At 37.0% G+C, this 63,716-nt stretch overlaps 1 protein-coding gene across 1 annotated transcript; it reads right to left on the minus strand.

The window, feature by feature from the left end:
- Positions 1 to 15,024: 15,024 nt before the first annotated feature.
- Positions 15,025 to 58,297, minus strand: CCDC186 (coiled-coil domain containing 186). Its single transcript, XM_063102462.1, has 16 exons — positions 58,141 to 58,297; positions 47,761 to 48,453; positions 43,109 to 43,235; positions 39,206 to 39,334; positions 34,525 to 34,737; positions 33,465 to 33,584; positions 28,113 to 28,217; positions 27,541 to 27,639; positions 27,282 to 27,368; positions 26,277 to 26,419; positions 22,843 to 23,098; positions 22,023 to 22,212; positions 20,777 to 20,857; positions 18,563 to 18,773; positions 17,321 to 17,540; positions 15,025 to 16,676 (listed from the first exon to the last, which is right to left on the minus strand). The coding sequence occupies exons 2-16, from the start codon at positions 48,417 to 48,419 to the stop codon at positions 16,590 to 16,592; spliced, it is 2,727 nt and encodes a 908-aa protein (XP_062958532.1). The 5' UTR covers positions 48,420 to 48,453; positions 58,141 to 58,297; the 3' UTR covers positions 15,025 to 16,589.
- Between the last annotated feature and the right edge of the window lie 5,419 nt (positions 58,298 to 63,716).

Consider the following 63,716-nt stretch of genomic DNA (forward strand, 5'->3'; position numbering starts at 1 on the left):
TCAACCAAGGATCTAAGGCTGTGTGATATTTTTGCCTCCCTTTCCAGCCCTGATTCAGTCCAAAGAAAAAGAGTTTCTAAGCTACAAAACAGTCTAGCAGTCCAAGGTAAAAAGTTCAGTTCCTGACGTCCCTCTGCTTTCCATTCTTTGGAGCGGGCTTCTTTCACTTTTCGTGTGGCAGGCTGCACCTCCCTTCCCTGCCTGGTACTGTAGGCTAATGACTTCTTACTTCTTCTTAGCACTCTTCTGCAGTGAGACTTCAAACTTGGGATGTAGCACCACAAAGAAATCCAGGTGTCACCACTTTGCTCTTGGATGCCCAAGGAGGGTAGAGCTGGATTTCCCATCTTCCAACCCTCCATCATGTAAAGTAGAACCCAACAGCAAAGGGGTCCCACAACTAGGCAAGAGGTTTGCATACCATGCTTTTCATTCAGCCTTGAAAGTTCAAAGTGCAAGAGAGAGGTCAAAGGTATTGTTGACGATGACGTTATTTTGCCCTCTATGAACTAAGGACACTCTACTAATGCTGCTTTCTCTACCTAAGGACAGTTGCAATCTCCTCTGGCCTCTGTGCGTGTGTGTACAACCGGTTTTTCAAAGAACCCAGGTTTATTTCACTGTATCAGATATCCAGTCTCTAAGAGTCACAGAAGATGAATTTTGTCCCGGCCTGAGTTTGGCCCATGCAGCCGCAGTTGGAGACCAAGGGTGACCTCCAAGTTTGCTCTTCTGAACTTCCATACCCTGAGCAGCCTTCTGATGAGGAAGAAAGAGTCAGGGGAGTTGTTGAAGGCCAGAGATATTCTCGGTGACACTCTCTGGAAGCTGTATAGGAAGACAAACTAGGCGTCCTCTCCCTGCTCAACTTCCTATTCAATCCATCCAACCCTTGCCATTTTGCGTCATCTATAGACAATGGCTGATGCTGTGCCCAGCAGAATAGATGTGCGATCGAAGGTGAGGAATAAATAAATGAACACATTATTTGCACTGTCACTCTAAGCTCGAATTCCTAAGAAGGCATGACGTTCAGTAGCATCTTTGCAAATTTATCTTTTCACAAGGAACTTGGTCCCCACCCCTTGAGTGTGTGCAGAGAACGTGACTTTCACACAGGCCCATAAGACACACTGTCCTGAGCTGTCCATCGCACCTCTACAGGACAACAACTTGCCTTTGTATAGCACTTGACACCTTCCAGAGTCTTTTTTCTTCTTTATCTCATTGGAGTGTCAAAACAAGAAAAGGGGGCAAGTTTTATTCCAATTTGATCTGCCAATCCCGGAGCAAGCGTCATGAAATGAGGTGTGAGGACCCCAGAGTGGTGGGTGACTGCTCGTCTTAACAGTCCCCAGAGGAGGACCCAGTTCTGGTTCCTAACGCAGCAGAGTCATCAACAGGAAAAGTCATCGTGTTCACTCACCATTTGAAGCAAGTCTGCACATTTCTAGATAAGTCCCAGTGTTATCACTATCAAAGCTCCAGAAACTACTCAGCTACAAAAGCAAAGATTCTCCTACACCCAATGGAAACAGCCCCGTGAGAAAAATTACCTGAATCTCCAGCCAGAAACCCATCTAGAAGGGGAGAGAACGAAACGGGCGCAGCTTTGCTTCCTGCAGAGAAAAGGCCCGACAAGGGCAGGTGTTCTGGGGACAGGAAGGAGGCCTGGCTCAGCCGCGGCGTGGAACCCTCGGGCAAAGGGCGGGACGGGGGCATGCGGCCCCTGGGCCGTCCTCAGAGCGAGGTGCAGGGCGGGCTGGAGAAGGAAGGAGCAGGAAGAGCAGGCAGAGGTCTCGCAGCCGCCGGCAGAAGGCAGCGGCTGGACGCTGCTGCAAAGCGGAGCTGCTCCCAGCTCGCGCTCCAGCTGGATGGCACCGTGCAAAGCCCTGCGTAGACGGGGGACAAAGCGACGAGAGGCTCGGACGTGCGGCTGCGGCCCCCCACCCCCGCCCGCCTCCGCGCGCCGCCCCTGGCCCCGGCCGCCTGTCACTCACAGGTGGCTCCCGGCCCGCCTGCGGGGGTAAGGTTTCTGCAAAGAAGGAAGTGACTGTGTTGATTTCATTCGATTCGAAGCAGGAGAAAGCTGGGCTTTTTCTCTCCCCTCTCTTCCCAAAGCCGAGGAGCAGATCCTTCGCCGGGTAGCCCCCCACTCCCAGGCGGAGCAGGTCATTTGCAGAGGGGCGTCACAGATAGAAATAACTTGGCCAGCCTCTCAGCGGACGCCAGGGCCGCTGCTCATGAGTGAGAAAATACACCCGTGCCAGAGATGGAGACGCTGGAGGGCTATGAATTAACCATAGCTGAGGGCAGAGGTAGGTGCAAGAGGATCTCACGACAGGACCTCGGAACCCAGCTTCCTGCCGCCTCCATGCGGCATCCGTGCAGACTGTAAGGTCCTCCTCCTGTCTCTTCAGCTGAACCCTTTCCAGGCCACATGCCCTGCTCTCCTGTCAGCCGGTCCAGCTGCAGTCTGCAATCAGCATTGCTATGTGGGACCAGAAGAGGGGACTTGGTTCTTAAACCAAGAGCCTCAGCATTAGCTGTCTTGGTTTTTCTCCAGCAATTGGAACAATTAATAGGATGGTTATAAATGACAGGGGACGAGAGCGTTTTGTCATATTTAGCAAATTATATCAAATAGGATAAAATTCTAAATCATAAAGCAAAACCTGCTGGATTTCTGCTTCGTGTGGTGGTAACAAGACATTAAAGCAGCTCTTTCTCCAGGGGAATGCTTCCTCTCTGTCTACAAGACTGCTTCATCAACTCCATCCTGAACCCTGTCTAGATAGTATACAGCTGAGCCAGAGCCCAGAAATCGAGTGTCTTCCAGCTCAGTCTCAGAACCTTATCTTTTTAAAAATGAAAAATAAGACCATTGGATAAGATCACTGAAGTTTAGTCCAAACTGGCCTCCTAAAGTTTGGAGTGCTAGTAACTGTGTTCAATATCTAAAAAGAATAATTTCTGAGATTGAGAAGTTAGTGATTTAGATAGCAGTAGAGTTGTTGCCTCCCTGGCGTGGGTAGATTGAGAAGTGGATCTGGCTGGCATACGCAGGAAGGTGACATCACATCATGTTGGGCTCAGCCCCTCTAAAAAGTGCTCTGCAAAGCTCCCACAAGAAGGTTGCCCTTTCTTCCAAATGCCCAGCTCCGGAAGACTTGGAAATACAATTTTCAAAGGTTGGAAACCGTTTGATATTTTCCATATTAGGGGTTTGGATGACAGTAAACTCACACTCATCCCATGCTGGGTCATGCCTGCCGTTCAGAGTCCCAGACTCTTCTTTCACTTAACACTGGAAAGACGAGGACTAAAAGCACTTGTAAGAAAGGTTTCTTAGAATCCTGCAGACAGAATAGGATGGTGACAAGGAAAGGAGATGTTCCCAGAATGGGTCTGTGATGATTGGCTGGTTTAATAACATTCCTCTGCCATCTAGTGGCATCTAGAGCCTAAACTTAACTCCCACTGGAGTGTCAGGAGTTCCTGTGCCAGGAGGGACTAATCTGCAAGACTTTTATGAATGATCTTTATTTTTCCACTCACACACATTTTTAAAAATCCCTCCTGAGGCTCATTAGAAAGAAGAATATCATTGAGAAGTGAATTTGACTCTGTTGGTGCATAGGGGGATGGCTGGAAACTGCTTTACCCTGGAAACTTTGCCTGATAATTTGTGGCAGGTGACAGCTTGTTGCTCCTTACTAATGTGATCCACAGAATAAAAACTACACACGCACATAAAAAAAATCTTTGCCATTTTCATTGCCAGAGACAGAAGTTCCACAATAACTCCATGACTGTGCCCCTACTATTTGTGCTGCTTTTGGAATTCTTTCCTAAGGATGAGGCCTAGTTTATAATACATCATGCCCTTTGCATGACTACAGTCTTTTGCCTCTTGCCTATGACCTTGCACTGTCTTCAAGCTTTGAAGAGCCAGAACCCTGGTGTTCTGAACTCTCTGCCATTACAATTTATTCAGGACTCGCACTGGGTGATTGGGTCCATAATGTGTTTTGTGCTTATTATCTCGTTTGAATATCACAGCAGTACTAAGAAGAAGGTACGTATTATCACCATCATTTTGCATACAAGGAAAATGAGGCACACACAGAAAAAAATCAAGCGATTTGAACAAGTGCTCAGCCGGGACCCAAACCCAACCAGTCTGGTTCCAGAATGTACACTTTTAGCCATCTTGCCACAGCTTCCTTCAAGTTCATATTGTGCCCCCACCATGGGTATTTTTGGTGCTACAAAACTCCTATCAAACTGTTTGATTAATAGTTCAAGCTCATCATCACACATGAATATAAGGTCTCTCGTCATTTAAAAAGAAAAAACCCAGCCTTTTTCTGGAGGTGGCTGACATACTCGCATTGCATATCATACTGTGTTAAGGACTTCTTTGCACAAAAGCAGATGCCTAGAAGTGAATTACACGTGTGAAAGATTGGAGCACATTTCAGACTAGCAAATTTTGGTTACAATTTCCAAGAACCATTCCAGAGAAAGAACTTGTAAGTGGTAGCTGGTGTAACAGAAGTGAAAATGAGCCCAGATCCAGCGTAAAACACCGAGACTCTTGTACACAATCAAATGAATTAGGAACCGAACTTTACTAAATAACTAAAAATCATTCTTTTGCCAACCCCCCCCAAAATAGAAGTAAACACTGAAATTTAAAATCTTAAGCAAAGTATGACAGCATAAAAATAATAATCCTATTTACAAATTTTCAAGTGGACATAGAATCATCTTTTAATGATTTGACATAAATGAAATCACTGTTTTGTGGATCCCATTTTTGAAAGCCGCTAGAGGTTTTAACGCTGAGTGTTGCTAACTGTGACATGTTCTTGTCCTTCCAGGGTACTCCTTAAATCATTTTACATTAGTTTTCATTTAAAGAAAGTACATTATGTTGAGAATAGAGTGACAAGAATGGTCAAAATTAATAATATTAAGGGGAACATACTCCAGAAAAATCTGTACTCATGTCACTTGAGATGGTTGAAAGTTCTTTTTTAAATTTTTCTTCTCAGTGATCATGTACACAAAGTAATCAGATGCACCCATAATGATTAATTCTGTAGATTTCTATTTGAATATTTCTTTGCACCTTCTGTGCATCTTTCACAGACATTGATCCATGTCAATCAATTGGATTAGAATAAGAAATGTTGGTAAGTCAGCAACTGTATTTGACCTTCAAATCTTGCATTTATATGGGTAATATCTTTATTTTACAATATGAATGGAATTTAAAAATGATAATAATCCATTCCTACCCAATGAACACTGAGAGCTTTTACATTGGCTTTTGCCAAATACATTGTCCAAAGCAGTTAATGCAAAAATCTTTTATGTACTATTGGATTTTTAGCAAAATTTCTGCTTTTCAGTACAGGAACGTTTCAGTACAGGAACCAAAATTTCTAAGAATATAGATATTTAAAAATATAAGATAGATTTAAAAATTTAATTTCAAACAGTCCTTAAAACAGTGTTGTTTTTTATTACATATTAATATGCAACGTCAAAGCTCTGCCTCCTTTCAGCTAAACTGTGGCCAAATATCAAAGGGTAGTCCACTGCCAGGATGGCTTTTGTCTTTGCTGGAGCCGACATCCGTTCCCATATCCTGCTTGCTTAAAACTGGCAAAGAGCAAAAAGCTTTCCTAGAGACTCTAACACGCTGGTAAGAAATCACATGCCATTTTTGTATTTTATAATAATCTAGGCATGGTATATTCTTTTTCATTGACTTGCAGAGTATATTGTATCTCGGGCTGCACAAATTAATCTGTTATAGCCAGAGAAAATGTGACCAGTACAGAGCTCTATTGTGATATTATTTATGTGTCTATATGAATTTTTCTTCAGCACTGTGTAATTTGGTCTTGCAACTGCTTAGACAAATAGTGGTTAAGAGAACACTAATAATTTATGTCATTCAACTTATTCAATAAGTGGTGACTGTGTATTCTCTTTGTGCCTGGAACTGTGTTAGGGCTGAGGATTCTGGTGACTAGGAATTCGGTGTTGTGGCTGACAGCATAAAGCCCGGAGTCAAATTCTGGCTTTCTGGACAGTAAGCTAGTTGCTTACTAGTGGGGTCACTTCAAGCACATTGCTTAACCTTCCTTATCTGTTCATCTCTAAATGTTTTTTTTCCCCAAGAATCAAATGTATTAGCATGTCGCCTAAAACAATATCTAATTTATAGTAGGCTTCTGTCATTTCCACTAATACCGCTGTGGATTAACACAGCTGGAGAGGAGACATTGCCTATGCGTTACATAAATCATCAGAGAGACAGGTAAGTGTGACATTGGTGCTAGTTCATTGTCAGGGAGGCATTTGTTTGCTAGTGCTATCATGCTTACTGATTTTTTTAAAAATTTACCTGTTCAAGGCCATGATCAATCCCACAGAAACCCCGATCTCATGCAAGTCTCATAGAGCAGCCCTGTCCCCCATTGCAATGCATTCATTGAGTTGGCTGTATTTTGCTCAGCTAATAGCAGATGTCTTTTCGGACTGGCCTGAGGTACCCCTTATTCTATCTACACCACTCGATGCCATTTCTCTGAGACACAACAGTTACTAACCACTGTAATTTCTCTAGACAGGTCTCCAGTGAACTTGCTTGCCATCTGGAATTGGCTGCTTTCTCATCATTTGCCCTCATGGTCCTTGAGAAAACTCTGAGGCTGAAGGATGCTTTGTGACAGATTGTCAGAAGAGTTTAGATTTGCTGACCAGGCCCTGGAGTATATTAGTGCTGGGTAGGACCCTGCAGCCTAGGCTTGAGTCACTTTGTTATCTTGTTTGTTACCTTATTTACATTCTGTCCTCAATTTGCTTACAAAGAATGCACCGCACCACCCCCAACCTGACCCAAGGTGAGGGGGCCTGATTAAACTATTCTATTTCCCAACAATGATAAAGGAGTATCTGTAAGATATAAGAAAATTCTGTACAGTCAGTACCCTAGAGCTGAGAGCACCCAAGGAAGCACAGACTTGGAAGGAGCTCAGACCTCACTGGAGAAGGGGTGGTTCAGCCCGCTGGATGAGCAGAGATGTTGGGTGTTTTGGCCAGATCAGAGCTGGTCCAGAGTTACTGGCTAAGCAATAGGCTGTCATCTAGGGTGCCTGCTGGAGAGCAGGCAGGCAGTAACCAGTGGTGTGCACATGCAGTGGGAGTCTGGATACCAGCAAGGCCTTCAGAGCACATGGGCCGTATGGGAACTTGCAGAGGGAGGGGCTATTCTGTCTGTGCCCCACTGAGCCAAAAGCAGCTGTGTAGGCCAGGAGGGGCTGTGGTTTCCATGGTGAGAGGGCTTCGGAAAGGGTATCACCAAGCAGAGGCCATAAGGTTGCAGAGGGTGGGTGTTCTGGGCCTATGGCTGAGGCAGGCTCCATCGTAAGTCTTCCCATGCACAAGGTTGACACCCAGTCCCTACCAGAAACTTCAGGAAGACTTTTCATCCTGTTATGTGCCTTTGTTGCCCTCTACTGTGAAAGCTTCACATTATGCTCACTTTAACGAAGAAATGCTTAAAGGAATTCTGTTGTTTATCACAAGAGGGCAGATATTGAAGAGTGCGCTTGGAGCTGCCAGGCAATAAATCAATAACAACACATCTTCCATCTTCAGAGCTTCCTTAACTCATTTGGTTCCACGGATACATAGAACCCAAAGGTGTTGCTGTGTTTCAGGCACTGTCAGGGTCATCAGTGCCTACAGAGCCAGGAAAAGCCTGGCCAGGTGATCTCAGGCAAATCATTTCCTCCTGTGTGTCTTTTTCCTCATCTGGTAATGAGGGGTTGGATCAGGTCAGTGATTTTTAAATGCCAGGCTACGGTGAGGTGAGAAAAACAAATACAGTGTTTCATAGAGCTAAACTCATTCAATTTAAGGGTTGAATCTTTCAACCTTATGAAATTATGTTAATAGGAATTTTTTTTTATCCTTACTTAGCAAAATAAAAGTCAGCAAGCTCAGATTTTTTTTTTTTTTTTTCAAAATTTTACTAGTCTGTGGAAACTGAGAGTCTGGTCACTCTGGAACTAAAGGTACTCTCTTGAAGGGCTCTTTCATCCCTGAGATTGGTCTGAAAGGTGTGTTGATATTGCTTCTTGAAACAGGCAGAAGGAAATCTAGAAGAGGCGCTCACTTCAGCAGCACGTGGAGTAAAGCTGGGTCTGTCACACTGGACGAGCATGGCCCCTGCATAATGATGACTCACATATACGTGAAGTGTTTCATATTTTCAAGGTTTTATTGTAAACTCTAGGGCAACCACTAAAACATTATAAAATGAGCCATAACTCATAAGCTAGAGCAGAAATATAGTGAAATTACGTAAAATACTCAATCCAAAAGCAGTCGGAAAATCTAGAAAAGGCTGGAAAAATTATTTTACATGAGTATCTTGCTTAGCATAATGATCAAGTCTTAGTGGCAGCAGTGAGACTAAGTTCTATTAGAACACAATTTATTTGAGTTAGGAGCAGTGCTTATCTATATTTCTTTGAAAGCATCACAGAACCTAAGCAAAACATGGATGCTGGAAGCTTTATTAAATCTAAGAGAAGGAGAGCCAACCACGTGGTAGGGGTGGCACAGGTATTGAGGTGCCAGCTACCTGTCTGCCTTCTTGTCAGGACACCATTGCATGTATCCTAAACAAAGGATGACTGGAAATGTAACAACATTTAGACCGTCCTTCCAAGGAAACGCCTCCCTTTTGTTGGAATTAGTACAAGTCCCAATCCCTATAGTGCTTTTCCCCCCTTTTCTTCCCCCTTCCTACAAAGGGGTAAACTACCCACAGTTTGTACACAATAGAACCAGGCCTTCAGGACAGAAGCAGTATGAGAATGTCAAACAGTTATTAATTTAAAAGCTCCAGCCATCTGAACACTTCCCCTGCTGACACTGGTTGTGCACAAGAGGATGAGGCTGGATTAACAATGACTGGGAGGTGCAAAAGGGGCTTTCATTCTCCTTGTGTATTTATTCTCATAATACAGCTGCTGCACCCACCAATCCACTTGCAGAAATGGGATTAGGCTGCAGGTGTCTCTAGGTAGCTGTCGGAAAGTCAAACAAAGGTCTGAAACTGCAATTGGATTTGGGTTATAGATCTCAGGGGATGCTGCTCAGATGAGTGCGGCTCCCTTTCAGCAGCACATACCACCTTCTCCTATCTCTGTCCAAACTCGGTATCCTGCAGGAATCAGAAAATTGAACAATAGGATCTCTCCAGACAGTAGATATATACATACACATGCTATCTCCACACTCTCCCCCTTTCTTTTACTATGCACTCCTATAGTACCAGGCATGTGATATGATTCCTAGAATAAAAATTTTAAAGTTAACTATAGCAAAAATAGTACATACTCATTGAAAAACTTTTTAAAAAATATAAAGGAAAATATGAAAAGTCCACAACTCCTCAAGGTAAGCCACTGTTGAATCTGATATGTATCCATGCAGAACTTTTTCTTTACATATGCACGTGATGTACATATATAACAGTATTTTTTCACTTTGTTGTAAAGTTTATGCTATTAAAGCAACAATTTTTACAGTACGCATATATGTGCATACTTCAACATTTTTAATAAACGTTTTTAAAAAACAGAAATTATCCCTTTATTTTTGAAAATTTAGCTTAAGAATATGTCCATGTCACAGAGCTTTGCAGTTTTCAAAGTTCTATCCCATGCATTATCCTATTTAGTCCACAGCGCAGCTTTGCAAGGTAGGCTTTGTCATCCCCATTTTACAGATGAGAAGACTTAAGCTCAAAGAAGTAAAGTGACTTGTCAAGGTTTCACAGTAAGTGGCTAGATAGGGTCTTCTAAGTCCAAGTCCAGAGCATTTCAAAGCCCTCCGTGTTCTCTGGTTGCCTTAGATGGAGATAGGATGGGAAACGGAGTCATTGTTATACAGTCATCAGCACGGCAGCGCATGAAAAGGTACCCCACAGGTAATTCAGAAGTTTAAAGAATACTTATTCGTTGTCCAGACTGTCAAGCAAATTACAATGGGATCTATTAACTGTGATTCTTCCACTAAATCTTTACTGAATTTAAGAGGGAACAAAATGGTATTTTATTTCCCCTCTTCTCTGATTGCAGTTAGAGAAAGGGCTAAGTCAAAAGACAATCTGAAAGAGTAAGAAAAGAGAGACACCAAGTCTCCAAGAGTTTGCTAAATCACCAACTCTCATGTGTGAGCATCTTCAAACTAATATAGAATATTAGCCTTTTTATTAAAACCACATTAGTGAAAGAAAAGGAATCTAAATATGACTTTAACCCACTTACTGAGACATTAGAACTTTTGACTTTTGGGAGGCAGCAGAGAATTGAGAAAGGCACCCCCTAAAACTAAGTTCAAATTCCTGCTCAATGAATCCTTAGTGAGATCCTGGGAAAGTTAGAGCCTCGGTTTCCTACCTCAAGGGACTGTCTCAGCCTCACTCAAAGCAAGTAATTAGTGTTTGTTCCCCGTCCTCCCTAGACATGTTTGTCTTTTAAATTGGTGTTCCTTATCACTTCAAAGGGAAAATAAACATTCTTAAAATACAAAAGCAATACAGTACTCTATTTGATTTCTGACCAGAACAGCTCCTAAATGCTAGTCTGCTTCCTAAGTAAATACAGCATTGGGTAAACTTAGAAAATACATAATAGCACCTCACAGGACAAATCATGGACATATACATACTACTTATGCCCAGAACAAGTACCCAGAACCACTCAGGGTGACTTTTAACTTTGTTGTAGGATGACCATATAGATAGCTGTATCAGGAAGTGAGAACCATGGCTCTCCAGACCTCACCTGTATTTGAACTTGGTCCTTACCTCACTCCACATCCCCCCACCCCCCAAAACTGGTAAGGTCTCTGCTTCTCATTCCCACAGACTACAATACTCTATGCCACATATTTATCTGTTAACGGGCATCTGAAAACAGATCATAAACAAAACAGAGGTTAATCTGAAAAAACACTGCAGTATACTCCGAGTAAGTGTTTCTTAAGATGGACTGGCTTTTTTTTTTTTTTTAACTTTCATAAAAGTCAATTTTAAATTATGTAACACGCAGAGATACTCTTTCAAAAATAAGAGCAGCCCTTTAACCACTCCACAACATCCCCTCTCCCCTACCCCATCTCCCCAGCGCACACACGAACAAGGTAACCATTGCAAGAATTTTGATGTGCATCTTTCTGGAACTCCCTCCTTATAAAAAACCCATAAAACTTGTATGCATATATGTTAAGCCAGTATATCTCTAGTTTGACTTGTAATTATAAAAAGGTACAAAACGACCTCAAGAATCAGAACAGAACATCCTCTCTAGAACACTCACGTTACATGAGCCTGAAGGCTGCCAGTCCCACTTCATGTGGTATATAGTGCACAGCATAGGGGCACCCATCCATGAGATGGAGCACTTCCACCACTCAGACTGGAATTTGACAAACGCGATAAGGAATCTTGTGAACTTTATTCCTTTCCCCTTTCATCTCTTACTCATTTGACTGAGCTGGTAAATGAAAGACCATCCCCGTGATGAAGGAATTGAAGGTGGAAACCCAGATACAGCCTAACCAGCTCTGGACAGTTAGTGTTCTAGTTGTGCTTTGAGGTATATGTCTGTTCTGTGGGTAGGGTGGGAAGAGACAAAAGGAAAACATTTTCTCCTGCTCTGTGTCACGTTGTTGCTGAAATGGGAACTGCATCATATCTGCAGGTTGAGTATGATCTTTAAAAACCATCAACAACATTTCTGTTTTACAGCTTGGGCTGCGACATACAAGTTACTAGTATTAACAACGTAGACTGCAGAGCACCATTGGGAGATGGGATCATCCAATTTCTTGGAAGGCACCTGCTACTTCTGCTTCAACTTTTTTTGAAAGTTGGTGCCTTGGAGCTTAGAAGGCATTTAACCATATAAAAGAAAAAAGGTAATACATGTTCTTAAGCAAGCACACAAAAGGCTTTTTTACCCATAAATTGCAACTAGTTCTTGAGAGTATCGACTATTTGAAATATGCTTTCTATAAGACAGAGTTCTAAATTCCACTTAGAGAAGTGAGGAACAGACCCTTTCTAGCCTGCTCTTCTCAGCAAGCTCTCCCTACATCCCCCTCCACCCTGGCCCCACATGAACACTAAAACAACACACAAAACCCAGGAACAAGGTAGTTCAGAGCCCAAAGCAGCACACTCCTTTGACATGGACACCTAAAGACTTGAATTTGGAGAAAAACATGGGAACTATAGGAGCTCCAGTGGGAGCAGAACAAAGATGCTGAAAGTGTTTCTGCCATGGAGGTGAGCAGCAATGCAGCTCCAGACCTAGAGCAAAGGCAGCAGGGCCAGGGGCATTTGGGGGTGACTTCCCTAGTCAGGAGTCATAAAGGGAGTTAAGAAACATTAGGTAGTGTGACAGATTTAACTGATACTTCTTGGGACAAGCAAAGTGGGAGAATGCTTACAAGCCCAGAGCTTTTTGTTAAAAGCCAAGTTTTGTGATCAATAATTTTAAACAACTTAAAGTGCAACCTGGCATTCAACTTAATCTGTTTACTACTGTTCACTGACTTCTAATCATATTGGTAGAACAAAGACAAATATGGAAAGCAAAAATTCCCAGTCTAGTTTAAAAAAGAAAATTCAAGCAATTTGAATTATCCTTGCCAACAGTCTGGAGAATCAGTCTGTTTAACAAGTGGTGGTGTATGTAAACAATAAAGATGCCATTAAAATACAACTTGGTAAACAGGCATTACCTATTTAATAAGTACAATTTATACATAGAATCCTCTTGAAAAGTTTCATTTTATACAGAAACATATTTACAAAATGAACAGTGTAATCAAATAAAAGATTATCTGTACAATGCACACACACATATATGTACTCTGGAAGGCAGACAAGTTTCATCATGTCAAAATGAACAGCCATATGCATTTTTAAAAAGAATTCCATTCCAGAAGAAAAATACATCTGTAATATACAATTATATTTTTCACTTATTTTCCTGAAGAGTCTTCAGAGTTTGGATACTCTTCCAGCTATTTCTCGTTCAGTCTTGAAAAAGTTCAGGTTTCTAGTGCCACCAACTGGTGTTAGTTAAAAATTAACAATCTTAGTGTCAAAAAAGAATTTTGTTAAAAAAAAAAGTTATTGAAAACTAGGCTATTGGAATCAACATCCATAAGGCATAAATGACAACATGATTTATAAAAATATTTTCACCAGGGTGGCATATATAACATTTACAATATTAGTGGTTTCTAATTTTTTTCTTCTACTGGTAAAACTTGATCTAAATTTGTATGTAAAAATCTTTAGAAAATAATTAATATACCACAAAACAAAGTTTAGAAACATACAGGACAACATAATTAGATTCATCTTTATAAGCATCAAGTAGGCATTAATAAAACGGTAAAAATCTAATGCCATTTTATGATCTGTGTATTTTTTTCCTTTTTCTTAAAGAATAATTAAACATCAAACTGGAATAATTTAGGAAATGTGCAGAACTACCATGAAAACAACGATTTGTTCTCAGCATCCCTCAGCAAGGATTCAGTTTCCCAAAGCTTAAGGCCAGAGTGAGATTTCTGAGCCACCTACTGGCACAGATATATTAACCCTCTTCTCAGCCCAGTTATAAGGGGCTGGCTATGAGACAGAGAGCCCTAAGGACCTGTTCCTATTGTCTCCCAGCTATTTTTATTAGACCATAAGCTCCATGAGGATGGATACTGTGCTTTCTGGTCTGTTCACTAACATAATCACAATATCTTTTGTATGGTGCCTGGCAATAGTAGGTTTTCAATAAATGCATTTATTAAATGAATAAATAACATGTTGGTAGCCTGATAAAATTTAATTTCAGCTAAATTGCTTTAAATGGCTATGAAAATAGTGAAAAAAAACCAAAAAAACCCACCATCAAAGTTCAAACTTTTTTCTGTCCAAACCCACCATTTTTAACCTTTAAAACTGAACAGGCTAAAGTTTGAAGTGGTTTGGGAGAAAAGCACTCACAACAAGCTTTCACTCTAAAACCATTTCCTGTTCAAAGAAATCAAAATATTGCTAAGCAAAACAACCTTTGATGCGTACAGTTAATAATGAACATAGAAAACAAACTTCTCCCCAGATCTCAGGTTTATCCACACCATTTTCCTTTTCCAGATATCCCATTCCTCTCTCTATATATTCAATATAGTAACAGGTAGAAGGCCCTTGACATCCTTATATCAGGAGCTGTTTGTGAACCAGTATAGAAATAGGTATCTCTGACATATGCACATTTTTGTACATTATTCTGCTTAGTCCTGGCCCATATACAAAAGGATATAGTAGATACTGAAGAACAAATGGAAAATAAAGCATGTTCTTCGAGAATTTTCCATATTTCTTACATTTATGGGGAAAAAAGGTAATCAGAATATGGTTTATAATAGTTTTCTTCTAAAAGTGTTTCATCATTAAACTTCTCCAACTAGATGGTGGCATAAATATCAATACTAGAGTGTTTCATTTTTGTCCATAATAACTGCATATGTGTGTGTGTGTGTGTGTGTGTGTGTGTGTGTGTGTATTTTTTTTTTTAAGTGTATAGGCATATGGATCTGACAACTATTTGGTCTCCATTATACATTTTGTGCCTTGGAGAAAAAAACAAATATTGTAGTTATAAACCTACACCACATGAGAAGCCAGAAAAATTTAGTTAACTTGCCTACTCTAAGTAGTCTTTAGGAGTGTCAATAGAAACAAATGGTAAAAAAATTCAGATTTGATTGCACTCGCCCTCTTATTTTATTTCAATAAATTACTATTGGTAAAAAGAAAAAGATACATTATGATAAAACTAATACTTTTTACAACTATTTTAAAAATAAAATGTCTCTGAATGTAATTTTCATTTTGAAGTAAAAAGATGCTATTTGTTTTGGATGACAACATTAAGTCAATACACAGAAGAAATAAAATACTACATTGAATCATCTTGTCCTTAAATTATCTTTTTAAACAATGTTAAGTTGATTTTAAAAATGTTAAAACACATTATAAGGACATTGCCACCATGAGCCCAACTTTTAGAGCCCATACAATTATATAAAGGCTTTTAATCCATCACCCCAAAGCTTACTTCCCTTAAGGGGGGAAAAAAGGATGCAAAAATCCAAAACAAAACTGAGTCTTACTGCAACATGTGTTCATGAGCCATGGTATCCTACTATACTAACGATCTGAATATAATGAAATATGAAAACTCACACAGAAATCATAATTAGTGGGAAATTTTAAGAGGTAAGACAAAATTCAATGACAGAAATATTGATACTATGACAACATTTAAGTGTACATCTTAAATATTGTAAAAATCCAACAAGATACAAAAATTTGGCTCTAAAATTCCTTTGGTTACAGAGATATAATTACTTTATGTTTTAAATAAATATATCAAAACATCAAATTTGGGGAGTATGATCACTCCACTATAATACATAATTATATCAATAGTAAAGAATGGTGTGCAAATGAAATGGTCAATAATGCCCTATACCGGTTTCTCTTGGGAACTGGTTCTTCATAAATATCTTAAACACTATTACATTTGCCTTTACATGATTTCAGTAAAACTAAAGTATTTCAGTTTCAAAGAATTATTCAACTGTCTGTTCTAATGATTGCATCCATTTCACATTTTAAAATATAACTGAAGACCATAGAAATTTTCTAAATAAACATGTTATTTAAAATCGTATTTTAAGTAACTAAAGATTTAAAAATTCATCTATTAATTCAAACAATCTGAATCTGAAAAGATGTACCTAACACATAAGGAAACCTGACAGAGGCATACAATGCCTGATCACTGCTAGTTACCAACAGCTAGCTTTGCTATTAAACTCAGATTTCATTAAAATTAAAATTACTTATATGCATCCCTAAAACACAACCAAATATACTGGAATGTCAAACAAACATTTCTGTTTTTTCTTTAGTTTTCTTGATGTTGGAGAAGCAGCATATTACTGAATGACTAACACCTATCTTTTCATGTAAAATTTTTAAAAGCTGACTCATTTTTGACATTATATAAGGGTACTTCAAAAAGTTCATGGAAAGATTAGTATTATCTTTTAATTCTATTTTTCTATGAACCTTTTGAAGTACCCTTGTATATTTTTAAGGGAAAAAATATGGACAAGGGGTTTAAAATCCCTTGTGGGATCAGCACTTCACATGACTACGAGCAAACTAAGCTGTTTAGATTCAACGACAGGCTGTACCGCACCATACAAAGACAAATTTCTTCAAAGTTTACACTCTTACAGTATACACAGCAATGCATTCATATTGTAAAATGTTACTTTTTAGTACAGATGAAGCAAAACAAATTTTTTAGTCGGTGACACACAAAGCAGGGAAGTTTTCAACAGTACTGGTCAGTGGCACCTGCTCCTGTGTGGCTTTCGTCTGATGACTGAGCAAGAGCTTTGTGTTAGGTTTTCTTTGTTGTCTTCTGTTCTAGTTCATGCTGGTGTTTAATAAGACGTTCTATTTCTGTTCCAAGTGTTTGGAGATTTTCCTTTATAATTAGGGGAAAAGACGGGAAGAGAAAACAAAACTACTAAGTATAATAAATAAAAAGATTTGGTTTGAACTATTTTTGCCTGAATTTTGAAACTGAGTGATCCTCAGTCCTAAGTGCTACGTAAGACAAAACAGTCACACAGCTGTTTTCAGTAGTCTTGTCCATTTCAAAGTCATACTCAATCTTTTCACTGAAGCTACAACAATTTTTAGTGCATAAAGTGATTACTTACCAGATTTAAGAATTTCTTAAAAAACCCATTACTAACTCTCAAGGCCCAAACACAGCAAAAACAGAACAGTTGGGTCAGATAATAGATGCAAAAAATAAAGCTGGAAAATACATTAGATATGTCATAATCTAAAAAATTATGTTTTAGCAATTAATTATAATTAGTTAACAATATATGTCAAAGGCCATCCATTGCAAATAGCTAAACTGATTTTTGGTATTTCTTCATGTTTTTTCACTAGTTTTAAAAATTGTGCTTTTCAAAAAGAAAAAAACACTAAAGTTTTATCTCTGGGTGAAATGACTATCTTGCATTACAGAAATAGCCCATCTAAGTGCTAGATCAGACTGTGAAAGAGGCATCACTTTGTCATGTTTATTGCTTGGTAAGTGACTAATGCAAATACCTTCAAAGTAATATTTTTTAGTAATGTATCCTCCAAAACAGCCTGTAATTTCCGGTTGATCTCCAAAGAGAGCTCCAGTGTTAATCCACTGTCAGCTGGATGAGATGTATATAAAGACGCCATGATACCACCTCGTCTACTTAAATGGACTTTGTTAAAATCAGATGCCTCTGAAGAAAGTGTGCCCGATTCTTCCCGCAAAATGTAACTCTGAATTACTCTGCAAAACAAAACGACTATCAGTTGCATACTTGTAGAATTAAAACACTGGAATTTGTAAGAGTCAACCAATCATAAGCATAAAATGATTAGCATAAAATAAATACCTATTAGGTTAATAACCTAATTATAATAGAAATTTTTCTTATTCAGATGATTTCTTAAACTATTCATTTTTGTTCTATCATGGTATCTAGATTAAAGACATATAAATACTGCTTTTTGATTTCTTCCCTAAAATATCTGAGTGATTTATTACTCCAGCTTCTGTTAAAATTTTCTATTTTCCTATTATTAAACTCAGAACTATCTTTCTATATTTTACTTTCTCTTAAAAGTCATACGCAAACTTTTCTGTAAGTCTAAAAGTATTTCAAAATAAAAATTAAGAAGTCATGGGAAAAGACCTGAAATATAAAAACTCTTCTTTAAATAAATATAGTTATTTGTGATAGGAATTCAGCACAGCACAGGCTCCAGAGTCAGTCAGAGCTGGACTATATCTCCAGCTCTAGGTCTGTCACTTACAGTAACAGTAACCCTGTCATGAACAGTAACCCTGGAACATTTAGTGATTCGACCTGAGCCCTATTTAACATATCTGCAAAATCAGCAAACTCACTCTCACCCTGAGTAGTTGGTAAGGAATCAGTGATATATTACTAAGCCACAGGCACAGTGCCTTGCATGTGCCCGACAAATTACCCCACTGTGTCCTACCCAACAGGAAAAAAAATCCACAACCCTGTATGTCTCTTACAGTCACAGCCATGGAAACAAAAAGCTAAGTAGAACACTATCTTTTTTCACTATGTCACCTTAAAGGAAAGACCTGTGTTTTCTTTCATCTCTGTATTCTCAAAACCTAGAACCTAATAGGTGATCAAAAAGATTGGGAACTAAATGATAATTAAAAATTATTTTTTGAAAGATAGACTCTTGATACGATTAGCTTTGAAAAGAGTAACTTTACCATATGAATATGGTATTCTGAACAGTTTGTACTACCAAAATAATACATACTTTGTTTTTTTCCTAATGTCTTCTACTAATTGTTTGATGTGGTCCTCCATAAATTCTATCTTTTCATTTTTCCGGGCATGTGCTTTTTGCAGCCTAACTATCCTCTCAATCAACATGGCCTTGTCTACTTCTGGAAAGTTATCCACAGCTACTGATGACCCCATGTTTTCTGGAGATCGATCTTCTGCACTACTCCGAGCATTAAGGGACCCTGAAGACAAAAAATAAGTTTAGATGCTGTACTTAGTCTAGAACCATCTCTAATCTCATATAATATTTATTCCAGTATCATTTTCAAATATTCACTCTAACACAGCTGGACACAGAACACAATACAGGTATGAATGGTCTGAGTTCTTGTTTCTGAATGTACTGATAATAGAAATACCAAAGGAGTCTATTTTATATGTCTCAGAAAGAGGATGCAGAAGTGGCAATACTTTTTCAAGAAAAAGTCAGAATCACAAATCTAAAGTGAGACCAAAATTAAACTACAAGACAATAGAAAAAAGCAGAGAAAGGGAGGAAGGGAGAGGCAGGTGTACAAGAGAAGACAGAGTAAGAAAAGATAGAATATAGTGGGGTAAAGACCTGGAGCCAGCCTGCCTAGGTTCAAATCCTACTCCTCCACTTACTAGCTATGTGACTTTGGACAAATTATTTAACTATCAGTGCCTTGGTTACTTCATCTTAAAATGGGAATAGTAGTATTATTTACCTTATAGGATTGTTACTCTCATTTAAATGAGTTAATATATGTGAAACACAGAATAGTGCATACTGTAAGCACTAGGTAAGTGTTAGCTATTGTTTTTACCAACATCAGTGAGAAGAATTTCTGATTCTTTTTACTCTATAAAGATATGGTTTTTTCCAACCCCATTTTTCAGATTTAAGACAAGTAATGGTATCCAACATTATACATCAATAAATGGCAGAGCTGAGATCTAAATACCTATCTGTAATTTCAAATCCATGTTCTTTCTACCACACATTTTTTCCCACTATTGTAACAGTTGATGATATTTTTCCCTAACGTGCAACTCCTAGAGGACAGTATAGTATAGCAACAAGCAAGGACTCTGGAGTTGAAGAGTTCTGTCACTGTGGACTTTGGGCAAATCATGTAACCCCTCTGAATTTTGGTTTCCTCATCTGTAAAATGGGAATTATGACTCACCTCACAATGCTGTTCTGCAAAGTAAATGATATATTTAAGGTGCTTAGCATGGTTCCTGGCATCCCCAAAATGATAAATACACTGATATTTTGCTAATTATCATTTTCACAGTAATATCAATCATATTATAGACTATTTTTGTTTTAGACCGTAGACATGTCTATCATAAGAAAAGCTAAAAAGAAAAAAAAAAAAAAAGAAAGAAAAGCTAAAAGATTAAAAAATATATATGGAGATATACTAGGGCCCTTCAAAAATTTCATGGAAAAATAGAATTAAAAGATAATACAAATCTTTCCATGAATTTTTTGAAGTACCCTCATATATGCATGTGTGTATGAGGGATCTTCAGAAAGTTCGTGTAAAGATTTGTATTATCTTTTAATTCAATTTTCCCATGAACTTTTTCAAGTACCCTCATGTGTGTATATATATATATTTTAAAGTGGGGCCGAGCCCGTGGTGCACTCGGGAGAGTGCGGCACTGGGAGCGCAGCGACGCTCCCGCCGTGGGTTTGGATCCTATATAGGAATGGCTGGTGCACTCACTGGCTGAGTGCCGGTCACGAAAAAGACAAAAAAAAATAAAAAAATAAAGTGTATGTGTGTGTGTATATAGATATATATATACACATATATATATAAAAAATCAGATATATAATGATGATCCTATTAAGAGTAAAAGTTAAAAAAAAAAAAAAAGAGTGAGCACATATTACACCAAATCTAACTAGAGGATACAAATCTGAATTTTAAAAAACAGAAGAGGAAGTTATTGCACAGAATAAAGAAGAAGCAGATAAGAAAAAAGAGGTACAGAGACAGATCATATAGAGCCCCATGACAAACCTGAAACCGTGAGTAATGATTAAAACACACATTTAACCAGAAACATTTTTTACAATATCATTATATATAACTACCACTTTTAATACTTCAAAATGAAACAAAACATATCAATACTTTTTAAAACAAAAAATGCTACTTATTTTATAATCAATCACTAAATAAAACTAATGCCATTAGTTTTTTACCTGATGAACTAGAACGACTTCCCATGCTGCTGACTTCTTTATCATAGCTTCCATTGTCAACCTGATCTAATTTTCTTCGTGCTACAGAAAAAAATGGATTACTTGTGACAATTATCATGACCACTTGTCCACCATCTCTGATTTTAATTGCTACAATCACTTAGACAAAAATGGCACAGACAACAAGAGAAAGTTCTTAAATACATACTTTAAAGAGGGCTGTAGGTGTCACTCATATAAAACAACATTTGGAAATGTATGGGTCAAATACAAAATATACAAAAACAACATTATGATAACTGATACTGGCATCACTTGGTTTCAATGAACCTAACTTTTAGAGCCCTGAAAGATTTAGAAAATCCTTACAGTACCAGAAATTTCTCTCAAATTTCCCTTCAGTTGCATCTATAAAAACAAACTGAATTCTTATGGCAAATAACTGAATACATTCATAAGCATATGCTCTAAATCTTTTTTTTTTTTTTTTTTTTAACTATATTTCACCCTATTTTATCAAAATAAAGCAATGGGGAATAGTAGAGAATAGAAAACTGGAGTACATGTCTTATCCATCTTTGTATCTCAATACATCATAGCACAGACACTCAATAATTGTATGAATTTTTAAATGAAAGAAATCTAAGTTCCAGTTCTTGTTGTCATTGTTGTGTTTGGGTAATTAAAACCTTCCTGGTCTGTTTCATGAGATCCAGATGAAAGCTAATAGGTCTCGGTGATCTCTAAGTTAGAAGTCTGCAAGGAGGAGTGCAGGTACCCTAGATGCCACACAAAATAATTCAAAGGCACATGTAGGGAGAAAACATTAGAACTTCTATTTATACTTATCTTTAAAGATAGATCTTTCTAAATTTCTATTTTTCATCTGTTTTCTAATATACATAAAAGAGTAATACATGTTTCAAATTTAAAGAACATATATAAATTGGAAAACAAATGCTTAAATACTTTTTACTGACAGAAGCATGTAACTAAAAAAGTTTAGATACTACTGCCCTAAGATACTTTCCCAATTCTCACTTTTTGGGGTTCTGTGAACAAATGCTCTTTAACATATGAGATAGACTATTCATGGAATTGCAAGTTTAGCCATCTGGTTTATGAACATACAGCTCCAATCAATGTGGTAGACAGAACCTGATGTAAAATATTTTTTTTCCGATAAAATCCTTAATGGTTAAAAGAAGCACACATATTCAAGATCCAGTGTGGAAGAATTTTATACCTTGCTGAAGTTGTTTGGTAAGATCCTTGATACTAGAGGCATGTTTGCGTCTTTGAGTTACTAACTCATCTTTTAATTCGTCTACCTGGGTACTCAATGCTTTAACTTCTGTTTGTCTACAAGTGAGTTCAGCTTGCAAAGTCCGGACTTCCTCTTTTCGCAGTTCTTCCTCTTTTGCCAATCTACTTTCCTGAATATTAATAAGATAAAACAAAACACCAACTTTAATATGTTTGTTTCCATTATGGCTGACAGTTTAAAAACTTAAACATATAAGGTCCTTGATAGTAGAGATTCTCCTACCATTATTCCTTACCGGGTTTTGTTCACTCAGCTCCTCAAAATCCTCGCATGGCAAGGCAGAGGGATACATTAATGAGTATATCGTTCTATATGTGCAAAACAATCTGTGACGCAGGTCTCTCAACTTTTAGACTAAAATCTCAAATTATTTTTGTGAGTAACTTGAAGACAAGCTTGTGGCTTGGAAATATTAAACCACTTCTAAACTATTAAAAAATAAAAATTTAAAGTATCTTTTTAAAAATATGTAATGATTCCAGTTAGGAATGATAGGAATCATGGTTTTCTTATTTTCAAAAGTGAAATATTCTTCATAATCATTTTAGGGAGAAATTTTATTATACATTTTATCAGTTGAAAGGAAAAACTGATATTTCTTACAGGATCTGAAAGTACCAGAAAGTCAGTGACAATAGAAAACAGCTTAAATCAACTACCACCACTTTTACGCTGTTAGGAAAATTTGTACTTATTGCTATGTTGTCTTGAAAGTTTTAAAATGTACATTTATACTTACCAAATTAACATTTGCCTGTTTCATTTGTTCACATTGGCTTTGTAACTGACTTTCACTACAGAAAAGTTTATCAAATTGTGACTGCAAAGAATTGGATTCAGACTGAAGCTGTGCATTCTTACTAGTGAGCTTTTCTGTAAACAGTAGTAGCTCCGATTCTCTTTTCCTACTGCCTTCGATGTCTCTTTGTAGGTCATAAATCAAAGAATTAAGACTTTCCACTTCTTCCTTCAAATTTTCAATTTCTTGTTTACCTCTAAAAAACAAAGTTTATATTTAAGAAAAAATTAAACTTTAAGAGACATTAAATTAATGGTTTGGGAATTTTCATCTAATGAAAAGTTTATAAACGTACTTTTATTCATTCATCCAAATATTTACAAATGCCTAATACAATGCCAGGAGCTAAAAGCTCAGAATATAAGTGAGAAAGACCAACATGGCCCCTGCTTTCAAAGAGCTTTTAGTCAAGGAGGGAAATTATATGAGAGTGACAGAACATTTTTGATGAGGAAAGCACAGAGCAGGTCGCCTAAACTAGTATAAGTGGTACTCAAACCAATACTTAATGTAGGGGTTAGCACCATTTGCCTGCAAAGGCCAGATAGTAAATAAGTTGGGCTTCTGGACCATATGATTTTTGTTGCTACTGTTCCATTCTGCTATTATAGTATGAAGGTAGCCATAGACAAAACATAAATGGAAGAGTATGGCTATGTTTCAAAACAAACTTCATTTACAAAAAGAGGTAGTGGGCTGGATTTGACTCATGAGCCATAGTTTGTTGATCTCTAACCTAAAGGAAAAGCAGAAGTTAGTAGGAGAACAAACTATGTTTCAAGGAGAAGGAACAGTACGTGCTCAAGCTGGGAATGAAATAAAAGAAGGACTTCCTTTTGGCACTAACAAATATTCAATATTGATGAGAATAAGGACTGTACTGTCTCCCTAGCACTTAACACAGGGTTTGGCACATAGGAGACAATCCATAAACACTGTTAACTGACTACAACTGAAACACAAGTGTGAAACAGAGAAAGGCACAGACAAAGTAATGGACAAGTCACTAAACTTATAAGCCTTGGTAAGGCATTTGAATTCACTAGGCAACTTGAGACAATAGGAAATCACTAAAAGGTTTTGGAAGATTTCCTTTCTTAAATATATTATACTAACCACAGTGTAGGAAATGGATTACAGAAGAAGAAAGCAGAAAAACCAGTTTACAAGTGGTGGCAGTTTTCCAGATGAGAGTTGATAATGGCTTGAACTATGATAGTAGCAGTGGGGATGTAAAAAGTAAATGGACTTGAAAGATATTAAAGAGTTAACATCACTAATACTTTGTGACTGGTTAGATGTGTGAGGGGAAGGAGGGAAGAGCCAAGGATGGCTTCCAGGTTCCTGGATTGAACAGTCATCTGGATGCTACACTCATCACTCATCTAGAAACATGAGAACAGATGCATACCTGTGGGCGGAGGAATCAATTTTGGACATCTTAAAGTTTGAGGTGTGTTGAGCTCTTTTACCTGCCTGTAATCCTACCGACTGGGCCAACTGTCGAGCTACAGCGCCGTCTGGAGCTCACAGACCCCTCAAGCCCATTCACAGACTGGGTCGCAAACCCTTCACACACCAGACTGGGTCCCCAGACCTCTCACATACCAGGCTGGGTCACCAGACCCCTCACACGCAGGTCTGTGAGCTAGGTAACCGGCAAACAGGTCTTTGGAAGCCATAGGTTGGAGAGCATGGCTGCAGGAGGTGGACGCCCGAGGTAGTCCATGCCAGCCAGGTCACGGCGCTGCCCATGCACACTAACTCCACCCACACACAACTGGTTTACAAAGAATGTGCCGCACCACCCCCAACTGGACCTAAGGCGAGGAGGCCTGATTAAATTATTCTATTTTCCCAACAAGATGTCTTCGATACTTGTGTGCTTAGAGCTCAGCAAAAAGGGCTGAAGATAATAATTTAACAGTCCTACAGCACACTCCAGGAATAGCTGGGATCACCAAGGGATATGATAAAATTAGAACAAATGAGGGCTTTATGAAAGAAAGAGAAGTCTGCCAAAGAGACTGACAAAGACTGACCAGAAAGGTAGGAGGAGACCATGATGAAAAGGAAGCCAAAGGAACGAAGCATATCAATAAAGACCATGAGTTCAGTGGTGTTAAAAGATACTAAAAATTCAAGCAAGGCCGGGCCTGAGATGTGTCCACCATATCTGAGGAGGCATTAGTAAAAGTTTTTAATGAAATGTTGGGGGCAGAAGCTAGATTCAAGTGAAGAAGAACAGAACATAGAAAGTGAAGAAATGGAGAATGAGAACAGTGGACGATTTTATACACAAGTTTGGTTATGAGGGAAAGGAGAATAAGCTGGTAGGGAAGGTCATGGGAGTTGTTTTTTTTTTAAAGACATAATCATATTTAAATGTAGAAAGAAAAAGTCAGTAGAGATGTAAGAGATAAAGGATAAAGAAGAAATAATCAAGAAAAAGTCTGACAATGCAGAAGAGCAGGATCCACAGCAGAAGCAGAAAGAATAACTCAATTCAGACAGGTGCAGGAACATTTCTTCCACAACAGAAGCCAAGGAAAGAATGGCTGCAGATCAGGCAGTTCACAGGGATAACAGCAAGAAGCTGAGAGAACTTTACGTGACAGCTCCCATTTTTTCTGTGAAGAAGTAATCACTTGCCAAGAGTAAATAGAGAGGTAAAGGGAAACACCGAAGTGTGAAGAAAGTGGTAAAATTCAGAATAAAAGTTAAGAAGATGGGGAGGAAGGTTCTGACCAAAGACACATGGTAGGATCTGAGGTACATTAGCACTCCCGGTTGAGGCTGGCAACTTTGAATTTACAGCAGCATCAATTTGGATGATGGTGAGGATTTCTCTAGCAACACTCAGCAGTGGGGTATTGGTAAGGTATGGAAAAGATACTTAAATTCAACCTGAATCCAGGCTCTTCCAGGTGTCATGAGTAAAGTTTAAATGGTTTTTTGTAAGCCAAGAAACAATATCAGCTCCTGACCTCAAGCTACACACATGCAAAGATCTAAACCTAGACAGTGTAGATCTAGATTTACCTTTTCAATGAAAAAGTAAGGACTGTGCATAAGTAAGAGAATTTGAAAGCAAAGGAAATAAATAAATTAAGCCCATTCTGTCTGTCTTATAAATTGTTACTGCCAATGTTTAGGGAATATAAACTTTGATTTGTAGACGCCACGATGAGAACACAAAGGTAATCCAAAAAAGTTCAAATGAAGAGAGAAATTTAAAAGTTTTTAGCTAGTAAATAAGAAAAATTACTCATTTAATGCAACAACTGTATTTAAAAACAGAATCTTGAGATAGAATTTAAAAAATTTTTTTTTTTTTTTAAACACAAACACAAGTTTCTCATTTTTTTTAATACCTTTGAAGCTGCTCCTGTATCTGATCTGCAATTTTCACTCTGTCCAATAAATTCTGAATTTCAGCTTTTTGGCGATTAATAATTTCCTTATATTTTGATAATTCATCTTCTGTTCTCAATCGTTCATCTTCTAGACATTTCACCTATCAGATGATCATAACCAAGTTAAGCTACAGATAATATTTTTTCATTCTTTATCAATTATTTCAGATAGTGGCTACATATTAATAATCCAAGCTGAATTCTAAAGCAGTATTATTTAATGTGAAGAAAATATAATGGGAAGTTAACAGTCCTGGCTTTCCAATCTCAGATTTCTTATGATTTAGTCATGGCAGTTTTAGTATGTTATTTTATTTTTACTCAATCTCCATTTGCTCATCTGAAAAAGGATACATCTTTCCTACCTACCTCAAAGAACTGGCAAGGAGAACAAATAGGAAGAGATATAAAAAACACTTTGAAAATTATTAGGTGATCTCAAATTCAAGGTGGTTATTTAAAAGCCTATTTCTAAATAAATGAATGATATACAATAATAATATATCACATTCATATTTACATTAAAAGGGATACTAGCTTTACAATAAAAACTAAAAACTGTTAAGGGTTTAATAGACTGCTAGAAATTAAATTGTATCCATCTAAGACTAAAGAAAGTCTTCCTATTATTTTCTGACACTCACAGTTCTAAGGTCCAACTATCTTTCCAATGGGTTTGCTGGTAAGACTGTCCTTGGATCAGAGGACCAAGGATAAGTTATAAATGAAGCAAATGTTCTACAGAAATAATAGAAATGTTTGGCAAACACTTCAAAGGAAGACATTCATTTCAACAGAAGAGTCAACTATGTTGCTAGGGAATTGCTATTTTACTCCTCTGAGTCTTTTATTTTGAAAAATTTCTATATAAATATCCTTTCTCCACCACTTTAGAAATCAGAATGAATCTAAAATTAAATATATTTACCCTTCCTCTGGAGTCCTGACTAAAGATTTAATTACCTTTGTTCTTAGTGTTCGTAGCTCATCCATACCCTCCTTAAATGTCCTCTTCAGATCTTCGAGTTCCTTTATTTTGGCATGATGCATCTTTAAAAAAGTTCAAAAGAACCACAAATCATAATGTACTAAACTAGATCTAAAAGTTTAGTGCCTGCTTCTTCCAAAAGGCCTTAAATGCAGATGGCAATAAGTACTCACTGTTTCTCTCTTTCGGTATATAACACACAATCTAGGATACACGACGAACAAAACTACTTACCTCTAGCTGGTCAGATTTTTCTTGCATTTGTTTTTCAAGTTCTCCTCTTGTGACTCTAAGCTTTGCATCAAGCTCATTTGATTTAATTTCTTCTGACTCCTAATGGAAAGGAAATAAAAGAGTATGACAATTTTAAAAGTTTTATACTTTGGAAAGTGAAGAAGGCTTTGCAACTAAGTTTACTAATTGTGAAATACATAGCTTATGTATCTAACATCAAAGACTGCATTAAAAGATTTTAAATGTCAATTTTGCATGAAAAAGAACAGCACACTTAAGATATGTAACATAATACAGAGTAGGTTAGTCTTTTGTCTTTAAGTTACATATTTCCTTGTACTCTTCATTCCTTCTCACAATTTCTAGGGTTTTTATTTGATTGAAAACTTCCCTAAAATAAGATCCATTTTAAGCTGCAGGTACCTTAACAAAGGAAATAACCTGCAATTTGTTTCACTGCTCTACCAAATCCTTTCTACACTTCAAATATTGCAGGCATAGAAATTTAATGAAACAAGAGTACTGATATTTAGTATAATTTGTTACTAATCCATTTGAAAAGTTAACCATACCTGATATGTTTTTATCATATCCTGACAGTTTTTTCTTATCTGATCTGCTTCTTCTTTTGCTTGTGTTAACTTTGTTGTTGTTTCTTTGAGTTTATCTTTGGTTTCCTGCATTGACAAAAGACAAAGACAAGTTGGTCACAGTGATGTGATAAATGGTAAGAAGTGGCCAGAAAGTAGGGAAAGTTCTTGTCCTAGCACTGCCACTGACGGGTCAGATACTATTCTAGCAATAACATTATATGATTCTGACAAAAAATTAAAATGGTCTGTGCAGTTAACTGATAGCTACTAAATAAAGTTAAATTTGATAGAGTTTTCAGCAAATTACTGGAAGTTACTAACCTGATAAGAAGAGCAAAGTATTACATGGTTCCCTGCACACATGCATACAAGGTAATTCTTTGGTTTATGGCTGTGGTATCTATCTAAAATTGTCATTCTATAGATTAATGCTGCAACTTGATTTCTGTCCCTAACCACTCCCCTAAAATGGCAATTCTAAAGGTTTTCAGGAACTACTCTCATCAAATCCAATTTTTTTTTCTTGTTCCTATTCTTTACTTTCCTGCTACAGTCCAACCACCCCTGACTCTGAAAATCCTTCCTGTTTCCATTACAAGACAATGTTCTTTTCTTTCCTCCACAGTCATTGTTCCTACACTGGCTTCCTACTTCCTGCGGCAATTTTCCAAGACACAGCCCTTGACCTGGAGCTCTTTCTCTGTAATTCTTCAGAGAACCAATTCAATGCTATGGTTTTGGCGATTAAGTGGAATTTCAAATGAGAGTTTAGGTATAATTTCCTATGAGTAGCTTCCCTTCAGAAAGGGACAAACGCTGCTACTCTGTCTTTCCAGAGATGTAATCTAGGAATGCCCTGGACTATAACAATTAATTCGCTATACTACAGCTTATATGTACGTTTCCCCAATTGAGTATATAACTTCTGGACAGCAACTAGCTCAGTACTTGTCACATATTAATCAATCATCCAACTAATATTTAAATTAGTGAAGGAATACCTAATTTATATACCTTCTGCTCTAGTTAGGTTGCTCTCCCCAAACACCAAATATTCATCTCCCTTTGTTTCTTTTTTCTGCTTGAAATGCCCTTTCCTTCATCTCCTGAACCATCTAAATTGCATCTAAACTTCACACACTGCTACTTATATGACTTTTTTTTTTTTTTATAAATCTGCCATACAATTCAGTACTTATACACTTTCAGTTGCTGGTCTTTAATAACAATTTGACTAGTATTAAAACTTTGTGTCGTTTTAAAAATATAAGCAACTATCTGGATACTTTTTCAAATACTGATTTTTTAGAAATACTAGACTCAAAGAGAAGATAAAGAAAGAAGAACTTTACCTGTTTTTTTTTCCTACTATCATATCATCAATAACTGAAACAGACCCTGGCACACAGCAGGCACTTACTTCATTCACTCAAAAAATAGCATCTCAGAGATTCCTATATGCCAGATAAATATTTATTAAATAAATACATTTTGAATGAAGAAAAACATCAGAATCACATTAAATGTGTTCAGATTAAGGTACTGACTGTGTTTCATCTACTCATTTGTTCAGTATCCATTGAGCACCTACCACACACCAGACACTGTTCTATGCCCTAGGGAAATAGTTGTGTACAAAAACAGACAAAATCTCTACCCTTATAAAGCTGATATTCTAGTGAGGCGATAGATAATAAATAAAATACACAAGTAAAATATGTACTATATTAGTAACAAGTGCTAAGGAATAAAAATAAAGCAATGACATGAGAAAGTTTGGGGGAGGTACTGAAAGTTTAGATAGGGTAGCCAGGGAGTGAAGACTTGAAAGAAGTGAGCAAGATTTGCAGAAGGATTGAATATCAAGGACAAATCCAAGGTTTGGGGCCTGAGCAACTAAAAGGATGGATTGCCATTTACCGAGGGTGAGATAGGGAGGAAATGGAGAGAAGGGGCACATTATTAGTTCAATTTTAGATGTGTTAAGTTTAATATGCCTATAAATCGTTCAAGATGTCAGATGTCAAGTAGCCAGTTGAATATATGAATCTGGAGTTCTGAACAGAACTGGGAGTCACTAGCATATAGTTTTCTACTGCTATGTTTTCAAGTACACCTATGTTGTCTGCAGTGTCTAATCTGCTGTTAATTCCAACCAATATATTTTTCATCTCAGACATTACATCTATTTGGTCTTTTTTATATCTGTTATGACTCTCCTTATCATACTCATGTTTTTGTCTATCTCCTTAAACATATGGAATGTACTTATAACAGCTGTTTTAACATCCTTATCTACTAATTCTATTATCTGTGTCATTTCTGGCTCTGTTCCTGTTGATTCTTCTTTTCTTTTCATTATGGGCTATATTTTCTTGCTTCTTTGCATGCCTGGCAATTTTTGATTGGATGCCAGACAGCAAATTTTACACTCTTAGGTGCTGGAGTTTTTCATATTCATTTAAATATTTTGAGGTTTTGTTTTGGGATATGATTTACTTCAAAAAATTTGATTTGAGGCTCGTTTTTAAAGCTTTGCAAGGTGGGTCCATAACAGACTATATTCTAAGGCAAATTAGTTCCCACTACTAAAGCAATACCGTTCTGAGGGCTACTTGATTGCCACACACACACACACACACACACACACACACACACACACACTGTGCTGCACCCTGAAACTCTTTGGGCAGTACACCTCTTGTGTTTCCCTTCACTCAGGGTCACTGTCCTATGCTGCCTATTGTTCTGAGTCTGAAAACCTTCATTTCATATATTTTCTTGTTTCAGTTTTTTAATGTGGGAGGGTACATCTGGACCTTGATATTCCATAATGCAACAGAGTACAGTCAATAGAAGTTACAGAATAGAATAGACAGTTATAGAACAGAACACAGAATATAGTTTTACTAAATGAGATAAAATGGTAAAGCTAATTAAAAATGAGCCCTAGCTTCTAAATAGTTTATTTACTCTAATTATGAATAAATAAACCATTTAAAAATGAGGCCATTATTGACAATATGACAACCTTTGGAAAAGAGCTTATTAAGCAGCAGAGTCTTGCTTCAGGTGACCTAGTGGAGGGAACCTATTATAAAATATATCACCCCCTGGTCACCCATTAGATCTGCAGTATATTATAGTCTTGCATCCTGCTGGTCTAGATGTTGCCTCAACACCTGAAACTCCACTCTTCTAGCTTTCTCTGAAGCAGAAATATCTGGCAAGTACCTAGAGCAGCTATACCACAGTTGCTAAAGAACCACTGCTGATTCTGTTACCAGCCATTATCTGTGCTGCAGTGAGATGATCTTATCCTAAGATTAGGTAGGTGAAGAGCAGATGAGGTACATTGGGGAAAAGTCTTTTTTCTTTATTCATAAGACTCAAAATAAAAGGCTTTTGTTTTTAGAGAATAGGTGTTAACACGTTTCACAGTTACACCCCCAAAGGAGTTTAGGGAAGGGAACAAATAAGTTGTTTCTATTATTTCATCCACTGATCTGGGTATCCATTATACCTAGTCTAGACTAAATTCTGGTAATATGCCCTGGAGATCTGACCAAAAACTAATGATCACAATGGATCCAGAAACCTACAGGACTCCAGTATTAGTACCTAAGACTTGGTGGGCAGGGACCAGAAATCAGAAAGGGTGCCTGGAGAAAAATTTACTAAGAGTCTCACATTTGTTGTCCACATCTCAAGAAGGAGCCTACACTGCCCAGATCATGATTAAATCTTGTATCCTTTAATCCAAAGACTCCCTCTCTAGGTGAACACATAAAATAGGTAACCAGTAGCCCATCCCAGACACTCTTTGAAAGCACTGACTGTGTCTTCCATGGCTTTTATATCCTCCGTATTATCTAATACAGGCCACACACAGAGCTAAATGCTTGCTGGTTAATAAATGCCTTTACTTAAAAAAACAAAAACAAAAAACTGGTCAATATCTAATTTCCACATACCAAGTCAATACACTTGTTATTTTCATTTTCTAGCAATCTGCACCACGTAACCTTTTAGAAGTGAGCTTTAAACCAACTCTCTAACCCACTTAAGAGTATCTAATTTCATCTGACCTCAAAGTTGCCATTAAGAATCTCTTATCACCCATTCTTTGAACACACAGCACTCACAGAAGATCTGTAACAGTTGTTTACTCAATGCTAGTATTCTAATAGGTTTCAGGAATCCTGTCTCTTAGCACTATAGATGCAAAGGAAAGCATCACAGACATTAAATATGACCAAATATTACTTACAGATCTTGAATCAGCTCAGGCAGTTAAAAATCAGTACTGTCTTTATGGATTTGAAATTTTAATTCCTCATTCCCAAAGTAAAGGAAAAATTCTAAATGGCTCAGCCTTGTTGAGCTCTAAGGATTGCTGCCCTACTCCTTTCTGGCAGTTCTTCTGCCTTGCTAGTTTCCACACACACATAAGCTGATCAGTAGGCAGCTTCAGACTTGAGGGGAACCCATCATTCTCTTGCTTAATCTTTGACCAATGGCGATATAGACTGTTCTCCCTACAGTTTTCTCTAATACTATATATGAATATCCAGAGGTTATTAACAGTTCTACTGATCTACAATTATTCAATGAGGTAATACATGATTATGTTTTTAAATAACATCATTAAACCTATTTTTCAAACCTTGGAAACTATTTCCATACCCTTGCTCTTCTGGTTAAGTGACATTTCAGAGTCGTTCTTTTACTTCATATGCTATCATCTTCAGATTTTTATTACCTCTAATACCAGCTCAGTTAATGTTTAAACTTATGGCATCAGGTACCAGTCTTTATAATTACTTATTGTATTAATTTTTTAATAAAATGATATCCACTAGGCACAATACCAATAGAATTATATTTATAAAAAAACAGTTAAGGAAACTTATTCTTAAAATATTTATTACATCTATTATATTTAAATAATTTATATTGCTTGATTATAAAAATCTTAGCATCACTGATATTTTTTACAATTTCCAGAGTTTACCTCTAATTTTGATAACTACCTAATTCTCTTCCTCCCCCAGAATTTCTGATGATGTTTAATTTAAATTTTGCATAGCAAAAAATACTTAAAGAACATGGCAAATTTGGGTGTTGGAAACTATAAATGATAAAATTTAACATTCCATCTCATTTAATATGTAAATCAAGCACAGAAATTTGTTTTTCATAATCACCAAATATTCAGGTGCAAGCTTTCCTTCAGGAGTCACTAAACTAAGCTTTATGCCTCATTAACTGTTACTACATTTGTTCTTAAAACTAATACTAACCATTATTCCATTGCATTATAGTACTCACCTTATGTGAATCCATTTCAGCTTTTAATTTGTTTTGTGCCCACTTTACTTTAATGAGATGAGAGCTGATATCTTCCTTTAACTTGTCTATTTCTCTGATGAGTCTAGTCGTTTCGCCTTCCTAAAATAATATCACTTGGTCATATTATTCTACATAAACAATCCACTAATTATTTGTGTATCTTTTATACCCCCTCAAAGTAATCAGTGCAATAACACCATAATTCAAAGACTGGCACACTATGGCCCACAGGCCTTAAATGTGATTTAAAGTTCACATGATGAGAGCAGTAGAATACTAAATCCAATTAATGAACATGAAGATGATTAACATTTATATTTTAACTAATTGGATGTGTTATGAGAACAAGAATACATTTATGATTCTTCTTAACTGGCTGGCATTAAGGTAATATATAAACTAGACAGGTTTTGCCAAAATTCCTGAGAACAATGACAACATTCCTGAACTAAAAGCTAATAAATAAAAAGTAACATTCATCACAAGAAATGATAATGCACTGGAAACATGACCACATCGCAGGCTGCTATTTACTCAGCAAAGGTTCTAATTAGCTTGCTCAGTAACTAAATCTCCTTGGATAGCATCTAAGGGCATGTTTTTCTATAAGAAAAAAGTAAATTCCATTCCACAGTGAATAAGTGTCATATTAACATTCTGGTCAAATTACTTGCTCTCCAACTATTCACATTTGATACTACGATGTACATATTTTACCAAAATATAATTTTCTCTTGAGGCACAAACTAATTTCTCCAAATAGGGATTTTAAAGAATAGTTTTCAAAAAGATCTATCAAGAAAAAGCATCTAATAAACGACATCTGCCAACCCCTTATCTTTCCCTGAGCAAACACTTTTTATTTGCAGACTGTTAATGAGATACCAGAATTACAATAATACTCACATTCTTAGAAGGTAAACCAATAAAAACAAATTTATGTTTGAGTGTTTTAACCATGTTAAATTATGAATATTTGACTAATAAGGAAAAGCAAAGAGAACAAATTTCAAATAAGACGCAATGACACAACTTATACCTTTGTTTCATACAGCTGGTGCAACCGTCCTTTCTCCTGAGAAAGCTGCTTAATTTTGTTAGTGTTTTTCTCAAGTTCCTTATTTGCATCTCTAAGTTTTCTCTCAACCATCTCTTTTTCCTTTCGAAGGTCTAAAGATTCCTTCTCGCCTCTGACATACTTCATTACCATTGCTTCTTTTTCTTGGCGGGCCTCTTCACACTTCTTGTTGACCTTTGAAAAATATATTATCTAGCATTAATAAAAAATATTTTTTAAATACAAATACATTAAAATATTATTTTTCTCTAATATTACCAATGTATTTTTTGGGTTTTGTGCAACATTCTCAGGACTTGTGCCACGAAGTTTTTAAATCAAAGAAAAAATTCAAAATTATAGAAAAATGATACACTATCACTATCATTTGCTTTTACCCTTTCCTATTCCTTTTAGTTTGGCTGATATGATTGCTATTTTCCATTTACTCCTCCAGATCCCCTTTCCCACCCTGGGTCCCAAGAAGACAACCATCATTGACCATATCAACAAGTTTCCTTGCCTTCAAACTTCCAGTTGGGTTCAGCTAAGAAGGCACTAGGCCAAGGCTCAGGGGAGGAGTCAAAGTAAGATCAGGCTTCTCCAGAGTCAACACAGGTTGGCTGGAATCCACCGCTCCAGTCAGGTGTCCCTTCTGTACAATTATTCTTGCACCATCTGCTTCCTCTCCTTGTTCCTTCAGGCTGAAGGGTAATTACATCTCTTCTAGCAGCCCTAAGATCCTGCATCTTCCCTTTTTTCGGGCTTCTTAAACCTCTTCAACACCTTTATAAAGAGTCCTTTTATTAAATTCTCAAATCAGCAGTTTAAGCATGCCATTTGTTTTCTGCCTAAACCTTGTCTGTATGGCTGACAATTTCTTAAAATCTATCATCTTAGATCCCATGCCCAAAGTAAGCAGCCATATGTTAATTAATGATCATTTGATTTCCTATTTATAAAAAGCTTTCTGAAGTACTTCACGCTTGATAAGAAATACCTAATTGGATTAAGTGTGAAATCTATATACTCATTTTAAATTCTCTGTTAGTATAAGCTGGCACTCCATATTCTGCATTTTCACACAATGAAGACTTCTATAGGTAGAACTTTTTTTAAGTAAATTCATGGTTTGCAAATATGATAGAGCACTTATTTATCTTACAAAAGACAGAACCTCAAACCTTAGGTATTTTCAATAGCAGATAGTGGCAAATGTCACTGGATAATGCAACTGAATTGAAGAAGTTCACTATCAGAGTTAGAAGAATGTAGGAAAAGCTCCTACACTCTGATAAAAAGTGACTAACAAAAATGTCTTACAAAGTTCTGGTACTGTTAAGCACATATAGTTGACACTCAGAATGCTATATACATATAAGTACTTTTGTTAATCGCTCAACTGGGATTCGTTTCTATAGAAATAGCCTACTAATTTTCAAGCAAAATTAAGGAAAACATTGGATTAAGAATGTCACAGATTCCTGAGAATTTGACAATGTGTGTGTGGACAAGGATTGAGAAAATTATGCTGAAGTTGGCTGACAGAATTAGATTTTTAGATAACTGAAAGACTGTACTTAGAAAAAGTCAATGGTTCAATGTCAACCTTAAGAGAAGTCTGGTTTCACAAAAATTTAATGTTCAGATAATGTATTAGCTATTGGGAACACAAAGAAGAATAAATCACGGTCTCAGGAAGAGCTCACCACTTAGTGAGAAAGACATATAAACAAACATTGTAATATAATACAAATTCTAGTGGATGAATGTACAAAGTCCTTGGAAAACTCAAAAATACTTACATTCCCTGGGAAGAGTTGGCAGGAAGGGTAAAAGATACTATACCTGAGCTAGGTATTGAAGGTTAAGCAGGATTCAACAGAATACAAGGGGTGAGTTATGGAAAGAAATTCAAGGCAGAGTGAATATCATGTGCAAACACCTAAAAGTATGAAATAGCATGATCTATTTAGGAAGTATCAAGTCATTTTATGGTACTCAAATTTAGTGTGTTGGTTGGAGTGAGAAAGATCCTGAAAGGAAGAAGGGATTCTCCTGCCGTACTAAAGACTTGAGATTTTACCCTATAGGCAATGAAAAGCCAAGGAAAGATTTAAAAACCAGAACCTTTAATTAAATGTGTGTTTAGTACGATAACTGGTGGCAGCATGAAAGCTTCATTGAAGTTGAAAAGTCTCAGGAGGCAGAAAAAAAAAAAAAAACCCCAGAAAAAGACATTACAATAAATAAAGTGAAATATTTTGAGGCTCTTTATTACAGAAGGAAATGATGCAGTAGATAACAGACCTCTTACTCAGAGTCATGCATGGATCAGTTTCAAAGGAATAACCTGGGTGCTTCTTACGTCTACTTTCCTAGGTCCTGCCCCAGCTAATGGCAGCACCGACCTCATAGGGTCACTGGAAGCATTCAATGAGATAATACAGTAACTGTTATTTAAGCTACTGTAGAAAGTCACCCCTATTTATGGCACAGATAAAGGAAGAGGAACCAGTTAAGGTCTTTGCATTTCACCAGTTTAACATGTTTACCATTGACTTGGATGAATATAAAGAAAGCATGAATAAGATCATCAACAGGATTCACAACAGCCAGATAAAATTAAGACAGAAGTAGTATGGGAGATAAACCCTCCTCATTCAAAACACCAAAAATTTTAGATGAAATATAACAAACATACATTTGAGTTCACAATAAAGTATGGGAAATCCCCAGGGCTTAAAAAATCTAAGGCGAGGCAGAAATACAGAATGGTATGCCAGGGCTGAAACCTTCACTGCCCTGTGGACATTTACCAACACCAGGCCATGGTGCAGGGGCAGGGAGGCAGTGTAGGTACAGAACATGTTATAAACTCTCTGAAAATTTAAAATACAGCTCTCCCAGTAAGTTTGAGGGTTCAAATTCATTCTACCTATCTGGTATATAAAATGGGGAAATCTCAACCTGAAAAATTAAATTGGAAGGTGTATGTATGTGTACATGAATACATGTAAACATGTACTAGGAATCTATTTTTAAATAAAACTTACCAGGTTTGGTCACTCTAGGTGAAGGAACAAACAGGTATTCATTTTACTATTCATTTACCTTTTCTATAGGCTTGAAAATTCTCAAATTAAAAAGTTGGGGGGAAAAGTTAGGGAAAAAGAGGAACGAAGCAGATCTATAAATAATTAGATGGAACAGTCTCCAAAATCTACTTTAATAATACGCACCTCTTAGGGTTGCTGTGAAGATTAAACAAGTTAACACTTGTATTTTCAACATGGCCTGGCATTATAGCAAAACTCAACACATTAGATACTATAATTAATGTCATCTATACTCATACATAGTAATGAGTGAAGTATGCTGCCATTTGCCAAAAAAAGAGGCAGGAGAGGAAAAATGGGAATGTGTATGAACTCAGCCATGCCAACAAACATTTTCAGAAGGATACACAGGAAAAGAGCATGAGTGGTTCCTTAGGAAAGGAGAGAAATGCTCAGAAGACGATTTTTTTTTTTTTTTACTGTTTGAACTGTTATCATGCACATGTAATGACTATTTTGTATTTAGTTTATTTTATCTATTTATTTATTTTTGGCAGCTGGCCAGGAGTGTTTTTTGTTTCGTGTTGTTTTGGTTTTTTTGTGGCTGGCTGGTATGGGGACTGTCAAACTTTGGACCTTGGTGTAATTTTAAATATATAATAAGCTTCAGAGAGTTGATTTTTTAAAAAAAAACTCACTAGATGATTCTAGTGTTCAAACTATGTTTGGCTTCACTAAAACCAATGACTTCTTAAGGTCTTAGGTTCTGTATTTCCCTTCAATTAGTACAAAAGATTTGAGAACTGACTGATTGAATTTTAAATATAACATTTCTAATGCAAAGAGTCAGCATGTTGTCAAGGATCACAGAAATAAAGATTGAGGATAATCTGTTTCCTGAAGTTCCAGAATTCCACCTATGGTAGCAGCTTCAGGGTAGAAAGGATGGGATTCATCTTACTGATTATGTAAGCAGCGAATTAACCCTTTCTGATTCAATTCACTGTGAGGAACACTGTTGGTCAGGCATTGTGGCAGGCTTTGTGAATACAGAAATAAAGACTAGAAAGACCTCAACCCTAAGGAGTTTAGGCAAGTAATAATACAAAAGCACTGTTTAAAATGACCTCTTCTGAGATCATCTATACTAACTCAAAAAGATTCCCAAAGTAAATGAAGTAGGAAAAAAAAGCAGGTTACAAAAAAAGATGTATGGTAAGATTCCAAACAAGCAGGAGGGAAAAGTTTATGAATATGTACACATAAGACTGTATGACTTGGACATGCGTATGTGTTAAGATACATAAACAAAATACCAGTAATTATCTATGGAATAAGGAATGTGGGGATGCAAAGGAATTGGAGGTATGGGAAAAAGAAGTACAGATAAAGAGAAACTTTCACTTTTTATTCCATATTTTATTAATTTTTTATAATTAGCATGTATTTATGTACTGCTGTAGCATTTTTTAAAAGGCTAATTTTTATATAAGTAAAATTACCTATTCTTAATATACTACTGATGTCCAATATAGTCTAACAGGGTTAGTTTATTAAGAGTCACCAGAATATCAAGTTAATAATGATAATGACATGAAAAATACCTGTTCCATACGCTGGGCCATCTCTTTGTGTAACTGCTGAATTGCATTTTTAGCTGCAATGTCTTGAGCTACCAGTTTATCTTTGGAAGCTTTAACTTCTTTATTAAGTTCCTCTATTCTTGATTCTAACTGTAAAGAAAATTATTTCCAGATTATTTTTATAGCTATACCAAACAGACCACCAATACCCAAAATAAATATAAACAATATAAATAAACATAAAGAATGCAATGAATTATACTTCAACCATAGAAATCAAAACTGTTAGCAATATTCCCATATCTCACTGGAATTTAGTATAAATCTGAAAAGATTCTGTAAGGTGTATATGGTAAGCCCTTGAGCATCCACTAAGGAATAACTCAGAAAAATATGGTAAAAATATTGTTAAAAAAAATTCAATGTTACATTCGAAAATTTCTAATTAATAGAAAAGAAAGCAGCGAAGAAAGAATAGGGGAACAAAATAGGCATGAGACATAAAAACAAAAACTAAAATTGCAAACACAAACCCAACTGTCAATAATAACATTAAATGAAATTGAATTAAGATAACATTATCAAAAGGCAGAAATTGGCACACTGAAATAAAAAAAAACAAGATCAACCATAAACACCTTAGGTTTCAATAGATGCAAATAGATTAAAAGGAAGGAAAAACATATCATGCAAACAGTAATCATAAGAAAGTGGGAGTGGCTATAATAATATCAGACAAAATAGACTAAAATTTTTAAATGTTACTAAAGATAAAAGGACATTTCATAATGATAAAAGGATCAATCCATCAGAAAGATCTAACAGTTAAAAATATATATACTTCTAATAACACATCACCAAAATACGTGAAGCAAAAACTGATAAAAATGAAGTGGGAAACAGACAAGTCAACAATAGTTGGAGACCTCAATACCCTACTTTCAGTAATGGCTAGAACTAGGCAGAAGATTAACAAGGAAATGTGAGACTTAAAACAACTGGATCTAATACATCTACATAACTCTCCACTCAGTGACAGCAGAATACACATTCTCTTTAAGTGCACATGGAATATTCTCCAGGATAGAACATATGCTAGGTTATAAATAAACCTTAATATATTTAAAAAATTAAAATCATACAAAGTATGTTTTCCAACCATAATGGAATGACATTAGAACTCAATTAAACAGAAAGAAATTTGGGAAAGTAACAAATCTGTGAAAATTAAACACACTCCTAGATAATCAATGGAAGAAATCACAAGAGAAATTAGAGAGTACTGGGTGATAAATGAAAATGAAGACATAACATACTAAAACTTATGGGATGCATCTAAAGCAGTGCTTAGAGGGAAATCTATAACTATAAACACCTGCATTAAAAAAAAAAAAGATATTAAATCAGTAACCCAAACTTCCATCTTAAGACATTAGAAAAAGAGCAAACCAAATCTAATAAACGTAAAGCCAACAGAAGGAAGAAAATAATAATTAGGGTGGAAATTACTGAAATACAGAATAGAAAAACAACCAAACACAAAACCAAAAATTGATGATTCTGATTCTTTGAAAAAAAAAAAAAATCAACAAAACTGATAAACCTTTACCTAGACTGAGAAAGAGATGACTCAAATTACTAGAATAAGAGGGACATTATTACTGACGTTAGAGAAATAAAATGATATTATGAATATTATGAACAATTTAACTTAGATAAAATGAACAATTCCTAGAAAGACACGAACTATCAAAATTGGCTCAAGAAGAATAGAAGATCTAAGATGTGACTAGACCTATAACGAGTAAAGAGACTGAATTAGTAATAAAACCCCAAAAAACAAAAAACCCACAAAGAAAAATTCAGGTCCAGATGGCTACACAAGTAAATTCTACCAAACATTTAAAGAAAAATTAAGAATATTTCTTCACAAACTCTTGCCCCCACAAAAAGGAACATTTCCCAACTCATTCTATTCACTCCTAGATATATACCCAAAAGAAATGAAAGCATATATCCACACAAAAACCTGTAAATGAATGCTTACAGAGGCATTATTTAAAATAGTCAAATGGTAGAAAGCATCAACTCATGAAGGGATAAACAAAATATATATCTCTGCAATGGAATATTATTTGATCACTAAAAAGAATGAAATAGTGAAACATGCCACAACTTGAATGAAACCTTGAAAGCCTTATGCTAAGTAAAAGAAGCTAGACACAAAAGGCTATTTACTATATAATTCCATGAATATGATATGTCCAGAAAGGCAAATATATAGAGACAAAAAGTAGATTAGTCTTTCCCTAAAGCTGGGGGTAATGTTGGAGGGAAATGAGGAGTGACTCACGGGTCTCTAATGGTTGCGAGGTTTCTTTTTAAGGTGATAAAATGTTTTAAAACTGTGGTAAACGTTGCACAACTAAAAACCATTGAATAGTACAATTGAAATGAGTGAACTGTATATAGTATGTGAATTATATCTCAATAAAGCCATTAAAAAAAGACCTAACATCAGGTTATAGTACATGAGTACTAATTTTCCTTATGACGAAATTATCTAGAACAACACCGTCCAATAGAAACACAAACCACATGCATAATTAAAATTTTCCATTTTAAAAAGTAAAAAGAAACAGGTGAAAGTCTATTAAACTCAATATATCCAAATCATTTCAACACATAATCAACATGAAAAAATTAGCTGTTTTATTTTTTTTTTTGTACCAAGCCTTCTAAATTAGATGTGTATTTTATACTTACAGCCCCTCTTAACCTCAAACTAGCCATCTTTCAAATGCTCAATAGCTATATGTGGCTAGTGGCTGGGGACAGTGCAGATCTAGAGATAAAATTAAGAAAGAAAATTCTACTACACCGGTTTTCTATTTAGAAGTATAGAGTTCTCTAAATGCTAGCAAAAGAAAGGCAAATTCAATTTTCCCTTTAAAAAAGGCACAACCACTAATAAGTTCACAAAAGGAAGAGCTCTAGTTCCATCCCAGCTGTTCAGTCTGACCTTTCTGGTCATCAGCAGTGACCTGACTACCAAAATATGGATTCAGCCTATTATTAAGGCTCCCTCGCACTTAAACGTTCTAAGTTTGGTTTTCACGTAGTGGCCCTAGAGCACATAAAAAATCAGGATTTAGCACAAAACATTTACAAATAGTCACCTTCCAATTGTGTAAAGGTTCATGAAATATATACTAAGATATAAAACAAGTGAAAACTCAGATTAATTTTTTAATCCATTATTAGCAATTATTTACTGTTATTTGCATTACATAGCTTTCTGTGAAAGATTAGACGAAAGGAGATTTTTTTTAAGGCTAGAATGTTTCTTATCCTGTCCACAGAAGTAAAAGCAGCTCAGAAAGATAAGGAGCATTTCAGCTTTGCTATCAGAATATTCATTTTGTTGATCCAGGCATCAGGAGAGTTCATTTTTAAAAAGAAAAGGGGAAAAAAAAAAAAAAAAAAGATGGGCTAGGAAAGCCAGTTAGCCAGATACAACCTAAGTATGAGAGCCATTCTTCACAATGTAGCTTACAAAAATACTGGGAATGGAATCATACTAAACTACAAGCTTAAAAATATTCTAATTCCAGTTATATTCCGTTAATTGGCAAAAACAGTCTGGTGGACTGTCAAATTATTTTTTTTATTATTTTGAACATTAAGAGAATATAATACATTCTATTAAATATAACTCACATGTATCCCACAAAAATAAATTTACATAAAAGAAAATAAGGCATATAAATTCCATTTTGTAAAAGAGAATGCTTTAAATATATACTAATTCTCCACATTTAAAATATGGCTTAACTTACAGAACTTCAATTTATACACAGTTTTTTAGGAATGTATTTATTTTCTAAATTGAAATATGATTTTTAAAGATTTTTGTCATTTTACCTGTGTAATTGTGCTCATATGCTGCTTCTCTGTTTCTGTTCTTTTTTTTAGTTCTTCTCTTAAATTGTCTTTTTCTGAACAAATGTCTAAGATGAGCTCCTGATGCTTCTTATTTTCTTTAATTAACCTAAATATAAAAAGTACAGTATAAGTAATTAAAAATGAAGATAAAATGAGATGTGGAATATAATCTGTTTACAGATTAGGGTGTACATACCTATGATCATAATAAATTAATATTCCTACATAATCCTTTTATAATGAAACATGATACCTTGCAAAACATTCTCTGGCCAATCCGGCTATTAACTTCGTTCATAGAAATTTGTACATTTCAAATCAAGTGAAATATAATCAGATAAGGAAAACAACACCCTGTTAAGTTAAAGCCTTGGGCATCTGAATTATACATTAGAAGAAGCCTTCAGATAAGTGGTTCTCAACCAAGGGCAATTTTGTCCCTCCAGGCATTTTTGTCTACAGATGTTTTTGGTTGTCAAGAGTGGTAAGGGTTGCTACTGGCATCTAGTGGGAGTCCAGGGATGCTACTAAACATCTTACAATGCACAAGACAGCTCCAGCAACAAAGAATTATCTGGCCCAAAATGACAATAGTGCTGAGGTTGACAAGTCTTGCTTTAGATTTTAGAAGTATTTTAATGATATTCTAATAGTTATAAAAGTGTAGTCAATGTACAATAAACGTTCACACAGAAATTTCATTTTGAGTCCCCCTAAAATACAGAAATAAAATCTTAAAATTGCCTGCAAAGTACTCAGAACTATAAGATTCCTAAGTAAGTCAATCAGCTAACATTCTAGGATCATTAATAGCAATAGTTATTACCTAACATTTACTGTACATTTACTATTTGCTAAGTTTGGCTTTTAAAAAAAAGTCTATTATTTCATTTCATATTCAAAGTAACTCTATGAAATCATCCCTTCTGTTTTATGAATTTTAAGAAAGTAAAGCAAAACTCAATTCTAGAACTTGCTCCAGGTCACACAGCTGGTAAGTGGACTAAGTTTTGGATCCAGGTCTAGTTCCAATGCCCAGGCCTTTCCACCTTCTACTTTGAAGATCACTCATTCACCTAACTGATGCTTACTGGATACCTGCTATGTACCTTACTATTCTATATGTGAGGAATATGTCAGCAAACAGTCCCTGCCCTCACAGAGCTTACATTCTAAGGGAGAAAATAAAAATAGACAATGTCAGACAGTAACTAAGTCCAAATAAGAAAAATAATGGAGTATAGAGGACAGAGAGTGACTTGAGCTGTGATTTTAGATAAGATAATCAGGATAGGCCTCTCTAAGTAGGTGACAGTTAAACATACGAATGAAGTGAGGAAGAATCACACAAATGTTTGGGAAAGAGGCAAACGCAGTATGCAAGTTTATTGAAGCCTTTTATGGCAGCAGTTTAAAGTAGATTATATGATTAAGGTGTATACTCAACTTGTTACAGAAAACTACTTGAGACACAAGAATCCTGGCTATATATAGTTCATGAGTAAACACTTAAGAGAGGGGGAAGTGGAGAGCAGCAAGCACTCAAACTGTTATTCTTACATACCAAATGCATATCCTAGACACAGATAACTGTTCACAATGAAGAATTTTGGTTGAGATCTTAATATTGATGTGTTAGAAAATAGGGGAATAGAAACAGAGTAACTGAATGGTGGCTGCTAGGGGCTAGAGGGTGGGGGAAATGTTGGTCAAAGGGTACAAACTTTCATCATAAGATGAATAAGTTCTGGGGATCTAATGTACATCATGGTGACAATAGTTAATAATACCATATTGTATACTTGAAATTTGCTAAGAGTAGATTTTAAATGTTCTCACCACATACACACGAAAAAGGGAAATGTGTGACGTGATAAATGTGTTAACTAACTTGACTGTGATAATCATTTCACAATGTATATCAAATCATCATGCTGTACACCTTAAATACATACAATTTGGTCAATTATACCTCAATAAAGCTGGGGGGAAAGAAAATAGGGAAACGGATATATAAACAAAGACATTTGAAAATAGATGCATTCATGAAAATTTCACTCAAAGGAACTGAAAGGTAGTTTTCTTCATAGAAATTTTTTTCTTTTTTTGCAGCTGGCCAGTATGGGGATTCAAACCCTTTACATCACAAAAGTTAAGGGAAAAATTTAATTACTTTAGAGCTGACCTGAATCACAAAGCATTTTGTTTAGAACTAAAAATATCATGTGTATAACAAAAGATTAACATGGATTTAAAATAATATCTGACTTTTGTATAATGCCTTCATGTCCACAAAACAGTCCCATCAAGTAAGCATCATCCCCTCAGATAGAAGAAGAATCTTTGTCTCAAAAAGGTTGATTTGGCCAACATAACAGAGCTCGTGAATAGCAGTGGGAATCTTCCACCTCCAGGCTTCTGACCAAAATTGTGTTTACTCCATGCTCTGCCACACTGCCACCATTCTGACAGTTATGGAGCAAAAAAAAAGAAATCAACTGTATTCCTAATATCTTTAGATAAATTTAACAACTTGCATGTAGTTCATTTCTAATAACCACATTTTAAAAACCTCTGAAGCCAAACTAACTAGGCTAAGATTTTAACTCTGTATTTATTTGCATGTGACCTTAAACAAGTTGCTTAATCTCTGTGCTTAAGGTTCTTCATCTGTAAAACGATAGTACATACCACACAGAGTTATGAAGATTCCATGAGCTAGTATATGTAATGTGCCAGGCACATAATTAACAGCATATATTTACTTCTATTTTTATTATTAAATGTCCAAGATCTTATAATTTTCAAGAGAGGTATGAAAGTGGTAAAAGCTCAGATCTAAGGAAAGAGGCAAGAGGCATCACAGATAATCTCCAGGGGAAGGTCTAACAGAATAGGTACAGGCAGCATAATAACGAGGAAGTTACCTTAAAAGTAAGAATAGCAGAAGCACCAGAGGTTCAAGTAAAAAAGCATATAGTGAATTCACATAATAGCAGTATTCCAGTAAAGATATGAGTAGGAGTAGCAGGTATTAATTTGAGGACAGTATTAAAAAGAGCCTTGGAGTCTCAAAGAGATAATTGTACACTCATTTCCATAGCAGCATTATTCATGATAGCCAAAAGGGAGAAGACACCTAAATGTCCATTTATAGATGAATGAATAAACAAAATATGGTATACTCATATACATACAATTGAATATTACTCAGCCTTAAAAGGGAAGGAAATTCTAACACATGCTACAACATGGATAAACCTTGAAGTCATTATGCCAAGTGGAATAAGCCAGTCATAAAAAGACAAGTACTGCATGATTTCACTTACATGAAATATTAAGTGTAGTCAAACTCACAAAAACAGAAAGTAGAATGGTGGTTGCCAGGGGCTGGGGGCAGGTGGGGAAAGGGATTTGTTCAACAGGTACAGAGTTTCAGATCTGCAAGGTGAAAAAGTTCTGCAGATTGGGTGTACAACATTGTTAATATACTTGACGCTAATGAGCTTAACACTTAAAAATGGTTAAGATGGTAAATTTTATGTTATGTATATTTTATCACAATTAAAAATAGACCAAAAAAAGGGCTCTAAATACTAAGAGATTAAAGTTCACTGGATAAACCAATGAAGGGTGAGCTGGTTTGGGGAAGACTGATACACTGTGTAGGATAATCTGGAAGAGTAAACACTAGAAGCAAGAAGATCATTAAAAGCCAATTTCATATTCAGCAACTTGGATTATGGTATATTTCCTTCTGTCATTCTTCTCTGACATTAAACTTCCTCCCTCCCTCCACACACACACACACACACACACACACACACACACACGCACGCACGCACGCACGCACGCACCCCTAATTTAACAATATTTTTTAAGTATCATTTTTTAAAAAGAGAATCAGTCTACATTTTAGTGAAGACTAGTATGTTTTATTTTCCTTTCTTAAAGGTTACAAGAGAGTACCTAAACCAATGCATCACTTAGCTATATAAATCTAGAATAAAAATGCAGGATGATATAAAACTACTAGGGAAAATGTTGAATAAAATTACACTATCATTAAAACAGAATTAACTCCACAAATCCAGGAGAAATATAAAATAACTGCATTATTTACTGATTATCAGCCAATTCTTCTGTCCTCTAAATATGAATTTTTTAAACCAATCAATCTACAATGGGGATTTTAAGAAAAAATTCTTGAATTTTATGACTTCCCATTTCCTTTTGAATTTCCCTTACTTTTGACAATGTTATACGAAGAGTCTTCAAAAGTTCATGGAGAGATTTGTATTATCTTTTAACTTCATTTTTCCACGAATGTTTTGAAATAGGCTTGTACTTCTACATTCTTTTAAAATTGAAAAATTTGAGTTGTTTATAAAAATTTCTAGTTCTTTAATGAACTTACACTGTTTAATATAACTTACTCCCTTAGAATTAGGTATCAAGTAACTAAAAAAACTTGACATTTGCTCAGTTATTTAGTAAATACACATTTATTAGCATCTATAGTGTGCATTTCTCTATTGTGGCATTAAAAGTGGACAAGATGATACTTTACTTCAAAGAATTCAATCTCTAATTCTTATGAAAAAAATAACCTCAAGAAATAAAAAACTTACTTTTTTATGGTACGTTCCTGCTGCAAATACTTATCTTGCACACACTTTTCAAACAGAACTAATGCATGTTCTCCCTTATTCATTCCATTTGATACTCGGTGTTCTGCAAACTCCGTAGATAAAAGCTCAGATTCTATTTCTTCCAACAAATCCTCTGATGCTGAAACATTTTTTATTTTTGAAATAAGTTTCTTGGTGCAGTCTGTATCATAGGGACTTTCTGAATAAGTCTTTTGATTAGCTGCTTCTGTAAATGTAGACGACTTCAATTCCGCCAATATTTGTATTACTATCTGTTCTGTTTCATTTGTTTTTGAAATGTGCTTTGCAAAATCTCCACTAGGAATATTAGCTATTTGTTCAGAATTTTCTGGGCATATGTCTGTGTTAGCACAAGAATCCTCACCTCCTCCAAGATCTGGAATATAATTTTCCTGTGTTTCAATCTGGTTATTGTGCTCATTAGGCTGACATAAAGTATTTTCAAAGTTTAATGACAATAATTTGGACTCATCTTCTAATCTGCTGCTTTCATCACCAGAAAATGAGTTGCATGAGTCTTCCTTTAATTCAGTTGCTTTCCCAATATTTTTATCAGAGGAAATGGAGGCTATGTGCTCTGTCTCGGACATGCTGAATGGCACCAACTCACTTTGCATTTCTTCAAATTTGCTCCCGATCTTCGTTTTACATCTAAGAAATCAAAACATCAAAATTAAAAAATTGTTTTAAATCAAGACCCCATACATATTTGTACACACTTCATGATGTGGAATGACTAAGACCACAAATTTTACCACCAATAATTCCGTTAAAAACCTTTCCTTAAGAAAAAAAGAGCACAATAGCCAACCCAAGTTGGCTATACCCAGCAGGGCCACTGCAAAGTCTCACTGTCTTTCCTCCTTCACTTCAGTCACACAACTTCACTAATTAATTTCACTTACAGTTTGGCATTCCCCAATCATCCACATAAGATGTTAGGCAAGGAATAAACTATAACTAGAAGATTAGTACCAAGGAATGTCTAGAATTCCTTCAGCTCTATGAGGGGAAAAAGACTCAACAATCTACAAGAAAATATTGGAGAAATAAGACAGCAATGAAACAAGACTTCACAGAAGAAAAATCACAAACCAAGATAACAAAACGATGCACATTAATGATAATAAAAATTTACGGAGAAGTTAAACTAAAAACAATAACAAGACATCTATAGCCCAGAGAACTAGATCTAAGCGGAAAGGAAAGGCATAAAAGATTCCTGACTGGAATTAGATCCCAGACCCAGACGGGGATCCAGGAAGTGCCATGGTGATCTTCAAACATTCCCATCAGAAATAAACAATGTTCAGTGCAAATCAAACGTAGCCCATATGCACTCCTCGGTATAAAAAGCAACATTCAAAAACTAACTTGACAAGGTTAGAACACATTTTTATATTGTTTATAAAGGTTACTATTCTAGTCATTTCATGCAAATTAGTCATCTTCAAAAATTGTCCTGAGACAGATAAATATAAAATATTTCATCAATCTTGATGGAAAGGAATTGTCAATTTCTTTTGTCAGGTATCAATAAAGCATATACAAGGTAGATGAGTTACTAAAGGTATATAAGGTTAGATTAAAAAGTGGGCAGATCGCAGTTTTGACATAAACAAGAAATCAATCCAGATGAGAGGTATACTATTAGAAAACAAAGCATAAGACTAAAATTTTAATGAACAGAAAGATGCATGTTTACATCAGGCTGTGATGCAGGTGGTGGTCAGAGGTTGCTGAAAACAGGTAAGAGAAGACTGGTCATATAGAATCCTCAGAATGCTAAGCAGGAGTGAATTTTGTTTAGAAGGATAAATCATAATAAATTTTAATAGACTTGTATACTTGATTACGCTGTGGAGTTTCTAGCACATAGTAGGTTCTCAAATATTCATTCAATTAAAGCCTGTAAACAGAAATGATATGATAAAACTAGTCTTTAAGGAACATTATTCTAGGAACACAGAAAATGGGGGAAAAGATTATAAGAAAAAAAAAAAAGACTAGTTTTTTTGTTAGACACCCTGCCTGTTAGTTTAGACTGCCCTTTGGGGCATCAACTAATAGAACTATTGGCCTTAATACCCTAAACTATCTACCTGTATTACATATTCCAAACAACCAAACAGAAACTATCATTACCTTGCTGTATATATTTTATAAGCAAGCCAATGTCCACACTAGTATTAAGAGCTCAATTTAAACAACACAAATAAATACAATAAATAAATAAAAGGCCTCATAAGTATGCTGTTTTCCAAAATCTAGCACAAAGTAAAAGAACTCTCAAACAGGGGCACTGGCCACCTACATTACTATGTTACCCAAAGTAACTCACTTTAAGATATAACTTGTGAATGTGTTGCTGTTGAATTTAAAATCTTATCAATCTAGAAATCAATATAAAAACAAATGAAGAAAGTAGTTTCAAACATCATAACTAGTTAATGCTATGCCAACAAAACTCAAACCTAGTGCTGACCAAAATGTAACGGGTAACAGATAAATAATCTATTTAAACAGTAAGGCTCTAAAGGTGTTGTGACTCCCCAGTATAGAGCAAATGAGAAGAAACTTTACTGAAAACTTTATGGCTCTTGTCCATGTGCCATGATTTGTCAACAGAAAAACACTAAGCAAATACTGGTTTATTGTCCTCTCATCCAGCTTTCATATCCCCAGGGTTCAGTCAAGTCTTTTTCCCTCCTAGAATTCACCCACTTAGATAACTTGATGCAACCAACAACTCATACTTGATGCCTACATGTACCCTTGAGTTACAGATACCAAATTATCTATCTCCTCTTTCTTATTCTGTGTCTATCATCTGTATATTAAAATCTCCACCTCAACATAGGCATTTCCACTGGAAATTGCACCATAAACTCAAACTCAAAATGACCAAATCTAAAATCATAATTATAGCTCCTATAATTGAGTACTCTCAGCTAATCTTTTTCTATTTTGTCAATGGTATCATCTTTCTTAGTCATCTGACTCCTTCCATTCCTTTTCCCTCATATTTCTTTAACTATTTCACGTGTCCTGTAATTTTACGGTCACTGTCTCCTAACCACAACCCAACCCAGGCTTCTGATCACTTCCCACCTGGAACATCTGAACTCTTGGTTTCTCAACCTCACACCATTCTTCCCTCCTGCTCTCCTTTCTGCAACCAAGTGAAAGAACAAGGAGGTTAATGGAAGATCAGGTTACTTGCAACAGCCAGGGGTAGGACAGAACCAAGCAAGTGACAGGTCACCCAATCCAGAGAAGGTGTGAAGTAGGTACTACACTGGCTCTACCAAAGATGAACAGGAGTTGCCTTATGAAGTGTATGAAGTGGGTCTTCGGTGGCAAAAGTGGCCATGGAGCTATAACACTGCCCCTACAACATTCACACACACACCACCTAAACAGAGACCACCACCAAATGCAGCCAGATGAACCAGAATGAGGCCAGGGCTACTTCTTACCTCTTTAGAGGTTCAGGTAATGAGCACTCTGCCTCCACTGGCTGAAAAGAAACATAAAGGAGAGGGAGCATGTCTTAGAGTCAGATTAAACCTCTTCTTCAAGCCAAGCAACTGGGTGGGAACTCACAGCTTCAACTTTTCCTCAAGAAGAAGAATGAGTTTGTGATTTCATTTTTTCATTGCTTGTTTTTGTTTTTAAATAACTGAGACCTATCTTAATTTATGGAATAAGTTTTCTCTAGTAACCCGAAGTGGCAGAAGAGTGATAACATCAGACCAGGCCATTCTTAAGGGACTGCACTTCACAAGGAAGTAGAGGGATAGGGGTGTTTTACACAGTATGCTTGGAGACCCATTTAGGAAAAAGTGAAGCCACTTCATGTTATACCCCAGAACTGAGATTCCTCAGTAAACCAGTTGTACTACTTTTCCGATCTTAACTTCTCAGCACATTCCTAAAATCCTAGTGCTTCACTATACTTTTACTAGCCTAACCAGTCTACTCAGGTTTCTCCCAAACAATGTGCAAATTAACATTCCTATGGCTTTGTCCCCATCTAGAATGTTCTTCCCTTTGGTCTATATAAAGCCTAATTATGTTGATAGGGCCAATTCTAATGCCATATTTCCTCCAAATTTTCCCTCATTGCATGTACAAAAATATTCTTTCATGTAAATTAAAACATGCTGCATTTATATTCATCAAGCACATAGTCAGAGCTTTTCATGACATTTTTGATCAGGCAGTCTTCGGCCTTAAAATGATCTTTGTACTTACAAGAAGGTACCTCACTCTGAACTGAATCAAATTACTTAAGTCTCAAGCAAAATAATAGGAATAATATAACACGAAGGTGAAGGGTTTCAAATCCTACAACAGCCAGCCGCCACACACACAAAAAAGTAATAATAACTAAATAAATAAATCTAACCAATATACTCTGTACTACACTTACACTCATTTTTGTAAATGCTGTTCAGTGGTTCTCAATGAGGGTGGGACCCATTGTGTTTACAGTTTGCATCAAACAGCCTTTAGTGGGTGGGAAACAGGTTGCAGAAGACTTGTAATGTGTAAGACAGCATAGAACAAAAATTTGTCTCACATTCTGCTGGATCTACGTAAAAAACCCTATTTATATAATTACCTAAGCTTATGATCTGTTTTATATATTATCCTCCTGGAAATGAAAACTTAGATTAACTTCAAAAGACAAGTATTTTTATAACTTCTCTCCGTAACATGCCCATAATCTTTGAAAAAGTCATCATGCAAACTGGCATCTGATACTCAAATAAATACTGATGGGAGGCCAAGGAAAAGGAGTCAACAAAGATCTATGTGTATATTTGTAACAATGCCATCACCAAAGATTAAATAACTACACAAGAGTGATAGCAGATGGAATAAAAAAAACCAATGAGTTTAATTATGTCCCCGATTAACTAGTGGGAAAAACAGTTAGCTGTCCTCCTATAGGCCTCCAGTTGGCCCACTGGATTGCTGTCCACAATCTTTCTTTTTTCTTTTTTTGGCGGGGGGATGGCTGGGGGGAGTGAGTTGTCATCAAGGCTACTGAGGATAGAATAGCCTAGTAGTAGACTAAAGGGGGAGGATGTAAAACTAGACATTTGTTTACAAGATTGTTTTAATTTGAGAAGTGCTTATATAAATCAAATTCACGCTCATAAATATGTACATATAATTACAATTATAGATTACAATATATGTTGCTTTTTTTGAGATAAGAAAAAAACAGGTTATTTTGACTTTCTAGCAACTCTTACTAATTAGGGAAAACAACTGTATTTAAAACAAACAGTCAACAAATTCCTCTTCATTCAAGCACTTTTTCCAGAGTTGTTTCTGTTTCTGACACAGTACTACAGGACCAATTCACACTTCAAAGTTGTTTCAGTGGGTGAGAACTGGTTTCGCTCTTACTGGAGCTCATCAGCTGTAGGCAACTGGTCAAGAAACATTTTTTATTGCCTTAAAGCCAAACATTACGCATCTTAGATTTTATTTCTTAGTGAGAGAACGCACATTTCTACAAAATTATTTCCATACAAGAGCCATATAAATGAAAACACTGTTTTTAATGGGTTTTTGGTTGTAGTTCCTGTTTTTCACTAATTAGCACCATAAACAAAAACCTTAGGCTTATTCAATAAACTGTAAATACAAACAAATCCAATCCAATCCACAGATATTTGGTAACAGGATATCAAACAAACAAGCTTCATACAAAGGTACCAAGTCAGAAATACATTTCCAAACGAGATTTTAATTAATTCACCAAATATGTATTAAGCATCTATGCATGCAGGCACTGTTCCAGGTACTGGGAACATGGCAGTGAATAAAATAGACATCCCTCATGAGGGCTACATCCTGGTACAGTGGACCAATATATAAAGGCTCTATGTTAAATCTTTTAGTCTTTGTGTTTTGCTGCCAGTAAACTAAAGCACTATAAATTATATAGTATGTAACGTTACAACATTTTAAGGTCTGCTAGTGTTCTATCTGAAGCTATATAAAAAATGCATAAGTGTATTAAGTCCAATAGAAAAACCCAACTTACCTCAGCATAAATGTATCTACAACAAACTACAAATTTTAAAATTATAAACTGTACTATTTGAGTCTCAAATAATACCAGCTATATTCTTCCCAAATCATATCCATTAATCTAAGTAAGTTGAGCCTATGAGACCACTCCTGTTCTTCAAAATAATAGCTTACTGTCCTCTATACCGAAAAATAAGTATGTCAAAAGGTTTTTCACATATTCCTCAAATACACTTTAAAATGAACATAAACAAAAGAATAACTTATCTGACCAGTTCTAACAAGATTCTGATATGGCAATTAAAGTCAAATAAAAAAAGCATCCACATAGGCAGATATTAACTTTATAAGACAAAGACAAACATTCTTCTGGATAAAGCTTTTTAAAAATAGAATAAAATAATAGAATGGGAAACAATCTATATAAGAAATATTGAAAACCATGTGTCACACGATGAAAATATCTAACACTGAAGTTTCACATAAAGTGAATTTATGCCCATCAAATTCAACTTTTAAAAAATAAAAACTGAGCCATTTCAAAGAACTCTAGATTAGTTCAACAAAAGGGGAGAAATAATTTTTAAAGTAGTCATATCTGATTAAGCTTTTGGCTAAATTTAACTTTAATATATTGAGTATCCTTTAAGTGAAACGGCACTAGCATAACTAAGTTGCTTTTAGTTCACCAGTTTGAGAAGTGATTATATGAGGCCAAGGTCACTTCCTCTGCGCAGGGTGAATTTTATGGTATGTGCTTTATAACACACACACGCGTGTGCAGAGTGAATTTTATGGTATGTGCTTTATAACACACACACACACACACACACACACACACACACACACACACACACACACACACACACACACGGAAAAAAGAGACTCAGGGCAATACATGCAGCAGGAACTCCCCCAAATAGTACCAAATCCTGTGGCAGGATAACAGGAGAAAACAATGGTCCATCAATATTCCAGAAAAAAGAGGGTCAGTGGCCACATCATATACCACATTATCAAGTTCTATCACAAATGTCATATTATCAGTTTGTTATCTTAGATCCATGCAGTTTTATATACCTCTAATCATTCTTCAAAATATTAAAGCAGAAAGTTATTAATACAGAAATCTTAATTTGAAGCTACTTGCATTGATCTCACAATGTGCACTTTAATGAGTCTAGGAAAACATGAAAACTATTTTCAGCTAATTTTTCTTCCAAATCTGAAAACTGTGTAAAGCCTATGTACTTCACAGGGCCTGGTTTTCCAAAGCCTTGCAGTTTCAAATATTAACCTTGTGGAAGACTGGAAATTTCCCTCAGGCTATATGTCTCTGTTGCAAGATAAGAATTGTGGCACAGCAGGTTGCTGGCTCAAAGACAGACTAGTTACTGATTGTTATGTAAAGATACTGAGAAATTGCTATAAGAAGGAATGTTTGCTAAGATCAAGCTTGTGTTGATAAGACCATTTAATTGTCTACTGGAATGTCATTTGGCTTGTTTCACTGAAAGTTACCAGCCTGTACTGTTAAACTATAACCCCACCTATGTCTTCCTGTAACTTCCTGGTCTGAAAAATAAATGCAGGAAGAGAATCCCAATTCGGCATTAATTTCCCAAACATAAGGGTTGGCTCTCGCTTGAGCATTCCCAGGGAAGTTAACCACTTCGGGTCTTCTCACTGCTTGGAAGAGATGGGCTTTGAGTAATCCTTTGTGTCTCCGTCACCCAGGGAAAGAGGGGTGACAAATCTGTGAGGGGCGAAGCAACACAAAGCAACAGAAAACTAAAAAAAAAAAAAAAAAGTTCTATGGTTCCCTTTTCTAAAAGGAAGGCTAATAATTCAAAAAAACTTTTTTGACGATAGGTTGTATGTCTGCCTTATATTAAAGACTTCTAGTTAATATTCAAATTCTGAAGCCACTTTTGGCCTGGATTTGGTTAACTTGGTATAATGTAGTTTATAAAAAAAATTTAAATTATTCATCAGCAATTATTATATAATCAATCCTACTGTAGACTCAGTTCAAGTGTCTTAATGGCAGACAGATATTAGTAAGAAATACACTCACAATCCAGTCAATGTTATGACAAGGTTGATTTCCACTTAGTGTTTTCGGCCTCTTCAGCCTAATATTTTTCCTTTTGTTTACTTCTTAACCCAAATAAATTTTAAAACTCTCAGTAGCTGAGAAAGTTCAAAGGGGAAGTGTGAAACAGTACTGAGTATAAGATCAGAGGATCATTGTAGATTTAAATGATCTGAGTCCACTGCTGCTCCTAAAATGAATACAACATTGTAAGCCCAGTGATATGTTCATGAGAAATTCAAGAACTGGCTCTAGTTATTTAAAGGTAGAGATAAGCGATAAAACAAAAACCTAAGTTTTCATTAAAAGAAAAAACACAAAACTTCAGATAAGGATTCTTATTTTAACATGAAATTGTTAAATGAATTTGGGAAACTAGCACAGATTACTAGTCATTCTTCAAAGGAAAAGATGATTTTTTAAAAAATCTCTAAATAAAGCTACTTCATGCTCCAACCTATCACCTTTTCTCTAAAAAGTATACTGCACTGTTTTTACCTTCACTACACGATGTCAGCATAAAGCTGTAAATAGATGATTTTAAACTTAATATACTAAGCAATCATCATCAGCTATGCTGTCATATAGCATCAAAGGACAATGCTTTAGTTTATGAGTGAAGGAAATAAAAGGTTACTACTCATCACACGCTAGCAATAAATATAAGACTCAGAAATGTCAATGACACTATGGAATCTCCACCGTTTAAAGAAACTTTGAAGTTTATGTGCAGTTATTCTGAATGAGATGAGGCCTTAAAAACAAAACAAAACAAAAAACCCAGTATAAACACAATTCGTGCTTCCTCAGGGAGATTCCTCAATCATTATGCTTGCCTATTACACTGTAACAAAAAAAAAAGTTTTAATTCCTAACACTGCAAGATTTGTAAACTACACAATATCCTCCCTGAATTTAAAATAACATGAAAAGACCAAACAGAAAGAAAAAAGAAAAAGAATTGGGCTGATCATCACTGTTTTGTGTAATGGTGGATAAAGAAAAGATTAAAAAGTAGCTGGACAGGGAATGGTGTACTTTATACACAGATATTTCAGTTTCACTATCAATGACTCTTGAATCTTAATCTTTCCCGCAAGATCAAAACTCTGCAAACATGAAGGTGTAGTTAGTAGCTGGGAAGGCCACACCCACAACTAGCATACCTAAACACTCAACAGTAGTTTAATTTTTTTTAACGACTCTTGAAACGTTTCACTAATGTACTGCATTTTTTTTTTTTTTTAAGAAAACACCCCCGCCTATCGTTTTGGAAGAAATAAAAAAGCTGGGCATGAAAGGATCAAGACACACATATGGAGACAACTGCCAACTACCTGGGACTGTACTGCATATTTTTACTATACTCTTTCTTCTGATTCCCACAAGTGACAAGACTATTCGGTGAAAGGATTCTAACCCAGATGTTCTGACTCTAAATCCAGGCCTCTTTCCTCTAAACAAAATCAAGATGTGAATATTAGCCGAGGTTGTTAGATTGTTAACAGCTGAGTGAGTAATAATTACAACCGCACCATTTCCCAGGATTGCTTCTTGGGGACATGTGGAAGGGGATTTTACCATTTTACAAGTTTGATGGAGACATACATTTGAAATCCCTTCCTTACCGACCCAGGTTTATGAAATGCCTTGATGTCCTTGGAAGAAAGGCAACATAAAAACAAAGAATAATATCTCTTAAACCACAGTCCCAAAGAATCGTTGCTAAATAACTTAAAATCACAGTGACGGAAGTGTTTGGAGGGGAGGAGCAAGTCGCCACAACAGTAAACATAACACACACACGGTCAACTTGGAGACGAAAACCGAAATAGGCGATTGAGTCCATGAAAAATCTCAACCAAGTGGGGCTGAGCTGCAACTGGCACTTGCAGCCCAGGCAATCAGCCCCAATTCGGTGGCTCTCGAGGCACAGCTCTCGAGGCGCGACGCCCACGGTCCCCACGACCCCCTCGGCCGGCGGCCCGGGACCCGAGGGAGGCGGGCAGGGAGAGCTGGAGGTGCCGAACTCTGTCCCCAGCGCTCGCCTCCTGCCGCCCCCCACCGGCTCCTTCTGGGAGCCGCTCGCCCCTGCCCTGGGACCTGCCGGACCGCGCCGGGGATCGGCCGCGCCGTCGCACCGCCACCGCGACTCCCCGGTCCGCCCAGGACGCCCCTCACTCACTCACCCCAGTTCTCCACGCCTCGGACCGCACCCTAACGAGGCAGCTGCAGCTCCAGCTCAGGGGCCAACTTCCTCATAGCGGGGTCCTGTGACAGACCAAGAGTGGGAGGGAGAGAGGGGTGAGGCACGGAGCCGACAGCTTGCTCCCCGCCGCGGCTTCCCCAACCCCCGCGGAGCTGACACATCAACAAAGATGGCGGCGACGCTGAAGCCGGCCAGGCTACAGCTGAGGGGGCGGGGCTCCCAGAAGGAGCCAATCAGCGCGGCGCGGGCGGAGTGACGCAACGCACCTTGAGGGCCAGAGTAACCCTCCCGCAGTGGGCGGGGCAGGCTCAGCACCGCCCCCTGCCCCGCGGCCCCTGGAGGCCCCACCCAGCACTTAACCTTGCGGGTCACCCACGCCCCGGGGGACCTGGCGTGCCAGGTCTCCTGCCCTTAGTCCTGTCCCTCCTCTCACGTCCCTCCCCGACCCAAGCGGGTTTCTTCCGTAGGAAGCACTCATTGGATATTATCCCTCCTCACCCTTTGGCCCGTCTTCGTATGAGTCAGGGACATAAAGCAATAAAAGAGAATTCTGCAGGGTGGCTTCCCAGCTTTGATGCGCACAGGCACCTGATGTGGGCGGAGTCAGCAGGAGCCGCATACCTGCCCGTCTGACAATTGATCCCTGAGAGAGACCTCTGGGCGCTTCCCTAACATCACGGTCGTGTCTTCAACGTGGCATCTATTGCCATTGTTTAATAATAAATTGTTGGTGCGTTCGTGTCCGGACTGGACTGTGAGCGCCTTGGGGCGCTCCCGCAGCTGGGTATCCCAGCACACAGCATGGCAACAGTGTACTGAGTACAGTCGCGCAGCCGCGTCTGGAGAAGGTGAACAGTGGCAGTCTGAGGAGGTTTTGCAAACCTCTTCCGTCCAGTCAAACAATGTTATTTGGTTTCGGACTTCTTATGCTTATGCACAACTCATAAGTGAAAATCGTTAATTCAGACGAGTCTTCCAGCAAAAGTTTAACTTGTTACTATTCTGTTAAGCTTCTTTGATACCAACTGCTGGCAAAACAACAAGAAAACGCTGTGTAACCCTGTTTCTCTTTCCTTTTCAACAGGAATGGCACCTCCTTCCTTAAGCGAAGGTACTGCATTAAAGTACATTTTGCAGTTAAAGTGCGACAGTGAAGAAATGATTTCACATAAAAACAATACATCCACCAAACAGAAATGAGAGATACATTATTCCAAAGAGGAAAAAATCGAAGAAACCTTAAGCTGTTTTCGTATTGTCAGTAATAACACTGGTATTATTATTTCTGGAATTTATTTCTGAATTTATGATGAGTATAAAGCACATAACTATGTCTTTGGGAACCAAGTTTTTCACTATGAGAGAAAAGAAATATAAATATAAAATCAAAAAAATTAAGTAGAAACTCTGCAATCCTGTATTTGAATTTAGAAGTATCAGAAAGAACTCATAGTGCTTTTTCTTATTTTAAAAAAAAAAAGTTTGTCTACTGAAGAGGCCTAGAACAATGACCAACTCAGTGCACACCCTTATTCTCCATACTATGATTTCTAAATATTTCCCACTGAAAGTTGCCTGGGCTCCTCCTGGAAATCAAGGGCTGCTTTCAAGTCTGGAGCAAGAAATGTACAAGACAACCTAAGACGTGTTGGTTGTATCAGAAAGCAAGGAAGAAAGTAAAGCAAAAGTAATAGGAGTTGTGCCCTAAAGACTGAGGAGCCAATTCAAAGTTACTCCAACTAGTTAAACATAGGACAATTTTAGCATTTAAAAATAGCAACAGCAATTGATTGAGACATGTCAATTATCTTAAAAGTCAGTAAGTGCGTTGATTTTTTAAAATGTCATTGGCCATTCTTGGGAAGATGCCAAGATTCATCACAGTCTTAAAACTGATAAAGAAACAAATCAAATATCAACCTCTCTTTCCTATTGCAAACTGAATCTCAACAAGATAGTTGATGTGAGAGAGCGCCGAATCCTAACCACTAGACCACCAGGGAACTTGATAGTTGATGTGAGAAAGTTCTTCTCTATATAATTTCATGTAATAAATGCAGAAGGAAAGATAGACTATCATCATTTTGTAAACCCTAATGAAATAGAGGATCTAGGTGATTCTAGAACCATTTGATGAAAAGCTGATGGGAAACTTTATAATGGATGGGCAAGGCTGAAAATACTTGAACCTACTAGATCAAACTTAATATCCCCCAAAGTGAAACAACTACATATTATGAATCTTTTGATGTGCTGCAATGGAGAAGGACACCACCACCCACGAAGTATTATCGCCAAAGGGGATGCAATCTACAAAACTGAGAAAAACCGCAGTTACTTCAACAAATAAATCACAAGAAAAGTACAGGATAAAAAGAGAAATGTCTTTTTAAAATATGTCACTAAGTGCAAATACAGGATCTCTTTTTGATCCTGTTTTGAACATACTATTAAAAACAACATTTGAGGCTATCTGGATATTATAAATTTCTAATTGTAGGATATTCAGAAATTATTGCTTTTAAAGCAGGATAAATTTTGGTGATGTTATTTAAAAGTCATGATCTCTTAAAGATACATGCTTAAATATTTATGGATGAAAACTTAAACAATATCCCAGAAAGGTTTTAAGTGATCAAAAACAAACAAAAACCCCCCATTGATGGAAGTATGTGAAAGAACAGGAGGCAACTGAAAAAGCTCCCACCGGCCAGAGTTGGAATAATTTGAGCAAAGAAATAAAGTAGTATTGGGTTAAAACAAAGTATAAAATAAATATCCATGAGTCTATACTGATATTAATACATGATTAAATAAATTAATAAATAGGGAGAAGACACGAATCTCTCATGCAGAAGAATTCCAAATAATTTCTGTAGATATGTCACCCCCAAGAAGTGAGAGCGTAACTTCTTACTCCTTATATGTGGGGTTCATATAATAGCTTCCATTCAAAGTGCATTGTAGGAAAAGAGGGGGGGAGAGTAGCTTTACAATAGAGAACCTTAACAAATACTACCTCAGCCGGATGATCAAAGTCCAATATCATGGTCATAAGTCATGTTCAAAGGATGTACATATGCTTGATGTGATGCAATGAAAACGGCACTTGACCTCTGTAGTTTTCCTTCTAATAACCCATAACTCCATTCCTATCATGAGAAAAACATCAAATTCCAGGAGTGGTGATGTTGGACGTAGGGTCCAGGCAGCCCGATAGTCAGCCTCAAGCCACCCAGGCCTCTTACCAGGTTCTTGACTCCACTACAGGAAAGAATTCAAGGGCAGAGTCACAGAAGTGAGAACAAGTTTAACATAACAGAGAAGAAATACAGGTTCCACAGAGAGAGTGCAACATAGCTCTGGAGACTGAGCAGGACCCACACCAAGTTTAACACAAAAGTAAGTTCAGTACAGACATCGAGTCTAACACAAAAGCAAGAAAAACCTACTCAAAGTTTAGTAAAAAATGCAGGCTGGCTCAAGAGAATGAGGAGGGGCTTGCTGAAAGTAAGTTTGATACAAAGTATACACACCTCAGCCAGGGAAGTGCAGGTTGCCTCCAAGAAAGTGAGCAAAGACCTCGCTTTCTGCTGGGATTCTGCTGAGAAACTTTATAGTTTCTCTATCTAACCAATATGCAAATAAGAGGGTGGCTCCCACTTATGTAATATTAAGTCTTGCACATGCTCAGTTGGTCTCTTTCTGGAGCATGTTCATTGCTTAGACAGCACCAGGCATATTCAAGATGTTTTGTGCCCTCTATTGAGCATGCCCAACCGCTTTATTTGCATAAACCAGCCCCTTGCAGTCTCATTTTCCCCTGTTGATGCTGAAAATAAGTCTAACTGGCAACAGTAACTTTCCTCTAGGGGAGAGCCAAAAGGAGGGGCCCGAAACCTTGGGGAATGGCTTGTTAACCCAGAGGCATGTCCTGAAACCCTATACAGTTGGGCATTCTACAAAAAACCTGACCAGTACTCCTGGAAGCTGTCAAGGTCATCAAAACAAAGAATGTATGAGAGCCAAGAGCCTAAGACACATGACAACTAATGTAACATCCTAGGTGGGATCCTGGCTCAGGAAAGGGACAATAGAAACTAAGCAAATGTGAATAAATTATGGACTTTAATCTATCAATATTGGTTCTGTAGCTGTAACAAATGTATCATACTAGTAGGACGTTAATAGCAGGGGGACTGAAAGTGGATTATGTGTGAACTTCCTGTACTCTCTTCTCAAATTACTCTATAAATGTAAAACTGTTCTAAAAAAAAAAAAAAAACTAGTGAAAAGATACAAATCTGGTCATATTTGCTTCAAAATATTGCAGGAGGAATCTCTGGGATACAGATGTAGACAAGATTGCCCATAGACTGATAATGCTGGAGTGGGTGATGGGTACATTGGGTATCATTCCCCTGAACTGTTAAGAAAGTTCCATAGCAAAGAAAAATAAATTAAAAATATTTTCTTGGAAAAACACCAACATATATTAACCACATGCCCTCAGTCAGGGGCAAAAAAAAAAAAAAAAAAAAGAGAGAGAGAGAGAGAGAAAAGAGATCACCTGTGTTTACTTTCCAGGAAGCGTGGGCAGTGGATTAATTCGGAAAACCTTGAAAAGCCTGTAAGGGGCTAAGGCGACCCAACTGACCTGCGCAGAGACAAGGTTTGGGTGTTTGCGCTCAGATTTGCCCGCGGAACTCCCAGGACCACTTTTCCAGAAGCAGCTACAACAGTAGCCATAGAAAGGTTCGCAGAGGAACTTCCTGAGCCCGCGGCCTTGGCAACACCCCTGCAGCACAAGCCACCAAGGTCGCACCACGAGGGTCCCGAGCGCAGCTGCCCAGGCGCGCGGGGGGCGCACGTGGGCGCGGCGGGCCGCACGTGGGCGTCGAGTGCGCAGGCGCCGCGTGGACCCCGGGCCTGGCTGGGCACCGGCTGCGAGGCGAGCGCGGGGGGCGCAGCAGGCGGCCGGGCTCCTGGGCACGGGCCGACGCCGCCACGGCCGGGGTTCAGGGACAGGTCGGGGTCGGCGGACCTTTCGCCTCTTTCCAGGTCAGGGTTCCCAGGCGCATGGAGGAGGAGGGGCTGCGTGAGACATGCGGAGTGTCGGTCGTTGGGGGCCGGAAGTTGGGCGCTGGACGTTGAAGTCGGGCGTTGAAGTCGGGCGTTGGGCGGGTACGTGGGGTCTGGGAGTCGAGAGAGGGTGGGAGGGCAGAGGAGAACGTGGAGCCTGGGCTGCCGAGGGCCGGAGCAGGGTTGGAGGTTTTAGTGGGGAGGATTCTGCATTGGTAGGAGGGGCGGGTGGGAGATGCAGGAATTCAGGTGCAAGCAAGCAGGGGCCCTGGAGTGGGTTTGGGGACAGCACTTCCGGGCATGACTCCCCAAATGTGAACGTTCTCCTTCTTTCTAAGAGAAACTCGTTAGTGAATTCAGTGACTTCGTTTAACTCAAAGCTGTAGTGCAAATGATATTAATACTTAGCAGGAGGTGTTTTCCACAAAGCTATAGTGCAAATGATCTTAATACTTAACGGGAGGTGTTTTTCCT

Source organism: Cynocephalus volans, chromosome 7 (genome assembly GCF_027409185.1).
Source record: "Cynocephalus volans isolate mCynVol1 chromosome 7, mCynVol1.pri, whole genome shotgun sequence".
Taxonomy (NCBI): Eukaryota; Metazoa; Chordata; class Mammalia; order Dermoptera; family Cynocephalidae; genus Cynocephalus; species Cynocephalus volans.

Bases quoted from the DNA above. Each gene is read 5' to 3' on its own strand.
- CCDC186 (XM_063102462.1), bottom strand. From the start codon at position 48,419: ATGCAAAGTGAGTTGGTGCCATTCAGCATGTCCGAGACAGAGCACATA. The intron at 27,369-27,540 runs GTAAGTAGTTTT...ACTTTTTTAAAG, and splicing joins AAAAATCTGACCAGCTAGAG to ATGCATCATGCCAAAATAAA. The intron at 18,774-20,776 runs GTAAAAAACTAA...TTTTGTCTTCAG, and splicing joins AAGTCGTTCTAGTTCATCAG to GGTCCCTTAATGCTCGGAGT.